Raw genomic sequence first — 72,089 nt, 5'->3', positions numbered from 1 at the left:
TAAAGAGTGCTCACACTGAGGAATTTAATGATAAATGGGCACAACTTGAAACCATACTCATAAGCAAAATAAACCAAACTCATACGTATAAATACCGTATTGTCTCCCTAGTGTAAGAAATGGTAAGAGTACATAAGATTTTATGGTAATCATGGTTCCCTGCTACATTGCTTTGAAGTCTTATAATGCTTTCATTCATTGGATGGAATGGTTTTATTTTGTTTTGTTTGATTTTGTTATGTGTGATGGTATGAACAGCTATTTTGAAGAAAACAAGACATTACAATAGCTGATTTAATATCATCTTGCTTTGAAGTCCTACCATGCTTTTCTTCTCCTATTTCCATTTGTTCTATCATGTTGTGTCTTATTGGATTTTAGTATGTGTGATAGTATGAACAAAGGTTTTATGGAAAATGAGATACTATAGTAGCCATTGTTCATTTTCTATTATTTGGTTTGAATGTCCTATAATACTTTAATTCTCTTAAATGGTTTTATACTATTTTGTTATGTTTGATACTATTGTGTGTGAAGGTATGCTCAGCTATTTCAAAGAAAAGAGACATGGTAGCTACTGTTGATATCTGGTTGTCTTGATTTAAAGTGCTGTGTTGCTTACATTGTTCTGTTCTGATTCCTTTGTTATGTTCTGTTTTTTTTTTATTCTCTTTAAAATAAAAGTTTAAAAAAAAGAGTGAGGGTTTCCAACATCCCCTTTTTCATCTCCAGTCACCTACCTTCCTCCTGCTGGGCACTAGCTTTAGAGGCTTCTCCACCTTCTAACAGAGCCACAGGCCAGAAGCAAGGATTTAGCATAGGGAACATTGGGGGATGTTGACCATCTGAACTACAGAAAGGGATAATTAAGATTTCACTGAGGAAATTTGTAAAGTATGTCATGGAATGTTAGGATGATTCTATAGAAGGCATATGCCAGTAACTAAGATTTTCAAAAGGTTTTTGATAATTAATAACTGTGTTTCATAATCATGAAACCACAGGTGTTTTCTTTCTAAAATAAATTTTAAGTATTTTCTGTCCTAGGTTGCCATTTAAATATATTTTTACATTGAACTGTTGTTAGAAAAAATATTTAACTTATTTGTAACAATTTCCCATACTTTAAAAATGTGGCATGAAACATAATAACATAATTTACAATGTTGGCATACTTTGGTGGGGCAGAAACAGGTGTCCAATAAAGTTATGAAACGAGCATTGATCTGAAAGCCTTTGTATGAAGTACTGATAAAGGAGGCAAACACAAGTCACTTGACTCCAAGAATTGTCTGAATTCTAGGTTATTTTGCATCATGGACAGCAATATTGTAACATGGTTAATAATTTGGACTTTTCTGTCTTAGATCTGGTACTCTCTCACTCTTTTTTAAGTGGCCCCAGTGACTTAAAGACAATAAGCCATGACTTACTCATTATAAAGTGTGACACTGAGTTCTTGACCCAGAAGGTGTTATGGTGGGTGGAACCATAAATTTGTGTGAATGCTTGGCACCCAATCAGGTACTCGAGAGTGGCTCAGTAGATCTTCATTATTATCATCATTTATGTACCAACATTCGCCTGTGAGAGCTGTGCCTGTGAACACAAGTGTCAGAGTGGTCAAATTTTATTTTGAGAAAACCTGTCATCAGCCCCACAGACAGGGCTGCAGCATGGTCTCTAGGCCAGTGCAGGTTTGGAATCACTGCATGGGTCAGTGACATAACCGCAGGCCATGAAGATTCGCCCAGCACAAGGAGAGGCCCGAGCTGTTCCTTTGGCTTTGGGTCTGCAGGTCGTATTTTCCTGGTAGATAACTCCTGCCAGCCCCATTCTCGATCCACAGTGATCTCATTTGGGGTGAAAGAGCTAAAAAGTGACAACAGCCAAAGCAATTTTGAGAAAAATTGTTAGAGGGGCCCTGTACTTCCAGACACTGGCCAGTACTATTAACATCAATCATTCATTAGTCTATCAGTAATGTCCATGCACTAGGAGGATGCATACATGTTTTAGAAATAAATTTAAGTACTGTGAGTAATTTAATGCATGGTAAGTTTAGAATTTTGAAGTGTGAGGGAGAGGATGAACACTTTCACAAATGACCTCTGAGATCGGTACATGAAGGATAAAATGTATTAAAAAAAATAAACATCCAAATGTATTAGAAAAAATAAACATCATTTGTCCAATCTGAGGTAGAAAAGGTAATTGTAAAATAACACCAAAACAGAAAGTAGAAGAAAAATCTGATAAAATAATCTAAACACACCATGCTACCAGCAAAAATTCCACATATATAAAACACAGTTGAAATATTATTATTGTTAGTTTTTTGAGATAGGGATCACTTTATGTAGTGCAGGCTGATCTTGAACTCATTTATAGCCCAGATCAGCCTTGGACTTATGGCAATCCTCCTGCTTCAGACTCCTGAAGAAATTCAATTATGAAGTAGGAACAACACTCACAAAGTGTAAAAAGACAATATTGTTATGCCTTTCATTTGCAAGATATCTTTAAACTCAATTTAGAATTGGCACCCCAATTCTAAGAGAATATAATGTTCTACTATTTTGAGAGAAAATTTATTTTATATAATCTCTCTCAGAAGTTTTTTGTCTCTGTCTTTCTTTCACATACACACATCACCAACATCATTTAGAATCATATTAAAAGCCAAATACAAAAACTAGGAAATAATAGAATTTTGATTTTATGCTTCATAAATCACTGGATTTTCTTAATTTTATATCACTCCTATTTTTTATTTTAAAGAGGGTAAAATTAAACATAAAACAGAGTAAAACAAATCATAAGAAAACACTTAATGAACACTTTAATTTAATGAACACACATTTCAAAGCAAGACCACTGGAAATCTTCATTGTCTATCATATTGTCTCTTGTTTTCTTCCAAATAGTTGTCCATAACTTCACACACAGTGAACATATACTGAACAAAATATTACTAAACTGATCGGAACAGGCATAAAGGCATTTTAGGTCTTCAAGACCAGACAATAAAGGAGTCAACAATGGCTGCTATAATGTGTCTCATTCTCTTTGAAATAAGTGTCCATATCTTTACCTATGTTGAGATTAAACAAAAGAAAACAGACTAGTATCACTCTGGACAGAGAATAATAGTATTGCTAGATTTTATATCATGATGTTATGGAACTGTTCTGGGATCTTAGTGTCTCGTTTTCTTCAGAATATCTATTCTTCACATCATACATTATATAGTCTATTTTCATAAACTGTTTAGAAGTTCTACATGTATGTGAATCTCTGCATGTATATTTATCCTTTCTGTTTTAGAGGGAAAAACAAATCAAAACAAACAACACAAATTCCTAGAAAAACATGAAATGAAAGAGACACATAAAACCACAATACTAGGTGATCTACAGAAGTTACTATGATGTCTTGTTATTTTCAATAGAATTGTCTAGATCATGAGGCATACTATAATTCAACATAGCAATATTAATACTTAGCAATATTAATAAAAACAAAACATTGGAGACATTACAGGACTTCAAAAGCAGTTAATAATCAAACTGGAATGGGTATCCTACTGCATCTCATCATCTTCAGAATAGTTGCCTCTGCTCTTAGACTTGGTACTATCAAGCATTCCAAATTCAAATAAAATAAGTGAAGACAAAGCAGCAATCTAACAAACAAGATTCAAATAAGATCAGTCATAGTAAGATACTGTAAGTAATACAGGGCTTCAGGTTAATAGGAAATTAAGGATAGTTACTGTAGTATATCCTGCTATTTTTGGGATAGCTGTCTGTGCCTTCAAATCTAGTACAAGTACACAGACTAGAACAGAATAAAATCAAACTAAACAGAGCAGTAAGACTAATGTGGCTTTTAAATCCTGATACACTATTAACAATGTCCTCTGCCATGCTTTTTTAGACAGTTCCTCTCCTATCCCTATCTCAGGGTGCTTTGTACCTTTTGGATCCCACTAACTCCTTTAGTTTTTAGATGAGGGGAGCAACCCGCTATCTACCTAAGTGGTTCTGAACCTTTTTACCCCTGAGCTTGATCTTGTGGTGTATTCCTTTACTACTAAAGCCTCAATGTTTTCCATCCTTATAGCTGAGTAGTTCTCCACTGCACAAAAGTGTCATGACTTTCCAATCTATCTGCAGCTGCTGGATGAGCTATGCCTATTTCTCTCTGGTTCCCTGTCACATACAGCATTGTTTTCTCATTTTTGACTTTTGGTTCAATAACCCTCTTTCAGATGGATTATAGGTAGATTATATTTCCTATTCAGAGCATCTCGATGGACCCTATCTCCTGATCTACTCTGCCTGTGTTTCTTTTTGTAAGGGTATCAAGGCCATCTGTGCTAGATATTATAGCCAGTCTTCTCTGTCTCATCTCTGTTATGTTATTTTTCTGCTGCTGGTTGTCTAATATTCTCCTTCATTCCACCAACTGCCCCATTGATTGAGGCATCTCTGCAACTATTGCTGGAATCCTGGTAATTTTTTTTCTCTCTCTCTCTAGAATGTCATTCAGTATTTTTTGTAAGGTTGGATTGGTGTTCACAAACTCCCACAGTTCATGTTTATAATGAAAACATCTTGTTTCTGCATTAATTTTGAGAGACAGTTTTTCAGGGTACATCAATCTGGGTTGGAGGTTATTTTCTTTCAGGGTTTGGAATACTTCCCACCAACCTCTTCTTGATTTGATAGTTTGCGTCCAGAAGTCTGTCATGATTTTGGTGTGTTTTCCTTTATAGGTGATCTGTTTCTTTTCTCTGACCACTTTTAATATTCTGTTCTTGAGATGAGTTTCTTGGATCTAGATTATTATATGTCTGGGAGTAGATCTGTTTTGGTTGTAGCTGGCTGGAGTCCTGTATTCCTCATATATTTGAATATCATTTCCTTTTCCTATGCTTGGGAAGTTTTCCTTAATTGTTTCTGTGAATAGCCTTTGTATTTTATTTGTGTTTATTCTTGTTTCTCTGCTCACATTTTTTATTCTTAAGTTGTAGATTCTCTTGTCATCTTCTAGCTTTTGTATTGTTACTTCCTGCTTCCTTGTTATTTTTAAGAGATTTTTCCTTTCACAATCACACATTGCAAATCTATCTTCAAGGTTTGAAAGTCTAACTTCAGTTTCTGTCAAGCAATTTTGCCAGCTTTCAATGGAGTTTTTAATTTCCTAATAATCTCTTTGAATCCATTTCATGTATTCTAGATCTTGTTTATATTCTACATCAAATGTTTCTCTCCTTTTTTCTGGGTTCCTGCATTCTTCCATCTGTGTCTTCTTCTTGAGAGATGCTTTGCATTTCTTTTATTAATCTTTTTATTTATACCTTGCCTCAATTGAATTAGAATTTCAGTTTGTCTATGAAGTCATGAAGGTATTTCCTTATGTCCACTGATGCTGTTGCTGATATTGTATGATTGTTGCCCTCGATCTCTTCTGCATTTACCTCTCCTGTACTGATTTTCCCTGGGTCATTGGCTGGAGGCTTTTTTTGTTTCTTTCTCTTGTCATGTTTCTGGTTTCTTTCAGACATGTGTATGGTGGAGGTCTCAGGCCCTTTGCATATTGCTTATGGTTTTTCTGAGGCATGCTAGGTAGAGTATTGCTGCCCTCTGCAGTTTGCTGTTGATCTGTGAAGTGCAGGGACAATGTGGACTGGCCACTCTGCTCTGAGCCAGTCAAACAGCGAGTGTTTTCAGCACATTAGTCTGTGTTGTGTAGATGTCACAGGTTTGGGACCCAGGTCTGTCCCTGGCTATTTGCTCCCATCCAGGGGGATAACCCAGCCCAAGTAGACCCACCAGTCCTCTTTGAGCCAGGGACAGCTGACTGATGCCTCTGAGATTCCAGATTGAGACCTGTCCTTCCCCACTCCAATATGTCACCCAGCCGGTCATTCCCTCAGCCAGACCCAATTCCTCGCACTCACCATGGGTTAATGCAGCGCTCCATGTTGGTTCCACTCTGTTACACTACATCCTCCTGCCAAGGGCCTTGGACTCACCAACCCCCGCTGTCCATGCTACTGCGACTTCCGCATGACCATGAGTCATTAAACTCCAAGGCACATCCAGCACAGCGCAGGACATGTCTTGAAAGTACATCTGATTCTAGGTTTTCATCTACATTTTTCCTTCCTTTCTCCCTTTTTTTGTTTTTCTTTTTCCTCAATTTCTTCCTGGGTTGTGAGAATCCCTCTCCTTTCAAATCTGGTCTTCTCCATGGTATTACATTCTAGTGTCTGAGTTGTTTTACTCAGAGAGGCTCTTTACCCTGCAACCTGTCAAGCTGCCATCTTCCCAAAAGGCTCTCACACCTATATTTTAGTAAATTATTTAGATGCATAAATTCTTAGATCCTGGAGAAATCAGATGAGAGGAAAAGAAAGAGAGAGGAGAGATTTCAGCATTCCAGTCCTCACTTAAGCTTTTGTAGGTTTTCTACTCTTTGCTTCAGTTATCTCATCTATAAGTGGAAAGGGTGAAATTTGCCACCGTCCAGGGCTGTTACAGGAAACCAGTGACATAAAGTCTTAAACATAGTGAGGACTCAACACATATGAGAGCATTGTTACACCATGGCTTCTCCATGCTAAAGGGAATAAAGCCAGAATATGTCCTGAAGAATCCAGGTCCTTTTAATACAGGGTAGATCCTAAATCTGGATTAAAGGAATGTTCATAAATCATTATGTTCATTTTCATCTCCTATCCTTGTGTTATTACCCACAAATGTGCACGACAAGTTCCTGCTGTGGCTTCTGCCTTCCCCCACAAGCATCTTGTGCACACCCCACTAATGGGTACAGAATGCACTAGTCGAGCATGAATGTTTGCATCACCCAATAAATATATATTAAGTATATTATTCAAAGGGTCTTTCACCAACCCTTGGGATGGTGAGACTCTCACCTCTGCTTAGTTTCCATTATAATTTTATGAAGTTGGATGTCTGTTTACCCTTAGGAAAGTGTTACTGATGTATTACTGAGAGTGAGCTGCATTTCCTGAAAAGATTTTCATATCACAAGTGCTCACAAATGACAGCTCTCAAACATGAGTATAATCAGTCACATGAGCAAGAGTGAGTCTTGTTTTAGACACATTAGCCACATGAAATTGAACCTTTTTTACTCCCTTCTGGTGATCAGGGCTGCCAGTAGCAAGCATATTCTACAGAAGTTGCTGTTTCCAGAATAGAATGAGAATTCTACCTCACTTTTCTCATTCATAGTAAAATTTACTTTGATGCTTTACCATTTTAAAGTTTTGTAAGAGAAAAAGGAAAAAAATCTAAATATACTTACTCTCTCTGGTTAATGCTTAGTATGTGTTCATCATCTCCCAAGACAACTTGAAGAAGAAAAAGTGAGGGATGTAAACAAAGCTTGCAGACTTCACCGGGCGGATACAGCACAGTGTCAATTTGATGAGTGATGTGAGGTATAAAATCAGTCCAAGCAGGGAGGCTGTTGAGGATGAAAATGTACTTAAAGGAAGTGAAAGGGGCACAAGGACTCACACCTTGTATGCCTGGACTGAATATCTCTGACACCTGTGTTACCCAGTCTGGGGTCTGCAGACTGCAGGGTCAGCAAACATGACACTAGAGAGCGACTTGTAAGTTTCTAAAAGTCTGAGATAATTGTACAAGACCACTCTGGGGAAGCATGAAGACTTTGTTTGGCTGAGAATTCACACATAAAAGCAGTGTATGTAAAGGAAATTGAATTATTATTTATTAATATTTGACAATAGCATTCTGAAGGACAAAAATTAAATTAAAAATGTGCTGGTGATGAAGAAAATTAGGACACAGAGACCATGTTTTGAACTTAATATTTGCCCTCTGAAATTCAGTCAATTATCATTTTTGATTCAGTCATCAGTTTCTGTCTTTTAAGATCCATCAGCTTCACAGCTATAGGTTTTGGCACTCAGATGACCCCATCATACCTGTTATGCTATCAAAACAGTGAGACAGGCTCCAGGTCACATCTTTAATAATTTGACACTTGTCTGTCACACCAGAGGACTCCTGAAGTTTTGTTTGAGATGGTTCTTCTCACTGAAGGTTAAAGGAGATGCAAAAAGAGAAGGAGATATTGAGAGAGAAACTATATGGCAGGGTATGAAGTAAAGGAGAGAGGAGAGATAAAGAATGGAAAGGATCAGTTTCCATCAACCTTGTTGTACCTAAGTCCAACTGTAATGATCCCTCAGCATTTGAGAAGGTACAGAATCCACTCTTCTAGATTTTGCCCTTTACCCTTGACCCAGGTCACACAAGAAACCTGAGTTCCTGCCAAAGTTTGAAACTGCCCATTTCTTTTTCCAAGAACCTCTCAGGTGGGCCTTACTGAGCTCCTGTGTAGTAGCTTCTAGGCACAAAGTGGCTGTCCACTCCCAGAAAGTGAGAAAGCCACTTAAGTGTGCTTTTAAGCCCTGAGATGAAAGGAGAAACCCAACTAGAGGGGAAAGGACTTGGTCTTGGGTGCTGTGGTTGCCACTGAGTTGTGGTCCTTGTTGGCTTCCTGTCCCATTCTGCCATGTGGACCAGTGCCCTCCTTCTCTGTGCTCCTGTCCTGATCCCAGGATTCTAAAGTTTACTGGCCTTGAAGTCATTTGGGATAGAGAGGACCTAGGGATCTACTAGTTTCAGTCTTACAATTTTCTGGCAAAGAAGCTGAGGTGAGAAATATGAAGGGTTTTCTTGACTTGGTGCAGCTAACTGCCAACTAAGCATGATGGCAATAAATGACAGGGAAGTAGGCATATACTTCCCTGCTCCCAAACACATTTATTTTATACACAGTTTTCTCCACTACCCATTGGGAATCCATGATGACCACAGTTTTAAGGCAGATACTTCCTATACATTATGGGGGAAAGCTACTAAGATTAAGAAAGATCATGACATGAAATTCAGGAATTCACAGGCCTGTGAGATGTCATGTGTCACAAGTGGTGATATCATACAATTGTTGAATTCTAGATCTGCCACTTTCTGGTTGGGTAAATTCACCTCTCCAAGCCTCAGGATTTTCATCTATAATATGAGATTAAAGGAAATTAAATGAGATAAAGATTGTAAAGCACTTAATAGAGTTTATAGAATATACATCACTCTATTAATGCTACATATAACATATATTCTGATTTGAAGATCTTTCTAACTTGTGCTGGATTTCCAATCCTTTGTATATTTTTATATATTTAAGGTCACTTGCACAATTATTGTTGTCTTCTTTGGAGGAAGTTTTGAGAGGGATGGATATGGCTCACTTGTCCTACCAGTAATGAGAAGCACAGAGCTGTCTCACACAAGGTCTCATTCTTGGTTTGACCTATTTACACCTACTTTACCTGTTGGGAGAAGGGAGTTTGTGAGGAGAACTTGTTATTGATTTAACTCATGTTGTTCAATTAATACTTATATGTTATCGTGGGAAAACACTAAAATGATTTCTTTCTTTTTTCTTTCTTTCTTTCTTTCTTTCTTCCTTTCTTTCTTTCTTTCTTTCTTCATATTTTAAAGAGGATAAAACCAAGGAAAATAAAAGCAATCTAATGATAAAGCAGTGTAAATGATACAGAACTAGAACAGCTACCATAATGCCTTTTGTTGTCTTCAAAATAGCTGCAAATATCCTCAGACATAGTAAAAATCAAACAGAAAACAACAGAAAAAAGAATAAAAACAAAACAATGAATGCAGGAAAGAACCTCAAAACAAGCCAATAGTAAATCCAAAATGACTACCATAATATATTTTACTATCTTTGAAATAGGTGTTCCTGCCATTGGACTTGATGTAATCAAACAAAATAAAAGAGAATAAATCTCAGCCTAACAAAACAATGAAAATGATACAATACTTCAAAACAAAACAATATGGAACCAACAATGGCTAAGACTCACACAAGGAGGTCCCTCCTAGATGCTACACTTCATACTGCCATTTTCTGAACACATAATCAGACCATTGGCCCTAGACCTGCAAGGGCAGCGGAATACCAGAGCACCACAGGCATCCAATTGCATTTCACCTCCATAGTTGTCTTCACAAACCTGTTTTTCTTTTAATTAGCTGGTTGTTTATGGGGGTGGGGGTGGGGTTTGGTAATTCTTTTTTGGCAGCCTGTCTGCGTGTTGGACAGGGTTGGGGTCTGGCTGTACCCATTCTGGTAGTGGCTTGAGCCTGGCATGGGTTCCCAGACAGGGTTGCTTCCTGATATGGCCTTGTTCTCTCCCCCAAAGTCTGTGACTGGTGGTGACTCATGGAAAGAGGTCTGGGTATGGCTCTAAAATGATTTCATCTTTAAAAGTGAATGGATTATCTTAGTGATACATTTTTAATTTTTTTTTATTTTGAAAAAAATAAAACCAAGCAAAATAAAACACAATAGAGTCAATCAAAACAAAATGATGAACACAATGCAAGACTTCAAAACCAGATTAAAAGAAGTCAATAATGGCTACCATAATGTCTCTCATTATCTTCAAAATAGCTGTCTATACCATCAAACATCATAAAATCAAACAAAACAGAACAGAATAAAACCAATCAAAATAAAACAATGAAAGCAATACAAGACTTCAAAATAATATATTAGTAAATCAATAATGGCTACCATAATGCTTCTTGTTATCTTCAAAGGAGCTACCTATGACATCAGACATGATAAAATCAAAGAAAACAAACTAGAATAAAATCAATCAAAGCAAAATATTGAAAGCAATACAGAGTTTTGAAACAAGATACTAGTAAATCCCAATGGTACCATAATATATTTTATTATCTTTGAAATAGCTATATATGCTATCACATATAATAAAATAAAATAAAACAAAACAATTAACAAAATGAAATGGAATAAAATCAAGCTAAACATATAAATGAAAACAATACAGGGAGACAATATGATATTGACCCATGTGACTTTGAACCATTTCACCCATGAGCATGATCCCAAATTATATCCATTTAACTACAAGAGCCTTGAGGTCTTGTTTCTTTATAGCTGAGTAGCTTTCCATTGTATAAAAATGACATAACTTTCTTATCTCTTCTGAAGTTGATGGGGAAGCTACTCCTGCTTTTTTTCTGGTTTGCTGGCACAAAAGGCATTGTTATTTCTCCTTTGACTGTCAGTCTATGAATTTTCTTTTGAGCTAAACATGTTTCTTGTGTAAAGTATATTGATGGATCCTGTCTCGTGATCCACTCTGCCTGTGTTTCTTTTTATTGTTGAACTGAGGTCATCTACATTAATAGTTATGGCCAACATTCACTGGCTCATCTCTGCCTTGCTATTTTCCTGCTGTTGACTGCCTATCTTTCCCCTCCATTCAGATGTCTGCCATGTTTGGTGATCTCCCTCTGCCACTGTTCCTGGAACTGTGGTAATTTTTATCTCTCTCTAGAGTGTCCTTCAATATTTTTTTGTAGGGTTCGTTTTGTGGTCATGAATTCCTTCAGTTGCTCTTTGTCATGGAAGTATCTTATTTCTCCATTAATTTTGAAAGATAGTTTTCAGAGTACATCAATATGGGTTGGAAGTTGTTTCCTTTCAGGACTTGAAATGCTTTACTCCAAACTCTTTTGACTTGATGCCTTGTGTTGAGAAGTCTGCTGTGATTTTGGTGGGTTTTCCTTTGTAGATGATCTGTTTCTTTTCTCTAATAGCTTTTAATATTTTGTTCTTGTGCTGAATTTTTGGGATCTTGATAATTATATGTCTGGGTGTACATTTACTTTGCTTATGGTTGTTTGGTTTTTTTATATGTCTTGCTTATCTCTGCATGTGATCTCCTTTTCTCATGCTTGGGAAGTTTTATGCTGTTACTGCAGTAAATAGACTTTTTATATTATTTGTTATGACCTCTGCTTTTTGATGACATCTATTATCTTAAATTATTTTTCTTTGAATTGTCTCACAGCCTTTGAATTGTTATTTCTTGGTTTGTTGTTATTTTTAAGGATCTTTACTTTTGCAATTGTTAGCTGTAAATCTGTCTTCAAGGTCATAAGGCCTACCTTCAGTCTTTTTCAAGTGGTTTTGCTGGCTTTCAGTGGAGTTTTTAGTTTCCAAATATATCTCTTTGAATCTGTTTTATACATTCTAAATCTTTCTTATATTGTTCATTCAAAGTTTCTTTCATTTTCCTATGTTGCTCTATTTTTTAAATCTATGTGTTCTTTAGAGGTGCTTAGCAATTCTTTTATTATATTTTTCATTTCTTTTTTTTTTTACCTGAGAGAGTATTTCGGTCCTAATTTCTTTCATTAGCCTCATGTTTCTTTACCTCAGTTGCTATCACTTCAGAAATTTCAGGTGTGCAACTCCCAATCTCTTCAATGTTTACAACTCCTGGGCTTGCTCTGCTTGGGTTGGAGAACAGAGTCTGCTTCTTCATCTTGACATATTCTTGGGTTCTTCCAGACAACTGAATAGTGGGACTCAATCATCTCATGTGTTGGCTACAATTTCTCTGAAGTCTGCCTGCTTGGTTCTCCTGGACAGTGCTGGCTACAGATATCTGACAGTGGCCACTGGGTGTGCTGGTGTGGGGCTGACTGCTGTTTTCCCAGCCTATGCTGGCTACCAGCAGTAGGAAACATTTTTGATGGCAGCTGGTGTGCATGTAGGGGCAGGGCTGGCCACTGCCTCCCAGACCTGAGCTCTGTGAGTAATAAATTTAATACCAAATGTCTAATGTATACAACATCATATTATTAGATACATACTGTATTAAAATTATTACCCTGGTTAAAACAAATGAACATGCTCATTTTCTCACATAGTTATCAGTTTGTTTGTGGCAAGAATAGTTAAATTTTTGTTTAACAAAATTCCTGTATATATTATAATATTACTATCTATAGTCCTCATGCACATGTGGAATTTTAGAGAGAATAAACAAATATAGGAAACAGCATCTCCACATAGTTGTGAAGAACAGGAAATGCATGAAGTCTGAGCAGAGTAGCCAACCAATTGAGGAAATTTTCTTTCAATTAATTCAAAGAATTTATATGCAGGATGTGATGTGCTGTAAGATTTGTGAGGGACTATCACCTATCCTTCAAGAGCCTAATGGGGCCCAGTATGCCCAAACGTTCTATCTGTAAAATGGGGATTATTTTTACCTGTGAGACTATGTAGGAAATGACAAGAAGATGAAGAAAGAACCCATGTGACATGGCTTCATGAAGCACAAAGTTCACACAAATGCTAATGCAGTATGTGTACAGTTCAGACCTAAACTTGGATGCAAAGAAATATCTCTTTAAAGTTTAAAAACAATGTGTTGGTGGACTCTGAGGCTCCTTGGGACTCCTAGGGTTGGCAGATCTCCTGTCCTCTGTTCAGACCCAGGGCCCTAGATCCACTGGCAATTTAGCCTTTAATCTTTCCCTCTTTCCACCTCCTCACCTCCTTACTTTCTCAGCCTGTCTCAATCTGATGGTGAAATGTCACTGACCACATTATTCAAAGGTGAATTCTCTGGCTTTTAGAAGTCAGTTTCCCACAATATCAGGAAACCCTATTGATGATTACTTGGACTCTAAGTACCAAATCCCATCATAAACCTTTATTGGATTCTAGAAGCAATGAATTAGATGAACAGACTCCTAAAGAATACTTTCAAGAAATTGTATCACCCTTGCCACCTCTCTTCATAATTCAAATTGTTCTCTTCTTTTTAAAAAAATTTTTCATCTTTATTAGTATCTATTTAGAATACATGATTACATTCATCTTTGAGAGTTGGTACATGTACATAACATTTCTTAGGTCTTTTGAGGATCTTTTCATTCCCTCTCCTTCCCCCATCCCTCCTTAAATTATAGCAAATAAAGCAGGGGGTATGACTAAAGCCTTACCCCCTAACTAGAACTATGTGCCTGAGAAAATGCTTAGCTGTCTAAGGTTGATCTTTGCAGAGGCCTCAACCAGAACGTTGGGAGGCTTCATTTCCTTCAAACAACGGCCCTCACTGTGTGTGCAGCCAACCTGCTCAGAAACAAGGAACAATCAGTGCTACCACCATGTATGCAGGATGTAGCACCAAAACATTTGATAGACAAGGTTGCTGGATACTGGAGACCTCAGCCAGCAGTCGTCTTTAAAGACAGAGTCCTGAGATACAGGAGACTTACAGCAGACTTCAATCACAGAAACAAATGGAGGTAAAAAGTTTTTAAAACTGGTTTATCAAATATTGGCTGATAGAATAATGAATTGACATGCTCTCCAGGATGACTACTGACATTCAGTCATTTTTGGTCCATACTGGTATGCTACTTTATGTCAATTAATCTTCTTGATCCATAGTCAGTGTGTAACTTAGAGTCCCAGTCATGGGCACATTACTGTGGAGTGAGTGCGACTGGCCAAATATGTCAGATATCTCAGAGTCTATATCCTTAGCAGTGGACAAGCTTCTTCTGCAACCTCTGGAAGGCATCTTTGATTTCCTTGTTCCTCAGGCTGTAAATCAAGGGATTCAACATGGGGATCACCACAGTGTAGAAGACTGATGCAAATCTGTCAATGCTGGAGGAGCCACCAGAGCTGAAAGTCAAATAGACAAAAATACTGGAAATATAGAAGAGGGAAACTGCTGTCAGGTGAGAAGCGCAGGTGTTGAATGCCTTGGATCTGCCTGTAGTTGATGGTATCTTCATGATGGACATGATTATATAGCCATAGGAAATCATGATAACTAGAGCATTTGCAATCCCAAAGATCATTGTTAATATAGCAGTCAGGACTTGAATGAAGAAAGTGTCAGTGCAGGATAGAGTTAGCAGCTGGGGCATGTCACAGAAGAAGTGTCTGATGACATTGGGGCCACAGAAGTGGAGCTGAACCAAACCACATATCTGAGACAAAGAACCTGTGAGTCCAGCCATGTAGGATCCCAGCACCATTTGAACATAGAGATTGGGTGACATGATTGAGGAATAGAGGAGTGGGTTACAAATGGCAGCATACCGGTCATATGCCATGGCCGTCATGAGACAAGATTCACTCAGCCCCATGGTAGAAAAGATAAAATACTGAAAAACACAACCCATGAGGGTGATAGTCTGCTGCTCCTGGAAGAAGTTGGAGAGCATTTTGGGCACTGTAGAGCTGACATAGCAGAGATCTATAAAGGACAGGTTACTGAGGAAGAAGTACATGGGTGTGTGCAGGTGGGAATCCAGGCTTATTAACCCGAGGAGGGACAGGTTCCAAGCCAGACCTGTAATGTAGATGAGCAGGAATGTAACAAAGAGCAGCGCTGTGATTCTGGGAAAATCTGAGAATCCCAGGAGGATGAACTGGGTGATCTCTGTAATATTTCCTTCTACAATCATTGCTTCAGTACTCCTGAAATCAGGAAGGAAACAAGAGAGAACACTCTTGACTCAGATGAAATCATATCATTATCTTTTTTTATGATTCATACCTCCAGTGCATACTGGGAAGAGAGATATAGGTCACAATCTTTCTGTGGAAAGTGTCCTCATTTCAAATTTTCAAGAACCTACTTTGTGCTATGGATTAGCAATTTATTAGGAAGTCTTGTTAGAATTATGAGTTAAATTGACTGGTGACTTTTATTTTATGCCATAGAAATGCTAAAGTTATTGAATTGAAGTATAGAATATTGATTGAACTTCAATGTTGCTTAAACAATTTCTGATAGTTCACTATATGACTTGTTTTACAACCATGAGTGTATAGATAAAATCTTTCCAAAATAAATCTGTAATAATCTCTATTCTGGTTTTTACTCTTAGTATAATTACAATTTTCTTCTTTTTCTCATAAAAAATTACCTATACCGTTTCATTTCATGAAACTTTCAACAACTATATTTCATACATCTTCTTCAAATAATGTGGGATATAATATAATTATAATATATAATATAATTTCTAATTCTGACTTATTTATTGATCAGAAACATATATATCTCTGATGTTATGCCACAAGTCTCCCTAGGGGAGCCTTCATATAATGCATGAGTATAGCTCCCTTTTAATTCCAAAGATTCTCTTAATTTTAAGGTGTGTTGGTTCTTGGCAAGAAGTATATTAACATAGTTTAGAGTTTATGCCCTGGAATTTTATTTCTTATACCTGCTTTCTCTAACAGCTAGTCTGTAGCTTTAAAAAACTAAACATGATTTACTTTTAATGCATGAAGGAAAATAAGAACTCTGAAACTCTTGACATACTGAGAGAATAATAAATGGAAATTCATGTAAATACTTAGTGCCTGATCGGGCATGTAGTAATTGTTCAGTAGATGTTAGTATCATTGATTTACTATTACAAATAAACATACACAACAGCTGTGGCTATGACTGGGAATGCCAGAATGGGTAAAGTTGTTCTGCCTAACCATATTCATGACAAATCATCAGCTCTATTGAGAGGCAGGCATCCTTACCTCTAGGCAGGTGTGGATTCACACTCAGTGTACATGCAGCATGACTTACCTAGGGCTAATAGGATAAACAGCTTTATCTTTAATTTGCTTGCTTTGGGGTAGACAGAGTTAAGGGGTAGCCAGTATCAAATTATAATGGGAAATGATATAGAGAAATAGTCAAATTAGTGAGTCAATTTCAAAATACTATAAGGATATCATTTTTCTTTTCTGTTTTTTTTCTTTTTTCATCTTTACTTTTTTCCCAGTAGACATCAGCCAGTTAGAGCTCACTGATGGGTTTACAGTAGATAACATCTATGGCTTTGCTTCATTCCACAATTGTCCTTCCTTGCAAGGAAATAATTGACCAATGATTACAATAAAACATTTCATAAAAATAATAATTAAAAATGAGGTAGAAGGCTGGGGATGTCACTCAGTGGTAGAGTTCTTGCTTTGTTTGCACAAACCCTGGATTCAATTCCCAGCATCACACACAAAAATGACATAGAAAGAACTTGACAATGAAAACTATAGTACTCTGAAAAAGGAGATTGAATAAGGATATCATAAAACATAAAGATATCCCTGATAGGCAAGCCAGTATAACAGAAATGAATATATTTCTAATCTTTTAAATATATTTAATGCAAACCCAATCAAAATACCAGTAATGTTTCTTATGGAATTAACAAAATCAATCCTCAAATCCATATGGAGCCAGGAAAGACATAAATTAGCAGAGTAATTCTGGGCAACATGGCCAAGGCAGAAGGTATTTCAATCCCAGACTTCAAATTATACTACAAAGCTACAGTAATTAAAAACAGCATTATGTTGACAAAAACAACCAGACTTGTGGATTGGTGGAACAGAACACTCTGGGTACACTCAGTTACACTGTCTTTGACAAAGAGGCCAAATCCCTTCACTGGAGGACTTAGCTTCTTTAACAAGTCGTATTGGGAAAACCAGCTATTCATATGCTGAAAGTAGAACTTATGTCTCAGTGTGCACTAAACCAGAATCAAAATGGATTAAAAAAGACGTCAACATTAGAACAGAAACAATCTGCTAGAAGTAAAAATAGGCAAAACTATTGAAGCCCTAGTCCAGCCCAGGCTTTGTGAACAAAACCTTGGTTGCATAAGAAATAATACCAAGAGTCAACAAAAAGGATAGCACCAAATTAAAAAGCATTTCCACAGCAAATGAAGCTTTTCCACAGAATGAGGAAAAAATCTACAGAACGGGAAAATTTTTCCAGGTACTCCCATGATAAAAGACTAACCTCTAGAATTTATAAAGGACTCAAAAAATTTAGACTTCCCCAAGTTTAAAGACCCATTCAAAAATGGGCATCTGAAATGAATAGATACATCAAATAAAGAAATATTAACAGCCATAAATACATCAAAAATGTTCATCATTGCTACACTTTAGGGACATGCAAATTAAAACAACATTAAGATCTCATCTTACTCAAAAAAGATAGCTACCATTAAGAGATCAACTGATAACAAATGCTAGAAAGAAATGCTGTAAGAAAATTCTCCATTATTGGTGAGTAAACTGATACAACCACTATGGAAATCAGTGTGTATATTTTTCCAAAAGTTAAAGTAGATATTCCCTTAGATTTAGCTATTCCCCTTCCAGGTATCTTTCCAAAAGAGTTAAAAACATCATATCATAGTGAGGTATGCATACCCATGTTTATTTATAACAACACAATTCATAAAAGCTAAATCACAAAAACAACCTGTATATCCATCAACAGATAAATGGATAAAGAGCATATTGTATTCTACACAGTGGTTTATTAGACCATCGTAAAGAAGGATAAACTTGAATCATTTGCAGGAAAATGGATGCACCTTAAAACCATAATGTTAAGTGAAGTAAATCAGATGCACAAACTTAAACACCACATGATTTCTCTTATATGAAAAACTTTATATACAAATAAAGTACAAAATAAAATAAAATAGGAAAAAAAGAGAGGAAAAATTACTGTATTCTGTTTCTGCTTTGATTTCTAGTTCCAGTCTAATGTGGCCTGGGAGCTTACTTTGCAGGGTTTCCCTTTCTCTGGATATGTTAAAGTCTTTATTGTCACTATGAGTGGTGCATTTGGGTGAATGTTCCTCATAATTTTCAGAGGAGATGCAATCTGAAGTTATTATGTACAGTGTAATACTCCACTTGAACAATGATGTTGCTGATTTTAACTGTTCTGTTAAATGTTTTCTACCTTTAGCTGTCAGTTATGGAGGGAGGTGTTTTGAAATTTTCAGTAATGTTTGTGGACCTATTATTTTCTCTTCAATTTCATGTTTGTGCTCTATGGAGTTAGATATTTTAGTGAAATATGTGTTGAGGGCTATCAGTTCTATCCTACTGAGGGACATGTGAGAGAACCACACTTCCCCACTGAGCCATGTCCTCAGCTCTCAAGCAGCACTTAGTAGAGTTACTTCTTTAATTAAATGGTCTCTGACTGTAGCCTTAAGAAGTATTGAAAAAAATCACATGAATTTTCATCTCATTTCATTGTGTTGTCACCCACATATTTGGGTTACAAATGCTGGCAACCACTTTTATGTTTCTGTACCAAGTATCAGTACCCGGAGAGCACTGTGGGATGTGAATGGACCCATGTAGCTGGGTACACTCATAGGTGAGCATCCTGTTCTCTGACACCTGCACTGCTCAGTAAATGTATATTAAGTACACATGTGACCAGGTCTTTCACCTAGCTTTAGATATAAAATAAAAAATTGGGGGTATTTTTTTTAAATTTTAAAATGAGAAAAGAAGAAAAACAATGATATAGAATTTCAAAACAACATAATCAGAGATTAGCAATGGTTAATACAGTGCATATTGTTATCCTCAAAGTAGTTCCCCAGATTGCAAGATATCAGCATGAAAAAAAATGATCAAACAATGGAAGCACAAACTACTCTTTTTGGTGAACTACCAGACATTAGTAGTATAGTTATCTGTCACATATATACATATAAATATCTTTCCCCTTCTTTATTTTCTCCTTTCCCTCATCCCAGTCATTCTTCATTTTGAGTAGTTTCTTCCCCTGTCACTTTCACAATATCTGTTGCACACTTGGGATCCTATTTCCTCTCAGTTTTTTACATTAGAGAAACAATACAATGTTTATGCATGAGACTCTGATTTATTTCACTTATGAGTTGTTTACTTTCTATTATGATTTTATGAACTTGGAATCCTTCCTGTTTACCTTTGAGTAAGATTTAAAGAAAATATTTTGAATTCATAAATTTCACAGACCACACCTTCAAACAAAAAGGAATTGGTAAATTCAGTCAGGAGATCTATCGGGTATGCTAAATTATATTACTTGTTTGTTACATTTTAAGGACACAAGCAACCATATTTAAGTGTGTTGTGTATAACTCACTGTGTCGCGAAAAAAGAGTGAAGTGTTGTAGATTGTTTTGCTCAGTATTGATGAAATTTATCCATAAGAAAAAAAAAGATATTCCAATGTAATTTGGTATGCTGGAGAAAAAGAAAAAATTGGTGCATAAACTCACTCCTTTGGATAAATGTTTTGCATTTGTTTACCATTACATGTTAAAAATCAGACAGTAGCACAGCTCAAGATTACAGTCTTAAAAACATGACCCCTGATTTTTACCTTCTATTTTGTTACTTGTACTTGTGGGTAAGGAGGAGGAGAAATAGAGGAAGGGCCTCAAGAGCAGGGCATAGAAGTGAAGGAGAGGAGAGAGCTGATATGTGGAAAAGACAAATTCTCATAAACGTCTTCCACCCAGATCTTGGATCCCCTAAATTTATGCATTGTCCTGAACCCAGATCTCACAAAAACCAAAGTTCCTGCCAAAAGTTGAAACTGGTATCTCTTTACCTGAGGGATTTACCAAGTGGAAGCAGTTGCATTCTTAGACAGATGAGTTTGGCCACCAAGTTGGCTACTCCCACGTTCCCAGTAAGAGAAAAACAACAGGGGGTGTGTGTGTGTGTGTGTGTGTGTGTGTGTGTGTGTGTGTGTGTGTGTGTGCATTGTGTGTGTATGTGTTTGTGCATGTGCATATGTGGACAGCCTCTTAAATGTGTTACTGAGAGCAAAGGTGAGAGACACTTATTATGGGGGAAACACTGCACATGCTTGCTCTCTGGTGTCATGGTTGTCATGGCTTTTTCCCCTGCTGATTTCATGCCCTGGTTTGCCAAATGCATCAATTACCAACTTCCCTGTGCTCCTATCATTATCTCAAAAATGATAACTTTACTGACTTTAGAGTCATTTGAGCTGCAAGGACATAGTGACCTTATCATCCACAACTCACCATTTCCAGATGTAGAACAGGAGGTCAGATATGTTAAGGAATTTTCCCAAAATGTTGCAGCAAGTTGACAACGTAACTGGGTAACAATGCATTAGATACACACACTTCCCTCCTACCAAAGCACTTTCATTTTATATAGACATGTGCATATGTGTTTCCTCAAATGCTGTAAATGTGTTTGTGAATGTGTGTGAGGCACACAGTCACTGCAGTGGTCCTGTCAATCCATCAGTCATGGTGCTGTTTTCTACACACAGGAGAGTAAATCAAGGCATAAAGGAACATGCAAACACTAAATCATGACAAAATACACTCATCCTGCTTATGACTGTAGGGTGATATCTTCATATGTTTTGCCATGTATTCTGATTCTGCAAATTAGTTGCGTGATTCTGCAAATGGTCCTCTCAAGCCACAGGGCTAGCAGTTGTAATACAGCATAGGTAATAAGATTTAAGGAGGTAGATCTTTGTCATATTGGAAGGGGATAAAGGGATGAAGGGAGGGTAGAAGAGGGAAAGGGTTAGAAAAGAATTAAGGAGATTTGGCCATGGTGGGACTGAGCCAGCTTATTCTTCCGCCCTCTTGGTAAGCACTCCTGGTGTGGGCCAGGAGGAGAACTAGCATTCCCAAGATCCGGCCATGGTGGGACTTAGGCAGCTTATTTTTCTGCCCTCTTGATAAGCACCCCCAGCATGGGCCAGGAGGAGAACCAGTGGCTCCTGTAAGCCTACTAGCATGCCGGTTGAGAATGAAACACCCTCTCCCCCGCACCCGCCCCCCACCTACCGGAGATAGATGTCTCAGCATCTCTTGGGAGGATGACCATTTGCAACATAGTAAATATGAGAGATTTCCTTCTATCTTCTGTTTGAAGGCAACCATTGTTTTCACTTGTTTTGTTGTTTCTTTTGCTCTATTCAATACTCTCAATTGACTTTATAATGTTCAGTTTTTTGTTTTATTTCGCTATACCTAATTGATTGGAAAACTATTGTGAAGATAATGAGATATACCATAGTAGGTATTACTGCCATCCCAGTGTCCTACTGTGAAGTTCTGTACTGAATTCACTGCATTGTCTTGATTGGCTTTGTTCTGTCTTGTTCGGTTGTATTTTAACTACTTTCAAAATATAATTTAAAAATTTTTAAAAAATAATTAAGAAATGTCGTGTACATATAAAACTCCTCAAAAGGAATGTAATCATTACCTAATAGAAAAAAAAGTTAGTAAAGAAATAGAAACAGAAAAGTAATATTTCCAAATAAAAAAGAATAAATTAATGAAGATTCCAAAGTACTTAGGAGTGCATACTACACACCATGCATACATTATTGACTGGTGGCACATGTAGTCTCTGTGCTCTGATTTGGAGGTACTCCAAACTTATTTTCTGCTTTTCAAATCCACTAGTAAAAGCCATTCTCATACATGTTGTGGCTTTCATCTACTCTTCCAATTCTTGCTGATTCAGTGATGTATGGGACAAGGTCCCACTCTTGGTTCAATCTGCTTCAGCCAAACATATAGGATGAAAGCAGTGAGTGTGTGCAGGGTGGCAATTAAAGATTTAACTCTTGTAATTAGGTTGGGACATATGTGTTTCTCCTGCAAAGACTGAAATCATTTACATTTAATACCTTCCAATTTAAAAAATTATTTAATATACTTAAAAATAGAGCATATTATGAGATACTTAAAATGCTAAAATAGTTGTGGTGGTTAGAGTTGGGGGTCAACTTCGTTGGCTTTGGGATCCGCTGAAGGATGGGGGGAACATGCCTCTGAGGATGTCTCATGAGTAATGGAGATACGGCCTCATCTACTAGATCTATCTCTCCTCCCTTCCTCTCTGGTGCTGTCCGCTGCCGTTTTCTAACTGCTGTGAAATAACCATCTTTGCTCCTCCATGCCCTAGGTGCCAGCTGACCATGGACTGAGTCCTCAGACACTTTGACCTAAACTAAACATCTCTTCCTTTAAGTTGTATGCATCAGGTGTTGTGTCACAGCCGTGGGAAAGGGAATTAACATCTGTTGTCTCACTTAGTTAAACATTTTGGTAAGAATAAATAAGCCTTAAGACAAACTTCATAAAAGAAGGAAAAAAAAGCTCAGTGAAATTAGACATAAAAAAGGCAAAATCATAATAGACACCAGAAAACCCAGAGCACTGTAAGAAGCTATTTTGAAAAGTTAAACTGCAGTAAATTGGAAATGTACATGATATGAAGACATTACTAGACATATATGAATTACCAAAATTGATCCAAGAATATATAAAAACCTTGGACCAAGGAAAGAAAGAATGAAAACTACAGACCAATTTTTTCAACAAACAAACATGAAAAAAAAAATCCTTAACAAGACCCTGGCAAACAGAATGGCACAAGTCACTTAAAAAATCAGACATTGTGGTCAAGTTGGCTTCATTCCAGAGCTGTAAGGATGGCACAACAGTCCCAAGTCGATAAACATAATGCACCACATGAACAGAAATAAGGATTAAAAACCACAAGATCATCTCAATAAACAGGGAAGAGTCTTTGAAAAAATCCAAATCCCATTTATGATAAAAACCCTAATGCAAATAGGTACAGAAAGACTTTGTCTCAAACTGATTAAAGCTGCTTATGACAGGCCCAATGCCAACATCAGACTTAATACAAAACGACCAAAAATAATTCCTCTAAAATCAGGAAAAGAGAAAAATATCCACTCATTGTTATTCAATATGGTACTCTAAACTTTAGTCAGATCCATTAGACAAGAGAAATAAATAAAAGGAACATGCATAAGAAAGGAAGACTTCAAACCCTTCTTATTCAAGAATAGTATTACCCACTATATACAAGAACCAAAAGACTGCCAGAAGATTCTTAGAACTAATAAACCTTTCAGCAAAGTAGAAGGATACAAAGTCATTGCCCCAAAATTAATATAATTTTACATAGCAACAATGAATTCACTGAAAAAGAAATCAGGAAAATAATACCATTCATAGTAGATTAAAAATAAATAAATAAATAAACTTTGGCATGTGAAAAGCCAGTTTTTCCAGCACCATTTATTGAAGAGGCTATTTTTCTTCCAGTGAAAGTTCCTGATGGTTTTGTCAATAATAAGGTGGCTGAGTGTGTTTAGATTTATTTCTGTATCTTCTACTGTGTCCCATTGGTCATTTAGGTCTGCTTTTTGCCAGTACCATGCTGTTTTTATCATAGTAACTTTGAAGTATATTTTCAAGTCAGGTATTGTGATGCCCTCTACCTTGCCTTTGCCAATTATTTTTGCTACTCTAGGTCTGTTTTTGTTTCCAATGAATTTTAGGAATGTTTTCTCTAGTTCTGTGAGACATGTTTATGATATTGTGATTAAAATTGCATTAAATCTGTATAACAATTTTAGGAGTATGGCCATTTTTGCTATATTGGTTCTTCCTACTCATAAGCAAGTGATATCTTTCCCATTTTCTGACATTCTTTTTTATTTCCTTTTTCAGAGTACTATAATCTTTTCTTTTTTGTAATTTTCAATGTACAGATCTTTTACTTTCTTTGTTAGATTGATTCCTATATATTTCATTTTTTGATGCCATTTTGAAGGATGTTGACACACTAATTTCTCTCTCAATGCATTTATTCTTTGTGTAGAGGAATGCTATTGATTTTTTCAGTGCTGTATTTTTACACAGCTATGATACTAAGTTTGGTTATTAAATCTATTAGATTTTTAATGGAGCTTGGGGTCTTCTACGTAGCATGCCATGTCTTCTGCAAATAATTATGATAATTTAACTGCTTCTCCTTCCTTTCCTCTCTTCACTCCTTTTATTTCTTTTTTATTTTTGTCTAATTGCTCTGACTGATGTTTCCAGAACTGTATTAAATAGGAGAGGTAATGGTGAGCATCCTTGTCTTGTTCCTGATTTTAGAATAAAAATCTTCAGTTTTTGAGCATTTAGTATGATGTTGATTGTCAATTTGTCATAGATTGCCTTTATTGGATTGAGATAAAGACCATCTCCAGTTTTCTGCAGGATTTTTTTTTTATCATGAATGGTGTTGGACTTTGTCAAATGATTTTTTTTGCATCTATTGAGATGATCATGTGATTTTTTTTGTCTTCATCTCTGTTAATATGGTGGATAACATTTATTGATTTGGAAATGTTGAACCATCGTTGCATCCCTGAGATGAATTCTACTTGGTCATAGTGTATGACCTTGGTGATTTGCTGCATTCTGTTTGCCAGTATCTATGTCTGTGTTCTCTAGGGAGGTTGGCCTGTAGTTCTCTTTTTTTGTGATTAGGTCCTTTTGTGGTCTTGGTATCAGGATAATACTTACTTCCAGGAATGACTTTGGGAGTATTGCTTCCCTTTTGGTTTCATTAAAGAGTTTCATTGGTAATGGCATAGAATTCATCAGGACCTTGGCTTTTCTATGTTAGTAAATTTTTAATTATATTTTAATTACATTTTCAATTTAATTGAGTGATATTAGGCTATTTAGAATATTTTGGTTGTTTGGGGGTCTTTTTTTTATATAGAATCGCACTTTGTAGCACAGGCTTGGTTTGAACACACAATACAGCCCAGGCTGTCCTTGAATTCACAGTTATCAACCTGTCTCAGCCTCCCAAGTTCTGGATTACAGGCATATACCACCAATCCCAGATACATTTTTATATCTTCTCTTTAAAATTTTTTTAAAACTTTTAAATCTGCTTGATTAAGCTTGGTAGTTCATATCTACCTATGAAGCCTCAGTTTAAAAAAATCCTCCTCCAGAAGTAATTTAATATTAATTCTTTCAAGCACCTTTGGGTCAGTACCAGTTCAAAATACTTTAGAATGTTTTTCACTTATTTTTTTTTCTGGAGGCACAACTTTAATAGGATTTACGCTACATAATTTAAAGGGAAGATATTTCCAGTTAATAATTAGCAGGAGAAAATTCTTGACACTTTGGCTCCAGTATAAAGGCTGCAGGTTTTGTATGGGCCCTCATCTCATTTTACAGTAATTTTTGTTTCTTGTTCTGTCCCCAATAATGTCACCCTTTGAGGGTACTGTTTCAGCATCATGGAGCATCTCTCATTCAATTCTCACAGTTTCGTTTTTCTCTTACCCTGCAAACACTGTCTTATTAACATCAGGTATTAGGTCACAGGGTTTACAAGATTCTTCCTGGGAAAATGTTCAGTCCCTTACCTTCCAAGCTTGTGCTTTCTTGTCATTTCTATATCTTCAGAAATTTATTTTCTCACTGGCAGAGCAATGGACAAAATGTGCATTAGATTCATGGTTTCTGTGAATGTGAAACCCATTGTAGTACAGAAACATATGCCTATGATGAAACTTCATGGTAGTATTTGTTATTTCAGCTTACCACTAACCAGTTCTAATATGCTAAGTTCTTTGAATTTCTTACATTTCTCTCCATCTCTCCAGGAGCTGGAATACCTTCTACTTGCACTGAATTTTAGAACTCTAGGTTCTTTGGTCTGTGGACACTGGGTCTTATACCATTGCCTTCCAGGTTCTGAGACCTAATTTCTGAAGATTTCTCAACCTAGTGAACCCAGTCCCCTAGTGAATCCCCTCTTGTTTATGCAGAAAGAGTTACTTTCTTCATATCCTATTGGTTCTGTCTATCTGCATAGCCCTGCATAATACAACAATCATCACCAAGATAAAATATTTCAAGCAACAGATTTAGGGCATCTGTACATACTCTACCTTCAGAGACAGTGCCTCATTGATATTGTCACAGCAGGTGCTTCAATCAGTCTGTTGATGGGTTCGGGTAGTGATTAATCAAGTCCTTACCTGTGGTGGACTACTTGGGAGCTAGAGTCTTATCAAGACACCATGGTCTAGAAAGCAACCCTGGAAGGAAGCAAGCTGGCTTGTGTTACCAGAAAGGCCCTAGAGGACAAGAGATCCATATGAAGGGTATGTCCTATAGAAAGATAACGTCTCAAAGATCCTGTCTACTGGTTGGCTATCTTGCAAACAAACATTACTTCTGTTTCATGCCAAACTTTTAGTAAAGTCCTGGTAGCTATATTACCAATTTAATACCAGCAAACATCATTGAATAAAATGAGTGAAAAAACAGAAGAGGAAGAAATGATGAAATATTTTCTAAAACTCAAGGCAGCAATCTAAAAACTGATTTTTTATTGATGGCAATGACAACATGGGGTGACTTACAGAACACACAGCATTTATTGGGATTCCCAATACATTTCCTGGGGCCCTGGGAAGAGAACGTAGAAAATATCTGGCTTAGATCTTGGAAACAACCCAAGTGCCCATCAACTGAGGAATGGATAAAAAAGTTGTGGTATTTCTATACAATGGAGTATTATTCAGCTATAAAGAAGGATCACATTGAGATATTTATCAATAAATGGGCGCAGCTTGAGACCATACTCATTAGTGAAATAAATCAATCTCGCATGTGTGAATACCGAATAGTTTCCCTAATGTAAATAATGATTCAAATATATAAAAATATGTAGTAATCATGATTCCCCATTAGGTGGCCTTGAAGCCTTATAAAGTTTTCACTCATTAATTAGAAAGGCTTTATTCTGGGCTTCTTGATATGAAAATATTTGAAGCTAGAGTATATGAAGTTTTATCCAAATATTTCAAGGAAAAAGACACTATGGTAACTACTATTAAGTCAGGTTATAAGGTGGTGAAGTACTAGGTTGTTGAAACAGTCATGCTGTGACCTCTATTGTTATATTGTTATGTCCTGTTTTATCTCAATCTCCCCCTTATTGTTTCAAAAAAAATTATTTAGTCATTTCTTATGTTTGTCTTAATTAAAGAAAAAATTCAAAAAAATTAGGATATATAAATAGTAACTCTTTTCGATTACCTATTAACTTGTTTTGAAGTCCTGTAGTACTCCCACGATCTTGTTTTGACTGATTAGACTCTGTTCCATTCTATATGGTAGTATCAAGTTTGAAGACATAGGCAACTACTTTGAAGACAATAAGATTCACTAAGATACCCATTCTGGTTTGACTATTGTCTTCTTTGGAAGTCCTGTAATGTTTACAATGCCTAAGTTTTATTGGTCTTGTTCTCTACTGTTTTGTCCAACTTTATAATATCTAATAAGATAGACAATTCTTTTTAAGGAAACAAGGGACAACGTTGATAACCATTGTTGATAAACTTGTACTCTGTTCTACACCATGTGCTATGTCTATCCTTGGTATTGACTGACAGCTTTGTTTTGCCATATTTGACTGTATTCTTCCCCCCCCCCCAAAGAAAGTAATAAGCACTAAGGAGTAATAAAATCCAAGATGTGTAAATTTTGTTGTAAAAAAGAGAGGGGGAAAAAAAATGAAAAGAGCTCTAACGGATATAACAGCAAGTGTGTTTGGGGGTGTTAAATAGCTGACTTTATCAATGTTTTTGGAACATTGAACACAGCTGTTTGCAGTCTCCCTGTTTGAATGTCCATCTTGTGTTCTTTGATACTGTGATTTGAGGAACTATTTTCAAGAAGATAGTGTGTAATCTACTAGCAGGTGATTTCTTACTGTTATGTTTTTTTGTTTTGTTTTGTTTTGTTTTGTAGTTCTGTATTGCGTGTACCCTTACGCCGCTTTGGTTTGTTTTGTGTTTTTCTCTTTTTCCTCTTAAATAAAAAAAAAAAAAAGAAAATATCTGGCTTATAGAGTCCTGCTGGATAGGAGCTTGGGCTTTTAAATTTAGAAGCTGGTATTGGAAGATGTATCTGTCAACTGATAAAATTGATGCATTTGAGTTTTGTTTATAATATTTAAATTTTTAAAATTTGATTATGAAATTAAATATTTAACAAAAATTATATTGTTCAGTAAACTATGATAGGGCCATCAAATAGCATATTATGAAGTCACTAACATTATGCTAACGAAGCATTTATAAATAACTTGGAATATGTCCGTGGTATATTATCAAGAAAAGGGAATAGTTCAAACTTGTGAAAGTATACCCTGCCAAAACAGGTAGACAATTAATCATGGTAGCATTTACTCATTTCTAAGAAAGTTATTGTAACACTGTATTCCAAGTTCTTCATGAACTAGGAAAGCCAAATTGCGGACTTTGTCTTCATAATTCTAAAGATCACTTCTACTTCTTGTTTGAAAAGAAAACTTGAAAGTTGATTGAGTTAAGCATAACACACAAGAGTGTGTACTTGGTTAAACACTGGGCTTTTGGACATGAACATAATACCAGTGTCTGCTGCCAAGACTACCACATTACATCAGTATATTTAGAATGCTTAGAATAGTATTTTCATATAGAAAGCATTATGTGAAGGATGGCTCTTAATTAGATCACAAGGGCCCCACATAAGGATTCAGAAAGACCTGTTGAGAAGTTTCTCACTTGTTTAATTCACTCAACACTCTTAAGAATAATTAATGGAAAGAGTTATCTGCTAATTGCTTCTTGTTTCTCCTCATTGGACCCCGAGGACACTTTTAAGATAATGGCTGGCTGAAAGCACATCTTCTGGTGGAGCTCTCCACTCTCCTGAGGATCAAGGGCATGGCTGAGACACAGGACCTACACAAGCTAGCATTTTTGGTCATGTTCCCAGATTTTACCCAGAAAGAGAGCTGTGAAGAATATCTTTGCAAGTAATATTGGCAGGGGCCCCAGAACACTTGTAACGTGCTTGGGTTTCCAATGGATGCACTGAAACAAGGTTCTACAGAAGTAGGCAAATCTCACAAACCCATGGGTCAATTTAAAAGTAAGAATAGAAGATAATATAGGAAGATGTTTGCTTCCAACACATTGTATAGACTTGGAAATACAGACAAATAAACTGACTTTTACTTCCAAATGGAAAAGGTAATAATTAAATGAACTGAAATTTTTTAAAAGGCCAACAGAAGTTAGTTGCAGCAAAAACAAAATCAAGGATATTAGTAAAGCTGCTAAACATTTAAAGATGATGCTCAGTTAGTCTTGAATTCAGCAATACAATCCATAGAAAACAAATGTTGGGAGTCAGTGTGTGCTCCTTCAGAGGAACTTGATTGTCTTAAGGCAGTTGTAGAGATAGAGACAGACATACCTATTCATGAGGAGAGAGGGAAATCTGTGAAAGAATCATGAATCTAGCTGTTAGCAAAGGGGATGGCTTTAATAAGTAGATAAGAAAGCAATACTAATCTGGACAATGAGACTTTTCGCTATTTAAGACTTAAAAGAATTCTTGGCCAATAATCTGAACAGAAAGCCAGCTCAAATAGCTTTTCTAACTCTCAAGGAAGGGGTATTCAGTTTTTTTCTTCAAATGTAACCAAGTAAGAGAAGCCATGCAGAGTATAGAAGTGGCATAGAAAGTGATAGACTGCAGAGAATCCTACTCATGGACTAATCTACATTTCCAGTGCACAGTTTCTTCAAAGGCCTTCCTAGTGAGATTTTGAAATGGCTAAACCACAGCTATGAAAATGCCTTCATTTTCCCCATGAGAGGATTTTTATTGTCATTATCGAATCCTTGTCCCACCATTGAACACTGGGTGTGCTTTCAATTCACAAGTCTCCAAGTTAAGGAGCATTTAGGCACTATTATGAGATGGTTAGAAAATCCTCAAAGATCCTAAATCTTGAGAATAAAGCTATGTCTGGAAGAGTTTGGATTTCTTCTTTCATAGAAGTCAGGTGGGATGAGAAAGAAACTAAATATTACATGGCTAGCAGGATAGATGGCAGTGAGTTTTGTTAGTTACTCTTATTTTTTGTGCCTCAGAATCGTACCCTGAAAATGTTCAAAATCATTTTTGATCATGAGATCTTTTAGCCAAATGAAGTATGAACAGAGGTGACATGCTATGCTGATGGTTACAATCCTTAAGAAATAGTTTATGCTCTGTATGTGTGTTTTAGCCCTTTGCCACTAGAATGTGCAATATGGTAGACAATGGTTGTTCTATCAGTGGTGGTGTTAGAACAACATGAAATTACCTGATTCTTGATGCAATGGTTTCTAAGAAATAAGTTTTGCCATTTTGAGCTACTCAGTGTTTGGTTACTGCTACAGCAGAACTGAGTCTGTGCTGTAGCCTATGCCTTTTGAGTTAATATAGTGCTAGATTCATGACAAGTTAAGGCTCATCATGCCCTTGACTCATGTCAACTTGAGGATCCCATGTTCTCATGCTCTTAACTCATTACAAACTAATGTCATGCATTTTGAACCTTAAATATTTACTTTTCCACCTTAATCCAGAGAAAATACAATCCCTAAATCAATAAATGCTTAAGTATATATATGTCAAGCTACAGAATATTTTCCATGATCTATTTTATTAGTTAAAGACAGACAAATAGAACTTCAGGAGACTATACTACCCCAAATTTGAATATATCAAGGAGGAAAAAAGAAGTGCCAAGAACTCAAAAGAAGGCGCATTCTAATAAGCACATCATTTTTCTGGAATGCAGAAAGTTTTTGTTTATACCTGGAAGCATACCTAGATATTTTACAGTATCATCCAAATATTTCTGGTACATGTCAGAATGCACTAAGTAAATATTTTAAATTATGAAATAATTTTATTGCAATAACTGTAAAAAATTGTCTCCTCATCAATTGACAATTGCATTCAGTATTTAGATTTTATTTTTGTACTCCAAAACTGTGTTTCCCTACAGCTAACATCACCATGGTGAAAAGTTGAATGATTTTCCTCTCGAATAAAAAACAAAACAAGAAAACCTATTCTCACTATTTTTATTCATAAGAGTAATTACAAGCTGGGTGTTATGCTTTGTGTCTGAATGTACCTCCAGAGCCTCATGTTATTCTGGGGTGAGGGCTTTTCAGAGGTGACTGAATCTAGAGTTTTTGACTGGTTTGTTGTCTTGTGCTGGAATTGGAGATGTGACTGCTATACTCACCCTAGGTCAGGTAGCCTGCTACAGTATAAGAGAGGAAAAGGAGACTTGTTTCCCCTTTTTTGCTCTTTGTTGCTCTTGTATCTTCCACTGCTATAAAGTGTTGCCTTTCTGCCAAGCCACCCTGCATTGGAGTCTGCTTTGATTATGGACTGAAATCTCTATAAAACTTTGAGCTAAACAAGCCTTTCCTCTGTTAATGTGGGGCAGCAGATATTTTTCTCAGCAGTGAAAGGAATGTAACCACAGCACTGGGATACAGGTTACTGATAGAATGATTGCCTAGCATGTGTGAAACCAAGGTTCAATTCATTGAGTTGACAAAAAAGTCCCAGCCAGAACAATTGTACAGAAAACCTGTAAGAATCTACCAAAGAATAGTTTGAACTGATAAATTTATTTGGAAAATTTGCAGGTAAAAAAATCAACATGAAGATTGGTATCATTTCTATACATTAGCAATAAATAATTTAAAAAGATAAGAAAACTAACTTTTAACACCATCAAAAACATACTTAGGTATAAATTTAACCAAGGAGATATAAGACTTGCATAGTGAGCTATAAAACACTGATGAAAGAAGTAAAGGGTGACATAAATAAGTTGAAAGATACCCCATCTCATGTATTGGGAAGACTGATATGAAAATGTCCACCCTACCTACAGGAAACTACTGACTCAATGTAATTCTCATCAAAATTCTATGTCATTTTTCACAGTAATAGAAAAAATCCTTCATATACATATTGTACCACAAAATATTCAGATAGTCAAAGTAATCTTGAACAATGAAGAAAAAAATTGAAGAACACATTAAAATGTGGAGCCCGCCCACATTCATGCATTGGAAGAATGAATATTTTTTTAATGTCCATGCTATACAATGTGGTCTACACAGCACAATTCTCATCAAAACACCAATGGTATTCTTCATAGAAATAGAAAATCAACTCTCAAGTTCATATAAAATCACAAAAGACCCAAATAGCCAAGCAATCTTGGGCAAAGAATGCAAAGCCAGGGACATCCCAATATTTCATTTTAAGTCATAGAATCATTTTCATGAAAACAACATGGCTTTGGCTTAGAGACGGACACACAGAGACCACTAAATAGAATAGAAGACCCAGAAATAAACCAACACACCCATTCCCAATGGATTCTCCTTGAAAAGGTGCCCAAAGCACAGACACCTTCTTCCACAGGCATTTCAGAGAAAACTGTGTGTCTGCAACCATAAAGAAAAATAAAACACTGTCATTCCGGCAGAATGGATGGTACCAGAGAGCAGTGAAGTATGCCAGTTCCAGAAAGTCTGATACTTCACGTCCTCTCTCACATGCAGGAACTAGAAAGCTTTTATTCACTGCTACAATGATTTCCATAGCCCAGAAAAATCACAGGAGGGAACATTAGGGGAGTTTGGATAATGAGCATAAAAACAAATTGGATAAATCCTTGTCCTCCAAAGCACAGCCAAATGACTAGTCCATGGAAACCTACTATGTGTTTGATAAAGATCTAGGAGAGAGCAACTCAGAGATTCAATCCTAGAGAAATGACAGAGACAGGAATGTTAATGCCTCTGATTTTATCACTGCATACTGTACACATGTGCTGAAATATCACCCCTAGTAATTATGTAATTACTAGATATTATTAACAGCTTCCCTTTCATGTTCCAGATTTTCCAGTTTGGATAGTAAATGACAATGTTTACCCCAAAAGACCCAGATCTCATGATTCTGAAAGTCAGGAAAGAACATTGGAAACTGATTCATGGGGTGAGGAGCTGATGAGAGTAGAGATAGTACACTCTGTCTCTGAGCACACACACACCTGCACACATCACCCCTGAGAATAATTCACAGAAAATAGTGTTTTTGGAATTGCCTCTTCTGTCTCCACACTGGACCCTGGAAAATCCCCTTTTGCAACAGAAGCAGGAAGGATTCGTGACCAAAGCCCATCACCTATGGGAGGTGGGACGCAATTACTATGATGTTTGTGTCTTCTCGTTTCTGAGAAGAACATGGTGTTCTCAGGGCACAAGAGCCCTTTCCAGAGAAGGACTGTATCTCCCATATCTGGTAGTCAGGGGATGTTTTTGCTATCATTCTTTAAACTTTTTAATGTACAAGTTTTTCACAAACTGAACAAGTGCTTCAAAACTATTCTGAGAAAGGTATTGCCTAATGACAGCATTTCATGTCATTCTTACTCTGTGCATGGCAGGTACTTCACTTACTTATTGTACTAGGAATCAAACTCAGGACGTTACCCTTTCCAGGCAGGCCCTTATGTTGCTGAACAGTTCTCAATGAGCCATTGCTCACTATCTTAATATAAACTCTATTAGGTGGGCTCAGAGAGAATAACAGGTATAAAATATCACACAGCTCTCCCAGAGTCCTCAACCACACAGGGAGCTGAGTCCCAGTGGCACAGTGCTTGTGTGACATCTAAATTCTTAGTCATTAAATTGCACAAGGGGAATCGAATACCTTTAATAATATCCAAACATCCATTTACCATCTTTTAATAAGGCCTTTCCTTCCAGATGGTTTTGTCCTTTTTGTCCTCCTAAAAGCCTGGTGAGTCAATCCTAAAATGTTTAATTGTCCCACATACATGTGGAAGAGTTGGTGCTTCTGACCATTGTAGCTACCTAGAGGAAAAGCCAGTAGGTAGAGTTTCCATAAAGTAGCTCAGGACTCCTCTTGGCTATGTATTTTATGTGGACAGAAGGTGGTTCATTCCCATGGAAACTTGGATGAGTACTCAATTAGAGATTTATTCTCTTTTTCTTCCCCCCTTGCAGATAGTAGGGCCACCAATGCAGTGGTTGGAGAAAAGAACAGTACACAGTTACAAAGTTCATTTCCTGGGGTTCTCTGAGTTTCCAAAGCTCACCAGTGCCCTCTTCACAGGGTCTCTGGGGCTTTACCTGATACTCTACCTCCTGACAGTCTGCTGGAATGTGGGCCTTATCACCCTCATCAAAACTGATGCCCATCTACACACACCCATGTATTTTTTCCTCAGCAAACTGTCACTTCTGGATATCTGTTATGCTTCCACTATAGCCCCCAAGATGCTCTCTGATTTCTTCTGGAAGTGTAAGTTTATCTCCATTTGGGCATGCATCACAGCCTGGGTCTCCAGCCTGGGTCTTTCTGAGTGCTCTCTCCTGGCAGCCATTGCCTACGATTGCTACATGGCCATTTGTAACCCCTTCCTCTATATGGCCATCATGTCCCTCCACTCTGTGTGAGGATGGTGGTGGGATCTTGCATGATGGGTTCTTTGGCTCAGTTATACAACTGTGTGCCTTGCTGCATCTGCATTTCTGTGGGCCAAATGTCATCAACCATTTCTTCTGTGACTTGCCCCACCTGCTGAGTTTGTCCTGCTCAGACACCTTTTTCTCCCAAGCCATGACTTCTGTGCTCACTGTGATCTATGGTCTCCTATCTGTCTTGGTTGTCTCAGTCTCCTATGGTCACATCATCACTACCATTCTGTGGATCACAACAGCTGAAGGAAGGTCTAAGGCCTTCAGCACCTGTGCTTCCCACCTGACAACAGTGACCCTTTTTTTGGGCTCAAGGATGGTCATTCATATGTATCCTAACTCTGGAGACTCCCTGAGCAAAAACAAGTTGGCATCCATCTTATACACTGTTGTAATCCCCATGTTAAATCCACTGATCTACAGTCTAAGGAACAAGGAAATCCAAGCTGCCCTAGGCAGGTGGACGAAGGTAGTCTTCTCCAGTCATTAGTAACTGTGGAATGTATTTCAGATGAGCTGTTGCTATGTACTTTTAAGATAAGCTTGGAACTGGTACAAAACCAGGTAAATATGTCACAAGTATCTTGAAACTCAAGATACAGTTATGACTTAATGTCATGGTTTATGTTGGTGGCCCTAGGCCTCATGCATTTGCATTATGCATTTGTGATTGGTTCATTGTCTAGCACTTGGATTGGGGGTGTGAGTGCTACACTGGCCTAAGGGTAGAGCCAGGAAGTAATGTAATGGCAGAAAGAAAGTGTGTCTTGCTCTTTTGCCAGTTTCTGCCTTGCCCTTTGCAGCCGCCATGAACTGTGACCCTGCCATGCCACACTGCCTTGGAGCAAACTGAGTATGGACTGAAACCTCCAAAAACCTGGGAGAAATAAACCTTTCCCTTCCCCAACAGGTATTTTGTCTCAGCAATGAGTAAAAAGTAACTAAGACACCTAACAAACCAATAGACCAAGCAATCCACAAGTATTTTTGTGCCTGTAGACACTTCATCTGGAATATTCACTCACTACCTAACAAGTCAGAAGAAGAAAAGAAAAAGAGAAAGGAAGAAATTATTTCAAAAAAGTTCCCCCATTTTACCCTATTTAATAATGATTTTATTTTTCTTCTTTTGATATTATATTTTAAAATTTATTTTAAGTTAATCATAAAAACAGTTTTTTTTCCTCAGGAGAACAGCTCAGTGATTTTCAGTTATTAGATAGAGTTTAGGGAAATTAGAGATGGAGTTGTAAACCCAAATTTTATCAATGGTTTTTCTCAACACTAACATCTGTTAGTGATTTTGTTCATTCCTCCCTTTGCTGCAGTCTGAAACCTAGGATTCACGTGGCATTTGTAGCTGAAATTGGTACTGAAGTGGAAAGAAAGAAATAAATCTCCAAATGCTATTTACTTTACCTGATGGGTTCTCTAGTGTTTTTATGAGTCAAGGCACTACCAGCAGAAATGCTTCCTTTTGTACAATTTTAAATATCCTTAGTGATGAAAAACCTATGTCCAGGAAAAAGTGATATGACCCTTACATTAGAGAGACCACTTCTGTAGAGAAGCAAATCCTACTTCATCTTGATTTTCAAGTCATCTGCATAATACAAACAGAGAAGCGGCATGTTTCTGGGTACAACCTCATGCAAAGAACAAATATTCAGGGATTCAAGAACTGGTCACAGAGGCTCATAAATTAAAGGAAACTCCTGGACAATACTATGGTTTTCTCCTTTTTAAAAATAAATGTTTGTGATTAAACTCTTCTTGTTTTCTTATTATTTTTTAAGTTTATTTTTGTTAGTACCTGTTTGCAGTTCCTTGGGTTTATATTCCCAGTGAGGAATTGGTGCATATACAAAACATGCTTTAATTCCACCCTCTTTTCATCCTCTTTCCCTCTCTTTCCTTCCTCACTCTTCCTCTCTCGGTCCTCTTCACATTTGCGAAAGATCTATCTCCCTATTTCCTATTAACTATTCTTCATTTTGCTACATATTTATAATATGAAGGTTTCATATGTGATATTTAATCTCATGTGTCTGATTTATTTCACTCAACATTATGGTCTCTAGGTGCACTCATTTTCCTACAAATGACTAGAGTTTATCTTTGCTTATGGCAGAGTAGTTATTCCATTGTGTGTAAAAAGCAGTTTCTTTACCCATTCGTAAAAGAAATAAATTCACTTTAGTGGAGGTATCAAAGGAACACCGTCTACATTGATTAATTCTATTATATGATATATTCTGGGTCCTTAGCAGGCTGCTGGGTTAGTAGAAGATGGTGTTTGGTAGCTTCTAAGACTCTATTCACAGACTAAGCACTCCAAATTCAGCACTGAATGCTCATTCATTGTTCTGTTCACCATGTTATATCAATTAGCTTGTCTTCCACATTTGGAAGAAGAGTTTTCCACAGGTACCTGAGTTCCCTAATTTGAGGCTTATCCAGGGAAATTGATTAATGCATTGACATCCACACAAAGATGCTTCAGGAGCTGATATTTAATCTTCAGACATGACCAAAAATCCTCGGCAAACCACAGAATTAGAAAAAAAATCATAGTGAAAATCAAGATAGAATTTTGTGCTTCAGAAAATTAAATATGGAATTAAAGAACTACTCTGAGACCTTACCTAAGAATTTAGGGGGAATCTATGAAGTGATGAATATGTTGGAATAGATGATGAGGGCTAAAGGATTGCAGGAGAGACCTCAATGCAACATGACAGGAAGTGGAAAAAGCAAAACTTAAATGAGTGGAGGCAAAAGGACTTTTTTCAATCAGATTTAATTAGTACATTTTATATATTCATAATAATCGCATTCATCATAGAGATTCTGTACCTGTACATGATATAGCTTGTTTTTCCCCATTTCCCCACTGTCTCTTAAGTCACTCCTCATCTCCCCATTTACAAAAGCTTTGTTCCACTTTTCCTTCTTTTCTCATTTTTTTAAAACATTTTACTTGTTTCCTTTCCTCCTCCCCTTGGCTTGTTCCCCTCCGCATTTGAACATTTTCTTCCTATTTCACAATACATATTATACATTTTGGTCCTTATCTACACTAGCAGTTTCTGACAGTAGAGAAACAATGCAGTATTTATACATGTGTGTCTGATTTATTTCACTTAAGAATATGGTCTCAAAGTGCAGCCATCTTTCTATCAATGTCTTCAGTTTATCTTACTAATATGGCTGAATAAGTACTCCACTATATAAGAAAACCCCACACCTTCTTTATCCTTTCACCAGTTGATGGACATTTGGGTTGTTTCCAAAATTTAGCTGTTACACTGTGCTTGCATAAACATGAGTGTGCTTAAATCACTGTGGTATGATGTTTTTAAACCTTTTGGGAAGAAACCAAGAAGAGAGTAGCTGGGTTGAATGAAGCCTCTCATTCTAGTTTGTTGAGGAATTTCCAAATTGATTGCCACAGTGGTTGCAACTGTCTACACTCCCACCAACAGTGGAAGAGCATTCCTTTTCCCTTACAGCTCTACTGCAATTATTATTGGTTGATTTCTTGATAATCACCATTTTTTGCAAAAGGAGTCTTGAATCTTAAGAAAAGATAATTTTGTTTTTCTGAAGACATACTGAGAAATTGTCTTTTCTTAACTAATCAGTTCATTTAAGATCAATTTCAGTCCCAATACCAGTAGGATTTTGGAAGAGGAATGTATTGATAGTGAAAGGAACTTCATAAAATTCATCCTTGAGAATAAAGGTTGACAACAGGAGCACTGAAGAACTAACTGTTAATAAGATATGTTCAATTTGAACAATAATTAACCATTTTGGAACTAGTGTAGAGATTGAATCAGAGACTTAAAAAAGAACAATACAACAAAAAATGCATTTCAGGAAAAAGATATAGTTGAGATGAAAACCTTTAATAGAGGGAAATATCCACTATGTTGTTGAAAAAGCACTCAGTCAAAATGACATAGTGATTAGGCAACTGGTTCTGAACATAACAATCAGTTTGTATTTGTTTCATGATGCACAAAATATTGCTGCTTTGATATCAAGGGTAGTGAATAGAACACCTTGAAGCTACAAACATGTACAAGTAGAAATAGATAAAGTTGATAAACAGACAACTTTGCTTTGTGAGTCAGAAAGTATGCAAAACACTTAAAAATCAAATGAAGTCACACATGAAAAAGAGTTAGGACTCTAGAGACTTTAGATATCTTTAAAAATGACACAATAAAGCTATAGGATAAGCATTAATCTGAGAAAAATAAAGCAACACTGTCATCTATACTATTAACTTTTTGTTCATGCTATGAATAGAATCCAGGTCCTTAAGCATGGTAGAAAAGAACTCTATCACTGAGCCTAGAGCTAGAAGTTAATGGAATTTCACTCTCCAGAAAGACACATTGCTACCAACTCTGTATAAGGCTGACCTACAAAAGAGAAAATGACTCTAAATAAATATATGAAAATAGCAAAAGTAATCAAATAAATGTAAGAATGCCACATTTCACCTAGGAAGTTAACAAAATAAATTTAATGCATAGGTGTTTAAATATAAAGAAGGGACTACTTGTTCTGGGATCTAACTTTTCTGAAAAATCCTTACATAAATATGCTATTTTTTTACTAGAAACCCTTAACATCATGAAACTATTTGTCTTTCTTTGAGAAAAAAGTCAAAAAGTGAACCATTATGATTATTAATTGAATTTTATCAAGATACCTGTTTTTCTAGCTAGAAAATTGATCTCCTGTTATAAGCAAAAGATAGTGTGGAGTTTAAGATATTTCACTGCCAGGAAAATCCAGAGCAGTAGATTTAGAGGAATCTCCTTACCCATCAGGAGGAATATTTGCTGAGGTCCTCCAGAAAATAAAGATAATGTCTCTGGCAGAGAGGATGAAGATTATCAAACATTCCCTGTCATTGTGTGCACATGGTCCTCCTGCTTCTGCAGCCACAGGACTTAGAAATGACCTGTGGTCAGCATCAAGCTCACACTGCCTAAATCTATAAATCTCTAAATTACTGAGTTTATTTTTTCCCTCACTATTTGAATCTGTTAGCTAATATTGCACAGTGGCCTGGAAACTGCTCCACTATCTGACATGAGGTAAACATCAAGTTATCAGAGTCAGAGGTGTCAATAAGCGGCTAGGCACAGAAATGAATTGTATACATGGATTTCAATGATCAAACCGAAGTCACATTCACTCACTCTTCATTTACATTAAAAACATTACATGGAAAACCGCAAGTGTTCCAGGAAAGATTAATATTGTGGACATTGATCCTGGGAAGATGGCAGATTGATAGGTGGCAGGCTAGAGAGCCTCTTTGAGACAAACAACTCAGATGCTAGAATTTAACACCATGGAGAAGATCAGACAGAAGGAGAGGAATTCTCACAACCCAGGAAGAAACTAAGGCAATAAAAAACAGAAAGAAAGGAAAAATGTGGATGGAAGGCTGGAGCCAGAGGTGCTCTCACAGAAGCTAGTTCCACACTATACTGGGCAGATGACTCACAGTCAGATGACTCACAGTCATGCTGAAGTGATGGTCACGCTTAAATCAGGGGTTTGTGAGTCCAAGGCATTTGGTAGGAGGATGTGCCACAACAGAGAATGGAACCAGCATGGAGAGCTGCACTAACCCATGGTGAGTGCTCGGAATTTGGTCCTGTGGGAGGGGGTGACTGGCTGGATGACATATTGCAGTTGGACAGGACAAGCCTGAACCTGGAACTACAGTGGTGTCAGTTGGCCACTCCTGGCCCAAAAGAAGCTGGTGGAATTTGCTTGGGCTGTGTCTCACCCATGGTCCGGATCCAATGTCCAGGGATGAAATTGTCCCTAACCATTGATGTCTGCACAACACAGACTAACCTGATGAAGGTACTCACTGTGACTGGCTCAGAGAGAGGGGCCAGTCCACACTGCCTAAGCCGGCACCCCACTAATCAACAGCAAACTGGAGAGGTCTGCAACCTGTGTTTACATCCCTCACTTTTTCTTCTTCAAGTTGTCTTAGGAGATGGTGAGCACAGCTAAGCATTAATCAGAGAGAGTGACTGTATTAAGATATTTTCCTTTTCCTTTTACAAAACTTTAAAATAGTAAAGCATCAAAATAAATTTTACTATGAATGAGGAAAGTGAGGTAGAATTCTCATTCTATTCTGGAAACAGCAAGTTCTATAGAATACACTTGCTGGTGGCAGCTTGGATCACCAGAAGGGACGAAAAAAGGTTCAATTTCCTGTGGCTGGTGTGTGTAAAACCAGACTTGCTCTCGCTCATGAGACTAATTATACTCATGTTTGGAAGCTGATCTATCTAAGCACTTGTGATATCAAAATCTTTTCAAGAAATCCAACTCACTCTCAGTAATAACTCAGTAACACTTTTTTATGGGTAAAGAGACAGACATCCAAATTCATAAAATTATAATGAAAACTAAGCAGAGGTAAGAGTCTCACCAACCCAAGGGGAGGTGAAAGATGCTTTGACTAATATATTTAACATACATTTCTTGGGTGATGCAAACATTCATGCTCGGATGGTGCATTCTGCATCCATCAGTGGGGTGTGCACGAGAGGCTTGTTGGGGGAAGGCAGAAGCCACAGCAGGAACTTGTCGTGCACATTTGTGGGTAATAACACAAGGATAGGAGATGAAAATTAACATAATGATTTATGAACATTTCTTTAATCCAGATTTAGGATCTACCCTGTATTAAAAGGACCTGGATTCTGGGCTAGGGGTTTAGCTCAGGGGCTAGGGGTTTAGCTCAGCGGCATAAGCGCCTGCCTTGAAAGCAGGCAGTCGTGAGTTTGATCCCCGGTACCAATAAAAAGGAAAAAGACAAAAAAAAACAAAACAAAACAATGCTCACATTCACAAGGACCTGGATTCTTCAGGACGTATTCTGGCTTTATTCCCTGTAGCATGGAGAAGCGAAGGTGGAACAATGCTCTCATATGTGTTGAGTCCTCACTATGTTTAAGGCTTTATATCACTGGTTTCCTGTCACAGCCCTGGACGGTGGCAAATTTCACCCTCTCCACTTATAGATGAGATAACTGAAGCAAAGAGAAGGTAAAAAACTACAAAAATGCAGGTGATGTCTGAAATGCTGAAATTTCTCCTCTCTCTCTCTCTTTTCCTCTGATCTGATTTCTCTAGGATCTAAGAATTTATGCATCTAAATAATTTACTAAAATATAGGAGTGAGAGTCTTTGGGGAAGATGGTAGCTTGATAGGTTGCAGGGTAAAGAACCTCTCTGAGTAAAACCACTCAGATGCTAGAATTTAAAACCATGGAAAATACCAGATGAAAGGAGAGGGATTCTCACAACCCAGGAAGAAATTGAGGAAAAGGAAGAAAGGAAGGAAAAATGTAGACTAAAGGCTAGACTGAGCATGCCCTCAAGGGGATCTGTCCTGCACTGTGTTGGGTGTGCCTTGGAGTTGGATGACTCATGGTGATACTGAAGTTGCCATAGTGTGTAAACTGGAGGTTCGTGAGCCCAAGGTCCTTTGCAGGACAATGCAGTGCTACAGAGAGTGGAACCATCATGAAGAGCTGCATTAACCCATGGTGAGTATGAGGAACTGGGTCTGGCTCAGGGGATGACCAGCTGGATGACATATTGGTCTTGGGCAGAACAGGCCTGAATCTGGAATCGCAAGGACCTCAGTCAGCTGCCTCTGGCTGAAAGAGGACTGGTGGGTCTGCTTGGGCTGGGTCATGCCCCTGGATGAGACCCAATAGCCAAGGACAAAACTGTGTTCCAAACTGTGACATTCACACAACACAGACTAATGTGCTGAGGGCACTCGTTGTTTGACTGCCTCAGAGGAGCGTGACCAGTCCACATTGTTCCTGCACCTCAGCAAACTGGAGAAGGCAGTAATACCCTATCCAACATGCCTCAGAAATATCATACACATGATGGAAAGGGCCTGAAACCTCCAGCGTACACCTGTCTGAAAGAAACCAGAAACATGACAAGAGAAACAAACAAAAAAAAGCCTCTAACCACTGACCCAGGGAAAGTAAGTTCAGGAGAGGTAAACGCAGAAGAGATCAAGGGCAGAAATCATGCGATATCAGCCACAGAATCAGCAGACATAAGGAAATACATTCGTGACCTCATAGACGAAATTAAAACTGAAATTCTAATTCAAGTGAGGCAAGATATAAAAAGATTAATAAAAGAAATGCAAAGCACCTCTCAAGAAGACACAGATGGAAGAGTGGAGGAACCCAGAAAAAGGAGAGAAACCTTTGATGAAGAATATGAACAGACTAAATGAAACAGATTCAAACAGATTATTAAGAAATTAAAAACTCCATTGAAATTTGGCAAAATTGCTTGACAGAAACTAAAGTTAGACTTTCAAAACTTGAAGAGAGATTTGCAATGTGTGATCATGAAAGAAAACTCTCTTAAAAATAACAAGGAAGCAGGAAGTACCAATACAAAAGCTAGAAGATGACAAGAGGATCTATAACTTAAGAATAAAAAATGTGAGCAGAGAAACAGGAGTAAACGCAAGTGAAATACAAAGGCTATCCAAAGAAATTATAAAGAAAAATTTCCCAAGCATAGGAAAAGGAAATGATGTTCAAATATATAAGGCATACAGAACTTCAGCCAGCTACAACCAAAACAGAACTACCCCCAGTCATTTAGTAATCTGGCTGAAAGAGGACTGGTGGGTCTGCTAACATTCCAAGAAGTTCATCACAAGAACAGAATATTAAAAGTGGTCAGAGGAAAGAAACAGATCACCTATAAAGGAAAATCCACCAAAATCATGACAGACTTCTGGACACAAACTACCAAATCAAGAAGAGCTTGGAGGGAGGTATTCTGAACCCTGAAAGAAAATAATCTCCAACCAATATGACTGTACCCTGAAAAACTGTCTCTAAAAATTAATGGAGAAACAGGAGGTTTCCTTGACAAAGAGGAACTGTGGGAGTTCATGACCAGCAATCCAATCCTACAAAAAATACTGAAGGACATTCTAAAGAAAAAGAAAAAATCGCCAGGATTCCAGAAACAGTGGCAGAGATGAGGGTATGTCTCAATGAGTGGGGCAGACAGTGGAATGAAGAAGAAAAGTAGACAACCAACAACAGAAAAATAACATAACAGAGATGAGGCAGAGAAGATTGACTATAATCTCTAAGACAGATGGCCTTGATACACTAACAAAAAGAAACATAGGCAGAGTAGATCAAGAGATAGTGTCCATCGATATGCTCTGTATAGGAAATACAATCAACCTGAAAGCAGGTTTATGAACTGAAAGTCAAAGATGAGAAAACAATGCTCTAAGTGACAGGCAACTAGAGAGAAGTAGGGACAGCTCGTCCAGCAACTACACATAGATTGGAAAGACCTGACAATTGTTAAGTGGAGAACTACTCAGCTATAAGGAAGGAAAACCTTGAGGCTTTAGTAGGTAAAGAAATACAACTCAAGATCAAGCTTAGGGGTAAAATGGTTCAGAACCACTTAGGCAGATAACAGGTTGCCCCCTAATCTAAAAATTAAAGAAGTTATTGGGACCCAAAATGTACTAAGCACCCTGTGAAAGTGAAAAGGGAGGAGTTGTCTTTTTTTAAAAAGGAAGGAAGATGACATTGTTAATAGTGTTTCAGGATTTAAAATTCACATTAGTCCTATCACTCTGTTTAGTTTGATTTTATTTTTTTTTCAAGTGTGTCTACTGGTTTTGAGGGCACAGACAGGTATTCCAAAAATAGCAGGATATACCATGGTTACTATTTCCTACTTTCTTAATCTGAAGCCCTGTATTATTTACAGTGTCTTACTATGACTGATCTTAATTTGAACCTGATTTGTTAGATCGCTGCTTTGTCTGGACTGATATTATTTGAATCTGGTAAGCTTGATAGTATCAAGTCTGAGAGCAGAGGAGAAAAAGATTCAATAGGATACCCATTCCAGTTTGATTATTAACTGCTTTTGAGGTCCTACAATGTCTTCAAAGTTTTGTTTTTACTAATATTGCTGTGCACTGCCATGTTGAATTATACTATGCTGACGATATAGACAATTCTATTGAAAATAACAAGAGATCATAGTAATTACTGTAGATCATCTAGTTCTGTGCATTTATATGTCTTTTTTATTTTGTATTTTGCTAGGAATTTTTTGTTTTGATTTGTTTTTCCCTCTAATACAGAAAGGATAGGTATACATGTAGAGAAGCATGCATACATAGAACTTCTAAACATTTTACAAAAAACGATTATATAATGCACAATAAAACAAACAGATACTTAGAAGAAAATGAGACAATAAGAAACACAGTGCTAATTCCATAGCGTCATGATATAAAATCTAGCAGTACTATTATTCTTTGTTCAGAGTGATATTAGTGTTTTGTTTTACTTAATTTCAACATATGTGAAGATGTGGACAGCTATTTTGAAAAGAATGAGAGACATTATGGCAGCAATTGTTGACTTCCCTGTTGTCTGCTCTTGAAGACCTAAAATGCCTTCATCATCCTGTTCGGTTCAGTTTAGCACTATTTTTTTTTTTTGGTATATTCTCACTATGTGTGAAGATATGGGCAACTATTTGGAAGAAAACAAGAGACAATATGATAGACAGTGAAGATCTCTGGTAGTCTTGCTTTGAAATCTGTGTTTCTTAAATTGTTTTCTTAGGATCTGTTTTGTTCTGTTTTGCTATGTTTAATTTTACCTTCTTTAAAATAAAAAAAAAATGTAGACATCATTCTTGAGAACATCATGGTCTAGCAGGAATTGTGACAAATATAATGTCAAAATAAATAATTTTAGTGGATTTGCTAAGATAGAAAATTAAAAGTACATGCAAATGATGTACTTTTGAATACTTCCTGTAATGCTTATGGTAGAGACAGACCATTACCACCAAATTGGCTCATAAATCTTATATACACCAAATGATGAAGGAGGTATGACTAGTAAAAGATCAAATATTTTTAAAGATTAAAAAGCAAAGTAAGGAAGGTTGAGCATGTTTCATTGTAAATTAAAATAAGTTCTAGATTTTTTTAGTAGAATGCTAAGCCAAGAAAGAAAAACAATCAAGGAAATGTGGCTAAGTTTTTATTTGGACTCTGAACAGGCATTGCTGAAAATCAAAGGACAAAATTACATCGATGATATCCATTGCAAAAAATATATATAATTTTCTTCATGTTAAGAAATCATCAGCAAAATTAATGAGGATGGGCACTTAGGAGAGTCCGTTTATATCAGTGAAGTTTTATTCCTTTTTAGAAATTCATTTTACAGAAATTATCTGAAGTATGATTATGCACACTGACCTTGGAACTGTATTTCATAGCAAGTTTAAATTCCACTTAAAATCCAATAGACCAAAGAAAAAAATCAACAAGGGTTTAAGTAGAAAATTATAAAACCATCCATGCTGAAGTTTATGATAAAGTCTATGAGTGATTTAAATATATAGTATTTTAATGAAATACGTGTGGTGTAATATTCCCCATAAAAGAGAAAATGCACACCAATTCCCAGAAAGAGTTTTAGATTCAGATGCTATGTAAGGCACATCCCTATTCTGTCATTTTCCCTGTCTAAACATATTCTCTGAATAAACAGTCCATAATGTGAAAATGGAAGCAGGAGGGAAATCTCTCGTGTGTTTCTGTTGTCATGACACAAAAGAACAATTACCTGGACAGCTTAATTGGCCCTTTCCTGTACCCATTGGAAGGTATTTAAGGGATTCACCAGTGAGAGCAGGTTTACTTATCATAGAGAGCCAGTGACACTGTAGACAAAGCAGAGGAGAAAGGTTCTCTTACAAGAAAGTACCTTGGAAGACTGTTGACAACATGCAATGTACTTCCCTGGGAGGTAAGGTTTGGGGTTATGGGCCAAGTGTATACAACTAGGTTTCCAATGTTTCTATTGGCTAAATAGTCATCAGTGGTCCACCTTTCTCACACACACCTTTGTGAGACTTGTGAGTAGCAGCAACACAGGTGGCTTGGTGACTTGACTCCTGCCTTGGAACCTCCCTTCTCCAACTTCCTCAAGCTTCCTATAAGAGGCTAACTGTCCTCTCTCTGTGCCTTCAGGATGCTCAGAGCTCAGATTCTTTTTACCTAGATGGAAATAGTTCCCCTATTGAGTTTGATGCAAAAACATGCAGGTAAGTGAATATCTTGAATTTTGGAATTGGCCATTGTCTGATGCAGTATTGGGTATGGAACTCTTGGGGATCCTCTTACCTCAGCCTCCCAAGTGCAGGGATGTTAGACATGAACAACCACACCAAGAGGCATATGAAATATTTGAAATATGTGAAATTTATCCTCACTCTGTTCACCCTTACTCCTTCCATCTTACCTAACAGTACTCTGTTTTACTTTCACTTAACCCATTTTCTTTCAAACTCTACAACTTTGAGGAAACGTGCTACTTGTCTTCCTGAGTGGGGCTTATTTTGCTTATAATGATAAGTCTCGCATTCCATCCATTTTGTTTCAAATGACATAAGTTCACTCTTTATAAAGGCTTGATAATACTTTTATATGTGCACCACAGTTTATTTATCCATTCTTCTGTTGATGGACACCTAGGCTGGTTTTATATTTTGGCTACTGAGTATTATGCCACAACACACATGAATGTGCAGATATCTCTGAGGCATTCTGCCTGTAAGTCTTTCGGGTATCTACTGATGAATGGGTCAGTTCTATTTTATTTTAGGAACTTTCATAAACATAGATGTCATTGCTACATCAGGGGATACCAATGAATTACGTCTCCTTGTATTGTTCCCCTCTGTAGTTACCCCTTCCTTGCCCATGGGACTCGATTTGGCCAGGGAAATAACAGCAAATTCATTGCAAGCAGTGGTTTAATGAGTTCTTGCTGTTGCAGCTTGGTATCTTATGCTCTTGAGGTGATGTGCAGAATGCAACTTGGAAGATTTGGTGGAGAGAGGGTTGTAGCTATTGTAGGCACATTAGGCACGGCCCAAAACAAGTAAGCCAGTTACCTTGAACAGCCCCATCTGACACTCTGCATGAACATCTGAGTACACTGTGATGACAAAAGGACCCAAGCCAGGGCAGCTGGCCAACCACTCAGATGATGCAGAGAATCATGAAAATGGTAAGTCCCTGTTGTTCTCGGCAAAACAGTTTGAGCTGATTTTATGTATTTGGTGCTAAAGATATATTGTTTTTTACAAAAATTTATTCTGGACCTGAAAGTGTGGTTTAACTCTAATGGAAAAACTCCTAAAAATAAAATAAGAACAATGAGATTCTTACTGTACCAGAAAAACATGTGAGGGCCATGGGAGTTCAAAAAAGGAGCTCTGTATTCTTACCAGGAAAAGCTTTTTCTACTGTGCACCCTCCATGTTTCCCACACTGCATCAAACTGTGTACTTCTTTTGCTTTCTTTTCTGAGAAGCAGTAGTGAACTGTTCCAGCGACCCTGTGAAGTATCTTCCTTGCAGGGCTCCTGAATGACAGTCCTACAGTATGCCTTGCAGGTGTTAGACATTTAACAAATACCAGTATCTGTGAAACAATAGAGACACATTTTTCTGGGATTTGCCATTGAACAAAAATGAATGTAAACCCTTATGCACAAAGGATTTTAAGCTTTATTTAAGAAGTGTACCACTTTATTATACTAACAGAAAGAAAAAGTGGGTGAAGCCTTGGCTCTGCAAACATTTGTCTGCCATGAATTTCCACGGTAAAAACATCCAAGGAGCAATAGTTTTGCCCCTCAACATGGCAGTTTGTGTTTCTGTCGCCGGAACCCCTCTGACATCACAGGTGAGCCCACAGTATGGATGGTGTTTGGGCCACTTACAGCCTGAAAGTCCAGGGCAGACACCATGTTTATTGTAGTACCCAGGCATAGGCGTGGTGTTGAATGGACAATAGGCAGTGCAAACAGGGCACAAAAGTAATTAAATAAAAATAGCTACAGGGAGGTGTGGCTTACTTTTTCAGGTCAATAGGCTTTCTTTGCTCCAGGGACAGGGTGCTTTACCTCACCATCCTCAGCATCTAAGTAATTTCATGTTGTCTTCTTCAGTGAACTAGGAAAGTGTATTATAATGCACACTTTTGTTTTTTTTATTAAAATCTCTCTCTTTTTTAGTTAAAAAGCTATCAAGGAGGCAAACAACCTCAAAACATTCTCTAAAGTCTCAAAAAAGTCATCCTAGAGATTCAGAATCTCCAGAACACAGGTCTCCTGAGAAGAGACATGGAAAATTATACTTCAGTTGTATTTGCAAAGAATATAATTTTTAACTTATTGGAATATAAACTCATTATCAATTCTGCTGATGCACTTTTTCCTACATCATTTGAATATATGTATAGATATGATTCACTTATTCTATAAGTATCGTCTGGATCAGGTAGGTTGATCATTGATACTGGGACAGTACAATTTCCTCCCTCCAGATTCTTACAGAATCTTCTTTGCATGTTAAAATCACACTGAAAATGCAGAGTATAAGATCATGAGTCCACCAGTGTATTCTCCTGCCATGACTGTAGCTCTTTTAAGCATCAAGAAGTGTCTTGAAGGCAAGGAGAATGAATACTGTTACCTGATTTTGTTATCTGAAGGCTCAGAGAAGGGAGAACAATGGAGGGATGCACTGTGGGTGCAGCATACCAGTGCTGGGACTTACATGTGTCCTGGAGGTCTCAGTCCTAATATTGGTACTTTATTGAAAAATTAGAGTTATCTCTTTTGTAGCTTTAATTAGCAACAAGTCAGCAAGCTATTTCTTCCCAAGTTAATGAATAATTTAGTAAAAGTCTCTTTTTATTCTCTATTATGTACTGATTATAAAAATCCTTTTTGAAGGCATAGATAGGAGAATCATTGCAATGACCTAGTGCAGATAACATGACAAGATATTTACCAGTTACATGTTATATAATTTACTAATAAAATATCATTATAAGTAATTAGAAAATACATTTTAGGATTGAACAGATGGCACATAACTGGAAGATTAAAATTATACTAAAGGAGATATTGTAAATGACTCATAACAGGTAGCTTTATTCAGTGGAAGAACTTTCAATGAATTGTTTTGGGATCTATGATAATCAACTTGACAATACAAAACCACTATAATAGCTCACATTCTGTATTAAAGAGCCTAGAAATATTAAGTGTAAATACAAAAACTAAAGTTTTTTTTAAATCTAAAGTATTAAAAAAATTTAAGTAAGAGTCTTATTGGATTATGTAAATAAATCTTTTTTAGCATAACACCTAGGCCAGAACCATAAATAAAAATTGACTATGTGAACATAAATAAAACTATGTGGTAAAATGAGGCTTCAACAATATTGGTAACAAATTATGAACTTAGAAAATAATTGTCACATAGGAGAGGTCAAGAATTACAATACTTTACATAGTTTCTACAAATCAATACTGTACAACCTGATAGGAAAATGTACAAAAGACATATAAACAAACTACTAAACTAAACACAAATTAAAACCAAAGAAATCATTTTTTACCTGTAAGATTGTCTACAACTAACAATTAAGACTAACTAAAAATTATGGGTAATTTTGATAATGGCTTCATATTATCAACAGATACTGTCATGAAAAGAATCAAAAGAACAAAATGAAAATAGAGCTTTGGAAATTAGGAAGGTAAGAAGGGTTGATGGAAGGGGAGAAGATGGAAAAAGGAAAGATGTATTATGTACACATACAGATCCCCTATGATGAATGTGATCATTATATACTACAAAGATGTACTAAAATAATCCTGATTATTAGTGCAACTTAGTACCAACTTGAGGCAAACCTTGGCAGTATACCAATCTGCCATTGAGTTGCTCATTAACTCAACCCAAACTCAAATGATCTGTGTATGTATGTGTAAAAAGAATAAAAAATATTAAAGTAGGTGGGATATGAGATTTCCAACAGTTTTCAAAATGGTTTTTATATTTTTAAAATACTGTTAACATTAGCTTGACTGTGGGTAGTTTTTGTCTAAACCTATGAAACTATATTCAAAACAAGGTAATTTTATAGTATTAAAAGAGTCCATTTTGAACCCAAATACCTTTCTGCAGATGTGAGATACTCCAAGATAATGACTGGAGAAAGGATTAATACCACAGTCACCAAGTTCATCCTTTTAGGATTCTCAGAGTTTCCCAAGCTCAGCATCATCCTTTTTGTAGTTTTCTTGGGGACCTACCTCTCCACAGTGCTGTGGAACCTGGGACTCATAGTCCTGATTAGGACGGACTCCTGCTTACACACACCCATGTACTTCTTCCTCAGCAACTTGTCCTTCTTGGATTTCTGTTATGTTACCTCGACAACCCCCAGGATGCTCTCAGACTTCTTCCAGAAGCCTAAACCCATCTCCTCTATGGGGTGCATCACACAGTACTTCTTCTTCTCCAGCCTGGGTCTGTCTGAGTGCTGTCTCCTGACAGCCATGGCCTATGATCGCTACGTGGCCATTTGTAACCCCCTGCTCTACATGGCCATCATGTCCCCCACTGTCTGTGTGTGGATGGTGGTCGGAGCCTACATGACCGGATCCTCAGGCTCCCTGATCCAAATGTGTGCTTTACTTCAGCTCAATTTCTGTGGGCCGAACATTGTCAATCACTTCTTTTGTGACCTTCCTCAATTATTAGTCCTATCCTGCTCTGAAACCTTTTTCCTGCAAGCCACGAGGTTTGTGATTGCTGTGATTTTTGGTGTGACATCTCTTTTAGTTATCGTGGTCTCCTATGCTTACATTGTTGGTAGCATGGTGAAGATTAGCTCAGTGGAAGGCAGGTCCAAAGCCTTCAACACCTGTGCTTCTCACCTGACAGTGATCACCCTATTCTTTGGATCAGGACTTTTTGTCTATATGCATCCCATCTCTGGTAATTTTCTGGGCTATGACAAGATGGCATCAGTTTTCTATACCATGGTGATTCCCATGTTGAACCCTTTGATTTATTGTCTGAGGAACAAGGAAATCAAAGATGCTTTTAAGAGATGGAAGAAGAAGAGAGTGTTTTTCCATTGTCACTGCTAATTAAAGGTCTAGTAGGCTATGAACCCTGCGGACCACTGCTGTACTTCAAAGGGTAAATATGTGTGATGTGATTCAGCCTCCCTGACTCTGGGACAGGACCCACCCAATTCTAAGACTGGTTCAGCATCATGCAGATCTCTTGGCTCCTTTCAGCCTTGACAAGTGACTCAGTTCTACATCAACCTCACAAAGCAGCTGTCATGTTAGTTTTTATAAAGTGGCAACATTCAGTTCTTCAGTTTTGATACCTTATACATTCTTTTCCAACTTCAGCCTGCAGATCGAGGAGAATGGGGGTAAGCATGAGATGGTGATCTGTGTCAGGTACCATATCACAGCATTTTAAGGACTGCTTTGTCTCAGACTTCAAGCCTTTAGGCTGCCTAGGCAAATTCCAACTGATTGCAGTGGGAATGTGGAGAGAAGTGTTTTTATCTTATTTTACTTTATTTTATTTTATTTTATTTTATTTTTTGAGAGAAGGTCTTGCTATGTAGTTCAGTCAGAACTTGAACTAACTGTGTAGCCCAGACTGTCCTCCAACACATGGCAATCCTTCTGCCTTAGCCTCTCAAGTGCTGGGATTCTAGTCATGTGCCACCATGTCTGTAAGTATAATTTTAGACTTGATCCAACGTCTTTGCCAAAGCAATATATGTCAGGACTTGGATTTCTAATATTTTATTTTTTAGAACTTAAGGATCAATTGTTTGTAAATAAATGGACAAAGAGATTTCTATTGGACAGTCTTTATCTTGGAAAACAGAAAGATAAAATAATATTTCAGACTACCATATTACTATGCATCACAAAAGTTACATATATTTCTTTTTTCCTTTTTTTGCTGTTTAGATTTTTCTTTTTGAGATGAGGTCTCACTATATGGTTTATGGTGGTCTTGAATTCACTATGTAGCCCAGCTGGCTTCAAATTCGTGACACTTCTCCTGCCTTAGCCTCCTCAGTGCGGCAATTAGAGGTGTGTGCTACCATTCCGAGTAGTATGAAAAAGTTACTATGGATGACAGGATAGTATAGCTGGTTGCTAAACAATGAAAGATATTGCATGAAATACTTCTCAGAAGTGCCTTTCTAAGAAAATTTCATTTCTTGCCTGTAGAAGGTACCAGTCAGTGAACTATGCCTTGGTATGACAAGGAACTACAGGAAAAACCCTGTTTCACAGGAGAGGAAGCCTCAAATCTCGCAGGTTTTGTGCTGGGTATCATACACTCTAGGGGAGGCCTGTGGTTTGAATCCACACTAACAGTGCAGTCTGTAGAATCTTTAGCTAATTGCTTTAAAGCAGAGCCAACCAGTCAGAACCAAAGACAAAACTTCTCCAGAGATATAAGAAATGATTTAAAATCCAACTAAAAAAAAGTCTCCCAAATAACTTTCTAAAGAAAATTAGGTTACACAAAGCTCAAAGGACACAAGAAAATGAGACCTCTACAAGGTATGAAAATGTCAAGCTTTGGAGACTTCAGCAAGAAATGGAGCTCAGTGAAGACATGCAACAGATGGTTTCCATGTGTTGAAAAGAAGAATTTGAAAATAGAATAAGAATAAGGGAACGGAGTTTCTGGAGAATTTCTCCATCTGGCAGTAGAGTAATATGAGAGTCAGTCATGTTTGTCAACCCAGCTGGGTGAAGAGGCACCTGGGAGATTAGTTCACAGTCTAGGTGTGTCTGTGGGGTGTTTGCAGAGACTGCCAATGGTCGACCAGCAGACTGGTGGGTCATGACCCACCCTGGCTGTAGATGGCACCATTCAATAGTCCAGATACAGTGAAAAGGAGAAGGGGAAATTCAGCATGTGTTTGGTGCTTAATTCCACATGAACTTCTGCCATGGCAGGTGGACATTCAGACCCTGCAGAAGACTTCTGGGCCCTCAGACTGGTGCCATGTCCTGGATTGCTCTGGATCTGAGGCTGCCAGCTCCGTGGAGCTCTGGCCCTACAATGCACAGACAGTCTTCGTGACTCACCTGCCTTTGAACTTGCATTTCAGCTTCTTGCAAATGAGGAATAAGCTAAGCCCCAGAGGAAGCAAAACTAGGCCATGCCATGGAGGATTTCGTGTTAATGAGACGTTAAGAATAGAGGCCAGGATGGGTACAGACACACAGACAATGTAAACATTAGGTACTGCAAATGCTCCAATAAAAGCGTAACACAATAATGTCAGTTCTTGGATAAGGGTAGAAATAGAACAACCAGTGAAAAAAACAGTTGCAAGGAAGAGAAAAATGAAGCAATTGTGGATGGGTGTGGGGCTTCTTTGCTAAAAAGTTTTAAAATTAGACTATGGTAAAGTTTTCAAAACTGTAGATATTCTGAAAGTTACTGAATGACACACTTTACATGGAAGAAATTTATAGTATATGAAGCTACCCTAAAGTAGGAAGAAGGAAGGAAGGAAGAAAGGAAGGGAGGAAGGAAGGAAGGAAGGAAGGAAGGAAGGAAGGAAGGAAAAACTGGAAAGCTCCCAGGAAAAGGGGAGGAAAAGGGTCTGAGTTTGTGTCAGATCAAAGGCATTTTTAGGAAGGCATCATTTTTGAGGTAGAAGCCATTTGTTGTGATGTGGGAATGAAAGGGGAAAAACAAGTAATTGGAGAAAATAAAAAATTTAAAAATCAAATAAAATAATCTGCATGGTATTCTATTGCTCCCTGCTGGGTTGTCTCATTCTGAGTAATCATACACAAAAGAAACTGCAGTTTCCTTTAACAACAGCAGAGGGAGGAGTGCAGGACCTCAGACTGGGGTACACCCCATCTGGCCAGCACTGACAGGATCTCCCACTACTCCCCCTGATGTGCTGTGCTGTGGTCCAGATGTGACTACTCCCTGACAATACACATCCTGGCCCGGCACTGGGATGGCTGAGGAAAGAGAAGGGGTCAGCTCTTCCGTGTAGGCCCCAGGCTTCCTTGACATAGTCATTGCTCTATACAGAACCTAAGACCACCTGGCTTGTACCAGTTTGGAATGTGGGCTGTCTGGAATGCAAGACCCAGCTGTGAGGACCCAGTCAGTCAGTGCCTGGGGAGAGGAAGAAACCAGGGTCTTCTTCGGACAAATGGCAAAGCCAGCCAGCCACAGATGTCAGGACAGCAGTGCTCCCCAGAGCTGGGAATGACGATGTGCAGTCGGTTCCCTGCGTATGTACAACACTTTCAAGTGTGTGTCCCTGCACACATGATCTGCATGTGGGCTTCACTGTCTGCACCTCAACTAGTGGGAGAAAGGGACAGAAACTGACACCCTCCTCCCTCTGCTCAAGGTGACCTCACAGAGGAGCCCCAGATGAGGTGAATGCAAGCCAGTGTCCCCAACGGGACAGAATGTTAGCCCCCCCTTGCAGGGTGTGCAAGCAAGTGTTCCTTCCTTTGACTGTCAGTCACTTCCACGTTTCTCCGTATAGATGTCTTAGCATCAGTGTCTGAGAGAGACGGAATAACTCCGTGGGTGCTCTGTCCCCAGAATTTCTCCTTGTTCTGAGGGTTCAAAACCGGTTAGTCCCTTTAATTTTAGGGAAATATTTAAATATTCTGGCTATAAGAAAATTTCCTTTGAAGGAAAATTTTTCTTTGAAGTACACAACAAGTTCTTGCCAATCGATTTTCAATCTACTAGTTCCCATCTGCAAAAAGGAACATTAAAATGATTTGCGTCTAGTTTATAAGATGAAAAAAAAGGGGGGGTTGTGCTGCTTGAGGTCAGCAGGAGACAACCTTGACCTCCTCTCCTGCCCTGTTCAGGAGGAAAACCAAAGGCAGAGAGTGAAGCTGAGCCAGGGAGAAGACACATATGTCCGTGGTTTCAAACCACTCAACCTACCTTAATTGATTCTGCAGCAATAGAACACTGATAATCCTTACACAGGCTTCATTTGGCTTCTCTGTGACAGGATGCTCTCCAAACAGCCTAGCTAATATCCTGGGAAAGACAGTGGGGTTTTATTTTTAATCTGTTTCATTGAGGAGGCAGTCACTGATCAGCTATTGGTTGCCAGGCACTGTTCTAGGCACTCACTGAAAAGTGAGTGATGAACAAATCCCATATCAGAGATGCAATGAATACAGTTATCTGCAAGTCAGAGAGTGGGGAGGTGTCCTCGTGAATGTTCAGCAGAGAGGTGTTGTGTCTGGCACAGGGTATGAGAAAGGTCATTCTGAGAGTGTAACAGGGAATTGCCAAGAGCCTCAGGAGGGAATTTGTGCAGCAGTCATGTCCCTGTGGGATGACAAGACAGGTTTATGAGGTATAATAAAAAATCTTCCACTAAAGGTTAATTTTTAAAAACTTGTTACTCCAAAAGACATATTGCCATTACCCCCCCAACCCTCCCTTCATTTGAACATGCTGATCCCCCATTCTTGCCACTTTCTGAAGCAGCTCTGGAGTCCTCTTTCATGAGTGTCTTGTGATACTTGCCTCAATGTCCTGGATCGATTGAAAATATCTACCTTTCAGCTTCAGTTTGATGGGGGGGGGAAAGTCCAGAAGTTGCACGGTGCCAAACCTTATGAATCAGGGCAGGAGGACACTATGGAAGGCTTTTACCAGTCTGCCTTTCTCCTGGGTGGTCCTTTGCAGCACCATTTGCTGTTTTGTTTGTTTTTTAATCATACTTTGCAAGGACACTCAGAATAAGACTCCAGAACTGCTTCAGAAAGCAGCATGAGTATGTTCAACAGGAAAGGAGGATTTTTAAGGGAATTACTGGCAATGTGTCCTTAACGCAATATATTTTTTAAAAAATGTAAACATTCACTGTGTGTTTTGGTCACACCTCATCAGGAGCTAAGCCTACAGCCTGACAATGCTTTCAGGTTTCACTACAAAACAGAAGGAAAGGTAAGGGTTACTGGTAGGAATCGCAGAGGGCAGAGATCTTAAGTTCAGGAATTTGGAAAGGTCTAAAGTGTAAAAGGCCCAAAATCAAAAACAGATTCACTGAGAGCTGCAAAATAGGAGAACAGGAAGTTTTTGGCAGTGAGAAATTTTACACTTTGAGGTTTTGGATGCAAGCATTTTCTCCCCTGCTTTCTCATGTGACTTAGGGCAGCACAGTGTTCTCAGCTGGCAGAGAGAGGTCCAAATAGCACACAGCCAGCAGCTCTAGAATGCATCAACCCAGAGCCATCATCTATGTTGATCTGGTTGCCTCGTGTCACATGCGGGGCCCCTAAAAACAGGGAGGTGTTGTAACCTAGTTTTAAACATTGTGCCTCATTTTCTGTTCTGTATGCATCTTACTGCCTCCCCCTCCCCTTTCCCTTTCCTATCTATCTAAGTTAAGTTTCAATTTCCTGAGAAAGCTGTAAAAGCCTTAGGTATCAGTTTCCTGTAACCCCCTCCCCTAAACCTCATCCGGCTATCTGTAATAAAATCTGATGTTCTTTAAGTAATGCTTAACTTCAAGGAAATTACAGGAAGTTCTATAAAGCCCAAATGCTACCCAACTGTGTCAGTGATTACAACATTCCTGTGGTTTTTGGCTTTAAAACCCAACCTTTCTAGCTGTAAGGTGCACAGTCTCCAAATTGGCTCCTGGAGACTGTGATGCCAGGCCTGGCCTAAAATAAAGACTTTGCTCCCCAAATTTTAATTTCTTGCTTCCTTGGGTTTTATTCATGGGTCCAAACTATCACATTTGGGGGCTCGGTCCGGGATGAGAGCAAGACCCCAGACCCATTTCTGAACATCTGAAAGTAAGTACTCCGGAGGGATTTGTTTGGGCCGCAGTCAGTTGTAGTTGTACTCTTGGAGGGGATGCCCTTAAACTTTGGGAGCATGGACCTCCTGAGGTCAGAGTCAGTTGGTTTTGGGACGAATTCCATCCATTGGTGACTCTGACCTGGGTAGCGAACTGCTTCATTGATTAATTTGCTAATTTGCTAAGTCTCTCCAGAGACCCAATAATTGGTTAGTTTTTGAGCAAAGGCTTTTTTTTTTTTTGCTGCAGTGTGTCTTGTCTTATATGTCTGTTTGTGTGTCCATTTGTTCTAATTGTTCTCCTTTTCATTACCCACAAATCTAACAGAACATTCTCTCCTAGGAACCCCTTCTACAAGTCCAAAAATGGACAAAGGGATTTAGATATTTATGTTCAGTGTTTTTGTACTTTAGAATTGTCTTCTTGTTTGAATTTGTTACTAACTTAGGGGCTTGCTGCCCATTTCTGTTACAGGATCCATATGGCTTATTAGACTCAAGGTTCATAGTAAAAAAATTATTTCCTTTAGCTCACCAAACTGTGCACAAAGCAACCTTTGTTTGTGTCTTTAATGTTGTGGCACCTTGTTTAATGTTTTAGTCCTCATTTAATTACTTGCAACCTTGGCATGCCTTTTAAAAAAGAGTATTTTTCTTTCTGGTAAAAATGTAAACATACATGCACATGTGTATGTATATTCATGGTTTTTAAGAATCATATCAACTTTAGCAAGTGGTCATACCATATTTGAAAACCAGGTCATACTATATTTGAGCCAGTTAAAATGTTACAGTTTTTTTTTAAATACAGCATTTTTATGTGGTAAAAAGTCATAAAATAATTAAGTATGTTTTAGACTACTAAAAGGTAACTTCAAGGGTTTTGTTGAGAGCTTTGATGTTGTCTGAGAAGCAAGAAGAAAGGTAATTGACTAGTAATGGTAAGAAAAAGAGGGACAAAGAAAGTGGTTTTGTCTTCAAGTAAGAATGTCTGGCTGTGCCAGAATGTGGAAGAAGATAGAAGCTCAACTTGGGGGGTATATTGTAAGTTGTAGAAAACTCAAGAGGATGTGAATTTTGTCTTGGTTTATAGTACTGCAAATAACAGGTTTGACAAGAAGTAAATGTGTTCAGAATTTGACAGTATTAGATCAGTTTTGGTAGAAGTATTCATAAGATTGGTACTTTGCTGCAAAATGTTTCTATTAAAATGAGATTATCGGTGATACTAGAGACAAGATACAAGTTCTTGCATGTGCTGTGAACATGTGGGAGATTATGCAGCACAATTTTGTTACCTATGAAAAAGCCCTTTTTTGTTAAGAATGTAATTTTAGTAAAATGATGGCCTGCCACGTGACACCCTGGGACAAAAAGCGGTGTGCCATACAGATAAAGCCTGCTCTCTGATCCAGAATGTCAAAACCATGTTCTCCTATTGTCCCAACCCAATTGAACAACCAGAGGTAAGGATGTTCCCCTCAGTATCACCAGTTGTTCTCTTTGCAACTCAGTCGGCCCCACATGTTAGATAAAAATTGCAAAGGTTTGAGAGATTTGAAAAAATGCCCCTCAACTAGTTAATAGAGATAGCACCAAAGGTCTTTGAGGACTGAGAGAATTTACAAGAAGGTACCAACAAAAAGATAACCAAGGTGTTAGAATTGCTCTATGAGAGAAAATTTTTTTAAAATATGAGAGTTTCTGGGGGCGGTTGGATACTGTAGGCTAGATTTTACTGAAAAGCTTGCCTCCATATGACTCCTGTAAGGGAGAAACTCAAAACACTGAACTGGACTGATCAATGTGAATGGGCCTTCCAGCAGCTCAAGTGGGCCTGACAGAGGCTCCAGCCCTGGGACTCCCTGATGCTACCAAGCCATTCACCTTGTTCATAGATAAACTCAAGGGCATTGCCAAAGGAGTCCTAACCCAGGACATTGGCCCTTAAAAGAGGCCTATAGCCTACCTCTCCAAAAGACTTGATCAGTGACAAAAGAATGGCCCCCCTGCCTGAGAATCTTAGCAGCTGTAGCAATGTTACTTAAAGAGACAAAAAAAAAAAACTCACTTTTGGACAGAAGATTTCTGTAGTGACCTCCCATAGTTTAGAGACTCTTACCAAACCCCTCCTGAAAAGTGGCTCTCGAATGCCAGAATTCTACACTGTCAGGCCCTGCTTCTAGACCCAGAGTCAGTGATATTCAAGACTTCTTCAGCTTTAAACCCAGCCACCCTTATGCCTGATGACAACCCAGAGCAACAAAGGACACCTCCCCATGAGTGTGCTGACATCCTCGAACTGCAGCAGAACCTACGAGCTGATCTTACTGACCAGCCTTTGGGAAATGCCAACAACTATTTCATTGATGGAAGCAGCTTCATCCAGAATGGCAAACAAGTGGCCAGGGCAGTAGTGACCACCAAAAAGAGGTACTCTGGGTTAAGTGGTTACAGCCTGGCACCTCTGCTGAAAAGGCAGAGCTCATTGCTTTGACTGAGGTGCTAAAACTAGCCACGGAAAAGAGGGTAAACATCTATACTGACTGTAGATATGCTTTTGCTACTGTACATATACATGGAGCCATCTATCAGGAGCAAGGTCTCTCAGCTGGGACTAAGATTAAAAATGCTCCACAGATTCAAGACTTGCTGGCAGCTGTCTGGCTACCTCAAGGAGTTGCTATTATTCATTACAAGGCTCACCAGACAGGAGATGATACTGTCACCTTAGGAAACAGTTTGGCAGATCAAGCCGCTCGAAAAATAGCAACCACATCAGAGGGGCCAACCAAGGAAGTAACTGCTCTGATTGCTAGTCCCTCTGACCTTGTCAGAACCAGTCTACACAAAGAAAGACCTACAGTTAGCATCTCAATTTGTAGTGAAGTCCCCCACTCCAAGGGGCTGGTACCAGTTATGTGATAAACAAGTACTGTTACTGGAGGCATTAGAGTGGGAGCTGTTACACCGGGCTCACCAGACTAAACATTTAGGGAAAACTAGAGGAATTGTTCAGAACTCAGTTTTTTATTCCAAAACTCTGCAAACTGACTGTCTCTTTGAGCTCCAGATGCCCACAGTGCTCATTAGTCAACTCAGTCAAGAGCTCTATGCTGGAGACCACCCGACCTCAAGGAATTGTTCCAGGAGAACATTGGGAAGTAGACTTCATGGACATGGTAAAGCCTGGTTTACAGGGGCACCACTATCTCTTGGTATTAGTAGACACCTTCACTGGCAGGGTAGAGGCTTTCCCTACTAAGTCTGAGTGAGCCTTAGTGGTAGTTAAAAAGCTATTGCATGAGATCATACCTTGATTTGGTCTCCCACTATCAATGGGGTCCCATAATGGCCTGGCTTTCATAGCCCAAGTCACCCAAAAGTTAGCCCAGGCATTAAAGATTAGTTGAAAAACCCCACTGTGCCTATCATCCACAAAGCTCAGGGCAAGTAGAACATATGAACCAAACTCTCAAGGACATTTTAGCTAAGCTGTCTTTAGAAACTGGTGATAATTGGGTGAGCTTTCTTCCCTTTGCACTGTTAAGAGCTAAATGGAATTTCCCCCTTTAAGGCCATGTTTGGGAGGTCCCCGCCATTGGTTCCAAGATTGTCAGAAAATAAACTAGCTAAAATAACTAATCAAGATCTCGTTAAGTCCCGGCAGACTCTCCAACTCGTGTTGACTTCAATCCACCAGCTGTTTAGACAAAGACACCTCTCAAGGCACCGATCTAGCTGGGGACTCCAGTCTTGGTGCTACGCCACCACCGCGACTCCCTCCAACCCCATTGGGAAGGACCCTTCACCATGGTGCTCAGTACTCCCACTGCCGTCAAGGTAGCAGGAAAAACTGCATGGATTCACTACACTCACATAAAGCCACTGGAAACAGCAGTTGAGGGACATACTCAGTGGACTATTCAGCAGACTGGTAACCCCCCGAAGTTAAAGTTGACTAAACATAGTTAGATTATGCCGGTCACGAACTGTTTTAGCTTGCTTGCTTTGATTTTAATAACATTGATGCCGACCTTGCAGGGCAGCTTTGGTCCCCCTGTAAGCAAAGAACAATTGTTAACATCTTTGTATGGGAGCCCCTGTGATTGCGGAGGGGGCTATATTACTAAAAGTAAAGACACCAACTGGGGGAGGTGAATTATACATAAAATAGGAAACAAGGATCGAGATCTTCTCACACAAATAATAAATTGTATACATACAATCTTCGGACAGATTGTGGGGACAAGTTAATATCTCTTGTTGCTATGCCCTCAGTTACAGGGGGTTTGACTAAAAGGTGGATGTGTATGTTAAAGCCCCACGTGATACCTAACAAGGGCAGCCAGCCAGGGCCATGCCCTCAGAATTGTTCTTAGTATTCAGAAATGCATTCCTCCTGCTATGACTCTGTACAAGAATGCATAGGCATAGATAGCAAAACTTACTTCACTCCTGAGCATATGAGGACAAGGGCTGAAAGTGTTAGAGGTGATTGGTCCACCAATATGACAGTAATAGGAAGTTCAAAGTATGCCCAAGCCTCATCTGTCCGCATGGTTGGTAAATCAGTATGCTGGAGCAGGGAGGCCCCTATACATGTGTCTGATGGGGGCGGCCCACAAGATAAAATCAGAAAACTCATGGATGAGGAATGAGTCAAGCAACTAGTAAAAATAATGTTTCCCCAGATACATTACCACCCCTTGATGCTGCCTAAATCACAGGGAGTTGATCTGGATGCTTAAACTTCTGATATTCTAGAAGTCACTCATAAAGCCTTATATGCTTCCAACCCAACTTTGGCTGAAGAATTGCTGGTTATGCATGGCACAGGGCTCCACCATGCCCCTTGCCATCCCCATCAGTGTTTCTCTGGCTACACTGGAGAAACAAGATTATTTAAATTGTAGTGCTGGTCCCCCCTTTAGAGTACAACCAGTAGGCTTCAAAGACTCTCTCTGTCTCCAAGAAGGTTTTCATAATGATACCTCCAACATTGACGTGGGGTTCGTTGCATTTACTAATTGTAGTTCCATAGTTAACCAGACTACCTCCCTTTATCCCACTGAAGGACAACTATTTATTTGTAGAGGAAATATGGCCTATACTTTCCTCCCAACTAACTGGACAGGAATATGTGTAACAGCTGTCCTGTTGCCTGATATAGAGATCCTACCTGGGGATGAGCCTGTCCCCATTCCTAGTTTAGATTACATTACAGACTGCTCAAAGAGGGCAATTCAATGTATCCCTTTATTGGTAGGCCTAGAAATATCAAAAGCCTTAGGTATGGGGGCAGCCGGAGTAGGGGTTTCTGTCCAACTTTCCAACAGGATTGTTAGTGATGTGCAGGCATTATCTAGTACCATTCAGGTCATCAAGACCAAATAGACTCGTTGGCTGAAGTAGTTCTCCAAAACAGAAGGGGACTAGACCTCCTAATAGCAGAACAAGGAGGGATCTGTGTGGCGTTGCAGGAACGATGCTGCTTTTATGTAAATAAGTCCAGCATTGTCTGAGATAAAATCAAGAGACTACAAGAAGACCTAGTTAAAAAGAAGAAAGAGCTATTTAAAAACCATTTATGGGGTGTCTAAAATAAAATTCTGCCCTATCTCCTGCCCTTGCTTGGACCATTGTTAGGAGTACTGCTTCTGGTCACAGTAGGTCCTTGTATACTCAATAAAATAACTACGTATGTCAGACAACAAATGCAAGGCATAAAGTTGATGATGTTATGCCAGCACACCTACGAGCCCATACCTCAGAATCCTTAAACATTAGGTCAAAGATTTGACCTCAGTCACAACATCAGAGGGGAATGTTCTAACCTAGTTTTAACCATTGCACCTCATTTTCTGTTCTGTATGCCTCTTACTGCCTCCTCCTCCCCTTTCCCCTTCCTATCTATCTAGGTTAAATTTCAATTTCCTGAGAAAGCTGTAAAAGCCTCAAGTATCAGTTTCCTGTAACCCCCTCCACTAGCCCTCATCTGGCTATCTGTAATAAAATGTGCTGTTCTTTAAGTAATGCTTAAGTTCAAGGAAATTACAGGAAGTTCTATAAAGCCCAGATGCTACCTAACTGTGTCAGCGATCACAACATTCCAGTGGTTTTTGGCTTTAAAACCCAACCTTTCTAGCTGTAAGGTGCACAGTCTCCAAATTGGCTCCTGGAGACTGTGGTGCCAGGCCTGGCCTAAAATAAAGACTTTGCTCCCCAAATTTTAATTTCTTGCTTCCTTGGGTTTTATTCCAGGGTCCAAGCTATCACAGGGGGCTAAGGAAATGGAGCTTGAGAAGCCACCACAGGACCTACTTATCACAGTGCAAGAAAGTCAGTCCAGAAGTGTCTGCTGCTTACTGAACTTGGATCAGCTGGTAACAAGACAAAGTCTCAGCCATGCCTAGCTGTGCACGGTTGCCTCTTCACTGCTTTTCCCAACCAGCTTGGATGATGTTTTGAGATTTTAATAAAAAAAATACAATGTGGGTAGTGTGCCGAAAAAAAACTGCACTTATTAAGATTTTTCTCTTGATTTCTCTCTGCCCCAGCTGGCAAAGAGAATTTCAAGACTGGTTTCATATTTCAGTGCTAATTAATAATTCCATAAAAAAGGGTATGTTTGATAACCTACATCTGCCCTCTCCTTTCTCCCCATCCGACTTCCCCAGAGCTCCCTCATCCATGCAGACAGAGCATCTTTCATGGGTCTAGAATTCCCTGGCTAGCCTATTGGTGGCCTCAGCCCCATCTGGGCTCCAGCTATGCAGTGATGTTAATCAGCCTTGCCACGGCCTTAGTGCAACCACCTCTTCCTACAGGTGAGCCCCGCCAGCAAGATGCTCCTGGCATGATCCAGCAAGTCCTGGGTGGTGTTTGCAGTTTTCCCCAGTCACATCATTCTCAGCTCTATTTTAAGGGACAATGCAGCACTGCAATATCTGAGAGAGGACCAGATGCATGGTTCCCAGCAACTCTGCACACTCCTGGTGTCACTGGTCCTAGAAAGCCTTTTTTCTTTCTTTCTTTTTTTTAATGGAAACTTGTTTAAAGTGAGCATTAGGGTGGTCTTTCTCAGCAGGCGATATTCTGCGCTGTAGTTTCCCAGAAGAGATGCTGCCCCTCTGGCACTGGGAACAGGATCAAAGGAGGAACACAAAGCCAGCACCCTGTGTGGACAGCCACAGCCACCAGACAAATGTGGCTGGGCTCTTCTGTTCTAGGTTTTGCCACACTGGTTTATAGATCTCTTCTAAGGCTGAGAGAACAAAAAAAAATGATTTCAGAGAATACTTTCTCCCATTTACCCTGGACCCAGCAAAATAAATAAACTTTTACACTTATTTCCAGTGAGCAAAACTAGCTACTTATGAGGCGAGATAAAGCCAGCTGTAAGTCGAAATGTAGTGGGCTGTGATGCTGTGCTTTGTGCCACTGCCCCCTGCACTGAGTCACCATCTCACCCTGATGCTGGCCCCAGCCTCTGGCTACTCCGGCCTGGGTTCCTCTATGTATATCTCTTTCCAGATCTCTGCTTCTGTCTCCTGATGCATTCATCCCACTTTCCTCTGCCTCAGGAATTCCTTTGTGTAAGGCTGACCCCTGCTGCCAAGTTTGTCCTTGTCCATACCTGTCCCTTCTACTGCTGCTGAACTGGCCTGTTACTTTCTTCACACCTAATGCCATTCAAGACATTTCAGGAGATCACTGCTTGCTCCAGCCATTGTGATGGGAGTGGGAAGCGCAGGCCCTGCCTCCCTTTCATCATGCGAGTCCAGATGCCTTTTGTTCATGTTTCTCTTCTCTGCTTTCCCCAAACATCAGTGGGGGCAATGGCCATGAGGAGCAGGATGAGGGGATTTAGAGGACTGAAGGGCAGGTTATGAGCAAATGTTCTTGATCCAGGCACCATGTGGCTGGCTCTGTCAAAACACCTCCCTCAGTGACCAGATCTGTCCAAGGGAAGGCCTAAACTGAGAGCATAAAGGTAAAATGATGAGCTGGAAAATCGTGGCAGCCTATGAGCCATAAACTGTCTTTGATCCCATTCCCAAACTGCCTAGTGGTGGAGCTAGTGTGAGAAAGAGACACACTGGTTCTTTCAAAGTAGGCAAGAAAAAGGGTGTGTGTGTGTGTGTGTGTGTGTGTGTGTGTCGCAGTAGAACCCAAAAAGTCTTCGCACTGAACTATACTCACAGCCCTTTTATTATTATTATTATTATTATTATTATTATTATTATTATATTTTAATATGAAAACAAGATCTCACTGAACTGCTCTAAGTTTCCCAGGCGGGGCTGAAACTTTTGACCCTTCTGCCTTAGCCTCCCAGAGAGGACACAGTGCAGGGTTACAGATGTGCACCTTCACTCCTCGCTGAAAGTCTTTGTTGAAGGAGAGAGGCAGGGAGGCAGAAATTATAGAATGCCAGTCTTCCAGTGCTCCATCCTTCATATCACTCACCCTGCAAAAAGGAATTAGAAACCAAAGATTGTTTGGGATCGGGTTTCTGTTTTGGAAGGACGATTTAACTGCACACAAACTGCTGCATCTTCCAGGCAACCATGACCCCAGGTTCAGGCCTGGGAGAGCCCCAGAGCCAAGGCGGAAGGTCCAGAGCTGGGAATAGGAGGTTTGGGTGGTTTTCTGGGTTTCACAGTGGGCGACTCTGGCCAGGCATGAGAAAGGCTGATGTGGCTGCAGGCAGAACAGGGGCAGCAGCAGATTTTCCTCATCTGATGCAACTTGAAGAGCTTCCAGCATCCATGGGGCATGGCTATCATCTTTCACAGCCCCAAGATGAAGCCACCAGATCCTGTCTGTTGACACTGTAGTCACCTGACACATCTCTCCCAGACACACAAATACATTCAAACTTTCCAAGTTGGGTATTTAATACATCAAAAGCCAGGCATGTACTGGAGGGAAATCTGGCCAAGGTCAAACAACCAAATGTTATTTTTGTTTTAAACTCCCTGCCCATAGATCTTCTGAAAAATGAGCTTTATCAGGCATTGCCATATGCTTTTCAAGTCTTCATGAGGGTCTGAGAGAACTGAGCAGAACCTGATTCAAGCTTCAGCCTTACTAGAACATCTCTGCCTCACCTTTGGTAAATTACTTCAAAACACTCTTTTCTCTTCTGAAAATGCATTTAAGAGTGCTTTCCTTTAGGAGAAACTTGGAGGACATTGCAAAACAAAGGGTTCAAGAGACAAACCCACTGCAAAATATTAGCATCACACTATGCCTTCTCTTCTTTATTGCACAAAATTAAAATGTCAGGATTTTGAGGAACGCTTTAAGTTCAACTAATTTGCATTCTCTTTTAAATCTTAGATGTTTTCCTTTTCCATTGTACTATTTCTGAGGTACTTCCACTGATGCCAGCTTACTTCTTCTTTGGAAATCCATTTTACTTTTGGACTATTGTTTCTCTCTCTGTCCTTCTCTAAAATTTTCACTCATTTATCCTTAGTTGCAACCCTGGGAATCACTCGGGAGAGTTGTATAAAATATCTATTGCTTTACAAAGTCAACTGCTGTTGTTTGAAATTTTTACCTATTCATCGAACAAAATATAGGCTTGGGCTTCGCTGACACTGAGGATATATTACTGAAAGCAGATCGATTGACTGGCAATATATGCAGGCAGGGCCAGTGGAGCCAGCTCTTCACAAACAAGGCTGGCATCCTCTTTGCCCCTGAGACCTGGCAGCTCTCTGGGACCTGGGGCTCTCTGGAACAACTCACACCCCACTGGTCCCAGGAAGGGACGCAGTGGACCCTATAGGAAAGCTGGGTAGTCTTCCACTAAAGTTCCAAAAAGCCCTTCTCCTGGTGGCCACTCTCACAAAGTTACACACAAACCTTATTAGCTCTTTGGTGAAGACCTATGATCTAGGTGCTAACAGAGACAGACATAAAATTCATAAAAATATTCCATGCACACACGCAAGTGTTCCAGGAAAAATAAATAATGTGGGCACCGATCTTAGGAAGATGGCGGGTTGACAGATAGCAGGGTAGAGAGCCTCTCTGAGAGAAAAAACTTACATGCTAGAATTTAACACCATGGAGAAGAACAGACAAAAGGAGAGGGATTCTCACAACCCAGGAAGAAACTAATGGGAAAAAAAGAAAAAGAAAACAGAAAGAAAGAAAGGAAAAATGTTGGTGGAAGGCTGGAGCCAGAAGTGCTCTCACAGCAGCTGGTTCTATACTATATTGGACGCCCTGTAGTCAGATGACTCACAGTCACGCTGAAATCATGTTCACACTGAAATCAGGGGTTTGTGAGTTCAAAGCACTTGGTGGGAGGATGCAGCACAACAGAGAATGGAACCAGCATGGAGAGCTGCACTAACCCATGGTGAGTGCCTGGAAATGGGTCCTGTGTAGGGGGTGACTGGCTGGATGACATATTGGAGTTACACAGGAAAAGCCTGAACCTGGGACTACAGTGGTGCCATTTGGCCACTCCTGGTCCAAAGCAAGCTGGTGGGATTTGCTTGGGCTGGGTCTCACCCATGTTCAGGACCCAATATCCAGAGATGAAATTGACCATAACCAGTGATGTTTGGACAACACAGACTAACCCCTGAAGGCACTCACTGGTTGACTGGCTCAGAGAGAGGGACCCTCTCACACTGCCTAATCGGGCAGCTCACTAATCAACAGCAAACTGGAGAGGTCTGCAACCTGTGTTTACATCCCTCACATTTTCTTCTACAAGTTGTCTTGGGAGATGGTGAGCACATACTAAGCATTAATCAGAGAGAGTGAGTATACTAAGATGTTTTCCTTTTTCTCTTACAAAACTTTAAAGTGGTAAAGCATCAAAATAAATTTTACTATTAATGAGAAAAGTGAGGTAGAATTCTCATTCTATTCTGTAAACAGCGAGTTCTGTAGAACACACACTTGCTAGTGGCAGCTCTGATCACCAGAAAGTACTAAAAAAGGTTCAAATTTATGTGGTTGATGTGTCTAAAACCAGACTTACTCTAGCTCATGTGACTGATTATACTCATGTTTGGAAACTGATCATTCTGAGCACTTATGATATCAAAATCTTTTCAGGAAATCCAACTCACTCTCAATAATACATCAGCAACACTTACCTACAGGTAGAGACAGACATCCAAATTCATAAATTTATAATGAAAACTAAGCAGAGGTAAGAGTCTCATCAACCCAAGAGGAGGTGAAAAATGCTTTTAGTAATATATTTAACATACATTTATTGGGTGATGCAAACATTCATGCTTGGCTGGTGCATTCTGCATCCATCAGTGTGGTATGCACAAGATGCTTGTCGGGGAAGGCAGAAGCCACAGCAGGAACTTGTTGTGCACATTTGTGGGTAATAACACAAGGATAGGAGATGAAAATGAACATAACAATTTATGAACATTTCTTTAATCCAGATTTAGGATCTACCCTGTATTAAAAGGACCTGGATTCTTCAGGACATATTTTGGCTTTATTCCCTTTAGCATGGAGAAGCCATGGTGGAACAATGCTCTCATATGTGTTGAGTCCTCACTATGTTTAAGACTTTATATCACTGGTTTTCTGTCACAGCCCTGGACGGTGGCAAATTTCACCCTCTCCACTTATAGATGAGATAACTGAAGCAAAGAGTAGGTAAAAACCTACAAAAATGCAGGTGATGTCTGAAATGCTGAAATTTCTCCTCTCTCTCTCTTTTTCTCTGAGCTGATTTCTCTAGGATCTAAGAATTTACGCATCTAAATAATTTACTAAAATATAGGAGTGAGAGTCTTTGGGGAAGATGGTAGCTTGATAGGTTGCAGGGTAAAGAACCTCTCTGAGTAAAACCACTCAGATGCTAGAATTTAAAACCATGGAAAATACCAAATGAAAGGAGAGGGATTCTCACAACCCAGGAAGAAATTGAGGAAGAAGAAAAAGAAAAAAAAAGGAAGAAAGATAGCAAAAATATAGATGAAAGGCTAGAATGAGCGTGCCCTCAAAGTGGTCTATCCTGCACTGTGTTGGGTGCGCTTTGGAGTTGGATGACTCACAGTCATGCTGAAGTTGCAGTAGTGTAGAAACTGGGGGTTTGTGAACCCAATGCCCTTTGTGGGAGGATGCAGTGCTACAGAGAGTGGAACCAACATGGAGAGTTGCACTAACCCATGGTGAGTATGAGGAACTGGGTCTGGCTCAGGGGGTGACCGGCTGGATGACATATTGGACTTGGGGAGGACAGGCCTGAATCTGGAATCTCAGGGGCTTCAATCATTCACCCCTGACTTAAACAGGACTGGTGGGATCTACTTGGGCTGGGTCATGCCCCTGGATGGGGACCTGATAGCCAATGAGAAAACTGTGTTCCAAGCTGTAATATCCACACAACACAGACTAAGGTTCTGAGAACACTCACTGTTTGACTGGCTCAGAGGAGAGCGGCCAGTCCACACTGCTCCTGCGTGCACTTCACAGATCAACAGCAAACTAGAGAGGGCAGCAATACCCTATCCAGCATGCCTCAGAAATATCATACGCATGCTGGAAAGGGCCTGAAACCTCCAGCGTACACCTGTCTGAAAGAAACCAGAAACATGACAAGAGAAAGAAACAAAAAAAGCCTCCAGCCACTGACCCAGGTTAAATAAGTTTAGGAGAGCTAAATGCAGAAGGGATCAAGGGCAGCAATCATACAATACCAGCCACAGCATCAGCAGACATAAGGAAATACCTTCGTGACCTCATAGACAAACTTAAAACTGAAATTCTAATTCAAGTAAGGCAAGATATAAAAAGATTAATAAAAGAAATGCAAAGCGCCTCTCAAAAAGACACAGATGGAAGAGTGGAGGAACCCTGAAAAAGGAGAGAAACCTTTGATGAAGAAGATAAACAAGATCTAGAATACATGAAACAGATTCAAAGAGATTATTAGGAAATCAAAAACTCCATTGAGTCCCATCAAGCTGTACTACATCTGTCCACTGGTTTTAACATGTTGTATCTTACTATATTGCACTATAAACAAAATTATTTATAGGCAGAGATAATAGAGAAACCATTGTTTGTTTTCTATTAGCAGGTTCTAAATACCCTGTAATTCTTGCGTTCTCTGGAAAGGCATCACACTGTCTAGATACGTTTGGTATTATAACATGCGAAGTTACACTCAAATAATTTAAGGAAAGAGGCACTATGGCAACTACAATTATGTTAGATTATCTGGTGGTGAAACACAGTGATGCTTGAATTGCTCAGTTCTGCCCTGCATTGTTCTATTAAAATGTCCTCTCTTACCTCAATCTTCCCCCATTTTTAAATTAATCTATCTTCTCTCATTTTTTTAATTAAGGGAAAACTAAATTAAAAAATAATGGGACATATTATAGTAACTTTTTTGTTGTCCAATTAACCTGACTTGGACCCCAGTATTGCTCTCCCCATCTTGTTCCATCTGATCATTATATATTCTATTTTGTTTGATAGTATCAAGTTGGAGGGTATAGGCAATCACTTTGAAGGCAATAAGATATACTATGATGCTCAATATGGATTGACTATCATCCTTTTTTTTTGAAGTCCTGTAAGTGAGGATTTTATTGCTTTTGTTCTGTAACGTTTTGATCAATTCTATTATACCTGATGATATAGACAACTCAGTTTAAAAAAAGGAAGAGGCACAATGGTAACCACTTTTGACCATCCGGTATTCAATTTTTGCATCACATGCTATGCCCACCCTTCTGTTCTGACTGTTTTGCTTAGTCACATCTGGTTTTATTCTCTTCAAAAAAACAATAAGAACTGTGAGAGTAATAAAACCCTAAAAGTCTAATTGTTACTGTAAAAAAGAGAGGAAATTAAGGTGGACTAAGGGATATAACAGCAGGTATGTTCGAGTGTGTAGAATGGAAAACCATATAACTGAGCTTTGTTGGATCATTGAACAGAAGTGTCTCCAATTTCACTGTATGAATGTTCACTTTATATGCTTTAATTAAGTGATATGGACAACTGTTAATGGGAAAATAATATGTAACCTATTAACTGGGTGATTTCATAGTGTATGTATTTTTTATAGAAATACTGTATTATTTGTTCCATTTTACTGCATAGTTTTTTATGTCCTTTCTTTTTTTTCTTCTTTTTCTTC

At 38.6% G+C, this 72,089-nt stretch overlaps 2 protein-coding genes and 2 pseudogenes across 2 annotated transcripts; 2 read left to right on the top strand and 2 right to left on the bottom strand.

Annotated features, from left to right (window-relative positions):
• LOC100719666 (olfactory receptor 5AN1-like) overlaps nt 1-5,991 on the bottom strand; it is a 7,363-nt pseudogene extending 1,372 nt beyond the window's left edge.
• An 8,480-nt stretch (nt 5,992-14,471) lies between these two features.
• Nucleotides 14,472-15,410, bottom strand: LOC100719943 (olfactory receptor 5AN1-like). The gene has a single exon (XM_003464273.1). It carries the CDS (start codon nt 15,408-15,410, stop codon nt 14,472-14,474), a length of 939 nt encoding a protein of 312 aa, XP_003464321.1.
• A 19,199-nt stretch (nt 15,411-34,609) lies between these two features.
• Nucleotides 34,610-35,558, top strand: LOC106026330 (olfactory receptor 5AN6-like; annotated as a pseudogene).
• Nucleotides 35,559-51,207: 15,649 nt separating this feature from the next.
• LOC100720494 (olfactory receptor 5AN6-like) lies at nt 51,208-52,203 on the top strand. Its single transcript, XM_005001176.2, has one exon. The coding sequence runs from the start codon at nt 51,253-51,255 to the stop codon at nt 52,201-52,203; it is 951 nt and encodes a 316-aa protein (XP_005001233.1). The 5' UTR covers nt 51,208-51,252.
• Nucleotides 52,204-72,089: the final 19,886 nt, after the last annotated feature.

Source organism: Cavia porcellus, unplaced genomic scaffold (assembly GCF_034190915.1).
Source record: "Cavia porcellus strain 051 isolate PalLab524CR breed Dunkin Hartley unplaced genomic scaffold, mCavPor4.1 scaffold_17, whole genome shotgun sequence".
Taxonomy (NCBI): Eukaryota; Metazoa; Chordata; class Mammalia; order Rodentia; family Caviidae; genus Cavia; species Cavia porcellus.
The sequence above is the reverse complement of the archived record's forward strand: the minus strand, read 5'-3'. Positions and strand labels throughout refer to the sequence as shown.

Excerpts from the sequence above, each read along its gene's own strand:
- LOC100719943 (XM_003464273.1), bottom strand. The coding sequence starts at position 15,410 with ATGATTGTAGAAGGAAATATTACAGAGATCACCCAGTTCATCCTCCTG.
- LOC100720494 (XM_005001176.2), top strand. The coding sequence starts at position 51,253 with ATGACTGGAGAAAGGATTAATACCACAGTCACCAAGTTCATCCTTTTA.